The 72,089-nt window shown below is 42.9% G+C and overlaps 2 long non-coding RNA genes across 2 annotated transcripts; both read left to right on the plus strand.

Moving 5' to 3' along the window:
• The first annotated feature begins 1,616 nt into the window (after positions 1 to 1,616).
• LOC140725882 (uncharacterized) lies at positions 1,617 to 5,363 on the plus strand. The gene is made up of 3 exons (XR_012098499.1): positions 1,617 to 1,672; positions 2,187 to 2,332; positions 5,042 to 5,363. It is a non-coding gene; the product is annotated as an uncharacterized lncRNA (long non-coding RNA).
• Positions 5,364 to 14,226: 8,863 nt separating this feature from the next.
• LOC140725883 (uncharacterized) lies at positions 14,227 to 45,056 on the plus strand. The gene is made up of 3 exons (XR_012098500.1): positions 14,227 to 14,288; positions 41,867 to 42,012; positions 44,712 to 45,056. It is a non-coding gene; the product is annotated as an uncharacterized lncRNA (long non-coding RNA).
• The last annotated feature ends 27,033 nt before the right edge of the window (positions 45,057 to 72,089 follow it).

The raw sequence follows: 72,089 nt of genomic DNA on the forward strand, positions 1-72,089 counted from the left end.
AGATTAGAAGAATATGGGAAAATATCAGGTTAGAAAATAAATTGGGATAAAAGTGAAATTTTACCTCTTACTAAAGGAGATTATAGTCAATGTCGATTAATAACTCAATTTAGATGGCCGATAAACGGTATAAAATATTTAGGTCTAAGAGTTGATAATGATATAAAGAATTTATATAAATTAAATTATTTACCATTATTGAAAAAAATTCAAGAAGATCTTGATAAATGGATGATATTACCAATAACATTAGTAGGTAGAGTAAATACCGTAAAAATGAATATATTCCCTAGATTACAATACTTATTCCAGTCACTACCAATACAACTACCGCAGAAGTTTTTTCAAGAGTTAAATAAATATGTGAGGAAGTTTCTTTGGAAAGGTAAGGTGTCAAGAATATCGTTGGAAAAATTGACATGGAAATTTGATCTAGGAGGGTTACAACTTCCAAATTTTAAGAATTATTATAAAGCAAATCAACTTAGATTTATTGCATCTTTTTTTGATAAAGATAAACTGGCATGGATTAGAATAGAACTAGATAAAATAGGAGAAAATACACCAGAAGATTTTATATATAAGTGGGAATCTAAATGGATACGGGAAAAGAAAGAATCTCCTATATTAAAACATTTGATTGATTTATGGAATAAGATAAATGTTGATGATGAGATAAAGAAATCTTTATTAGCAAAGAGATCTTTAATTCAAAATAGACTTATTCCTTTTACAATGGATAATCAACTTTTATATAATTGGTTTCAAAAAGGGATTAGATATATAGGAGATTGCTTTGAAGGAGGTATATTAATGTCATTTGATCAATTAAAGAATAAATATAAAATATCAAATAACACTCTTTTTTGTTACTTCCAATTAAGGGCTTATTTAAGAGAAAAATTGGGTCAAACAATGTTATTGCCGAAATCTAATGAAATAGAAGCTTTAATTCAAAAAGGAAAAACTAAAAAATTTATTTCTTGTATGTATAGTTTGATTCAAAATTAAACAAGGAATCCATAAGTCAAGACAAAAATGGGAAATGGACTTGAATATTAAAATTGAAGAAACAACTTGGTCAAGACAATGTCTTGATAGTATGACAAATACAATAAATGTTCGGTTAAGTTTAGTACAATATAATTTTTTGCATCAGTTATATATTACACCACAAAAAATAAATAAATTAAACCCACATTTATCTGATCAGTGTTTCCGATGTAACCAAGAAATTGGTACTTTTTTACATTCTACTTGGTCTTGTTCTAAAATTCAACCTTTTTGGACAAATTTAAGAGTTTTAGTGGAACAAATTATTGGAACACAACTTCCATATAACCCGATATTATTTTTATTAGGCGATATTGAAGGGATAAAACCGAAACCCAAATTGAATAAATATCAGAAAGAATTCATAAAAATTGCACTGGCAGTAGCCAAAAAGGCAATGATAAAAGTTTTTACTAAATATGGAGATGTTGAGGTACGACCCCTCAACATCACAATGTCACAGTGACACCAGCAGACACATCACAATGAGATGCAACATCACCACAGTATTTAAACTCTGGTCAGCTGGAGACCCAAGTCAGATGTATACAGGACAGATATCATGGATTCTTACTTATCTACACAGATGGTTCGAAAGATCCGGCGACAGCTCGTTCAGGTATTTCTCTTTACGTTCGAACAATGAGTGAGGTTGTGGATGACACAAAAATGAGTGTGTGGTGAGGGTGAGGGTTGTCTGAGGTTACAATGGGATGGAGACCATCTAGCAAAGTGGGCCAAGAAAGGGCAGGTTGAACGTAACTGGACAAGTATGATTTTGGGAGTTAAACCGGAGTAGAACATAGAGAGTAAATGACAGGGCCCAAAGGGAGTTGCAGAACAGAGACACCGAGGGGTGAAGTACTGTGTTCCCTAAAAGTGGTGACACATGTGGACAGGATAGTGAAAAATGTGTGGATGAGTTCTTATGCAGTGTAGATCTGTGATTTAAAATGTAGATGTTCCTGTTGTTGTCTAGTTGTAAGCCAGTGGATTCTTTTCCTCTCTTTTGTTTCCTTTCATGATGAGGGGTCTCAGCCTGAATCTTTTACTTAGATGCCGCCTGGCCTGCTGAGTTTCTCCAGCGTTTTCTGTGTGTTGCTTGAATCTACTGTTTGTTTCTTCTCCTTGAGGGACAAGAGTGCTGGAAACAGTGACACATGATTGTGCAGAAGACAACAGAGATTTTAACCGTATGAACCAGCGATGAAGCTGAGAGTGACCACTACAGAATGCAAGCCCGAGACAGCAGGTGCCGACTGCATTCAGTACTCCTCAGGTTGGTACCTCTGCCTCCCTTCCACCTCATTGTGTTAACTCAATTACCACTCCCACAAAGCAAAAGTAATTGCCTGACACTGATATCATTACATCAGAACACAACTACTTAATGACGGTGTGTGTGAATCACGTTGAACAGTTTCCAGTGCTTGGGTCTCGTATATCTGAGGCAGTGATGACACTTGCTTCCGAGACAACAGCACCCATGTTATTCATGACCTTGAAGAGAACAAAAATCCTCGCTGGGAGGTTTGCAAGAGTTGTTGGGGAGTGTTTAAATTAATTTGGCAGGGGGGTAGGGACTGGAGTGATGTGGCTAAGGATGGGCCAGTTGGTATAGAAGTGGATGCATTGTGTAGTGAGACTGAAGAATGACCAGCAGATGATAGGGCAAAGCTGCAGAGGTGAATTGCAACATACAGGTAGGGGCAGAGTTGAAAATGATGATGAGTACAGGACTGAAGTTGTTACATTGGAATGCACACAGTATACAGAATAAGGTATTTCATCTTGTAGCACAGTTAGAGATTGGCAGGAACATCATTATCGATGTCACTGAGTTCGTTGCTTAAAGATCATAGTTGGGAGCTTAACATCCCAGAATATAGACTATGTTGAAAGGTCAGGCAGAGGGAAGAGGGAGTGGGGAGGCATTGTTGTTAAAAATGAAATCCAATTCTTAGAGAGATGTGACATAGGAACAGAAGTTGCAGAAACTTGGTGGGGGGGGGGGGGGGGTTGGGGTGCGGAGGTAGAATTAAGAAATAGCCAGGTCTCTGCTGGGAGTATATACAGGCTCCCAAACACTGGTCATAATGTGGGATATAAATTGCAATGGGAGATAGAAAAGGCATGTAATAAGAGCAATGTTACTATCGTCGTGTGAGATTTCCATATGCAGGTAGATTCGGAAAATCAGTTTCATGCTGGATCCCTAGAGGGGATGACCAAGCATAGGATAGTCACAGAGGTCTGGTATCTGCAGCGAGTCTGGCTCTGTGTCTGAGAAGGGAAACTGTGGTAATAGGGGATTTGTGAGTTAGGGGAAGTGAAAGGGGGTTCTGTGGACTGGATTGAGATTCCTGGAAGGTATGTTGCCTCCCGGGTGCCAGGGTCTGGCCTACCTTTGGTCCAGTGGACAGTATTCAGAATCAGAATTAGGTTCAATATCACTGGCATGTTGTGTGTCGTGAAACCTGTTTTTTATGTGGCAGCAACACACAGAATCATAAAAACTGTCGATTACAATAAGTGTGTGTGTATATATATATATATATATAATGGTTAAATTAGTTAAGAGGTGCAGAAAAAGTTGTGACCTAGTGCTCAGTGAATGGTAGAGTAATGAGGATTGTGGTAGAACAAAGGGATTTGGCTTTGCAGATGATACAACAATAGATGGAAGGACAGGTAGTTGAGAGCAAGCAGGGTGTCTGCAGAAATACTTGGACAGATTGGGAGAAAAGGCGAGGAAGTAGTAGATGGAATATACTGTAGGGAAGTGTCTGGTCATGCACTTTGGTAGAAGGAATTAAGGTGTAGTCTATTTTCTAAATGGGGAGAAAATTTTAACAATCAGAGGGGTAAAGGTCCTTGGAAGCACTTCTGCAGGATTCCGTAATGGTAACTTGAGGGTTGAGTGGATTGTCACGAAGGCAACTGCAATGTTGGCATTCATTTCAAATGGACTAGAATATAAAAGGAAAGATATATGGTGAGGCTTTATATGGCATTGGTCAGACTGAATTTGGAGTATTGTGAGCAGTTTTGGGTCGCTTTGAGAAAAGGTGTGCTGGCCTTGGAGAGTTTCCAGTGAAGGTTCTCAAAAAGGAGTCCACAAAGAAAAGGTTAACATATGAGGAGTTTTAATAGCCATGGAAGAATAACAGTGGGTTTCATTGAAACCTGTTGAATATTGAAAGGTCTAGATAGAATGTGAAAAGGATATTTTGTATACTTTCTGATCTAGGGTCAGAGCGCATGGCGTCAGAATAGAGGCTATCCATTTAGAGCAGTGATAGGGAGGATTTCTTCAGTAACAGGATGGTGAATCTGTGGAATTCATTGCCACCGATGGCTGTGGGGACCATGTAATTGAGAATATTTAAAATGGAAGTTGATTGGTTCTTGGTTAGTCATGGCATGAGAAGTTACAGGGAGAAGGCAGCAGGATGTGGTTGAGAGGGATACTCAATCAGCCATGATGGGATGATAGATCAGACTCAGGGTGCTGAGTCGCCGAATTCTGCTCCTGCGTCTTAGGGCCTTATGGTCTAATTGATGATGACATTAGTGAGGCCTCACCCGGAGTATTGTATTCAGTTTTGCTGGCATTGTTAGAGGAAAATACTGCTCAGCTGGAAAGGGTGCTGAGGAGATTTACGAGACAGGTATTAGCACTTGAGAGACCAACTTATGGAGAGAGGTTGGGCTTTTTAAGAGGCCACAGGGTTAAGGTTAAAAAAAAAAGATTTACTAGGGTCTGAGGAGTAAATTATTCACACAACAGACACTCCGACAGGTACGTGGATGGGAAAGGTTTAGAGGGATACGGGAAAAATTAGGCAGATGGGACTGGCTCAGAATGGGATCCTAGCAACACCACTTCCCCCTCCCCTCTGCTCCCTCCCCATCCATTACCTTGCTCCCCCCAAGTTATCCAAACCAGCTGACATGATTTCCTCAAAGATAATGTTGTCATCAACAGGTCCATTCAAATCCAGTTCCATGATTGGCCTGGGGAGATTGATATCACCAACTGATCCTTCCAGACTACAGCACGACAACTTCATATGGCATCATATTTGGGAACTTCACAGATCCAGTGGTGATTGATTGACAACGGAACATCACCTCTGATTCGCTTGATGAATATCTTGAGTTCTGTCTCAGCCAATCAGCTGACCAAACAGCTCAGATCCACCCGAGCTGATTTTTTGTTGTACCATCAGTGACTGACCAATCCCAGAGGTCCTCTTAGTAGCTCCACCAGTGACACCAGACTTTTGGCCCCCAGCCTCACCCTACCCTTCCTCCTCACTTCTTCCTTCCCTCCCTCAGGTCTTGGCTGTCCGTACTATGACTGCCTGGATCCTCCAATGAGGGAACACCTCCCTCCTCCTCCCCGAGCCCACCCTCATTTTCATCCCTCCCCCACATGTCTCCCCTCCCTCTCTCCTCAACATTTCCTTCCACCTCCATCCCCCACCTCTTCCTCTTCCCTCTCCTATACACATACCCCTCCCTCCCATTTCCTCCCTCCCCCTCCTACACACTTCCCCATCTCCCTCCCCACCTTCCCCCCTAGGACCTTGTCAGGGAGCCCTCCCTCCATCCTCCTACTGCCTATTCCTCCGCACTCTTCTTCCCTCTACCCATCCCCAACCTCTCCCCCCCTCCCTCCCCATCCCCTCCTCTAACCCTTTCCTTCCTCCTCCTCCCCTTCCCCTACACTCCTCCACTCCCTCCCAATTCCTCCCCCTCCCCATCTCTCACCCGTTCCCCTCCCTTCCCTCACTCTCCCCTTCCCCTCCCATCCTCCTCCTTCCTCTCCCTCTCTCTCCATCCCTCCTGCCTCTGCTCTTCCTTCACCTCAATTCCCTCTGCCCAACCTCTCACCTTCCTTCCCACCCTAACCCTCCATCTCCTCAACTGTATGTTTTTTATTTTGTGTGTGTGTGAGACCTTCCCTACCCACTTCACCCTCCTCCCTCTGCCCAACTCTAACTCCTCCTTACACCCTCCCTCCTACCAATTCCCCCGCTGTCACCTTTTCCCTCCCCTCCTCTTCTTCCCCTCTTCCTTCCAACTTCCTCCCCTCTCCCCCTCCCCACACTGCCACCACAACCCACTCCTCTCCTTTCCACTATCTCCGCACCCCCCTGATTCCTTCCTATCCCCTCCACCCTCCCCTCTCTCTCACACACCTGCAAACGCACATACAGCTGGGGTGATGGATGGCGGGGTAGTGGGGGGGAGAGCGGGTGGAAGAGGGGTAGTGAGGAGGAGAGGGAAGGAGATGGTTCAGAGGGAGGGAGGGAGAGGGCAGGGTATGGGAGATGGAGTGAGCAGGAAGAGAGGGGAGGGAGAGAGAAGACAGATGGAAGAGGAAGGGGTGTTGAGGAGAGGCGGGGTTGGGGAGGGTTTAGAGTGACGGGAGTGGTTAGGGTAGGGGTGTGAGGAGGATGAGGAGGGAATGAATGGGAAGCAGAAGTGGTGGGGAGGGCGAGGAGGGGAAGGAGTGTGGGGAAGGAGCAAGATGGTGGAGGTAGATGGGCAATGAGGAGGAGGAGGGAGGGGGAGGGAAAGGTAATGGGGGAGGTGAAGGAAGGGGAGGGGGAGGGAATGGGAAGTGGAAGGTTGAAGGGAAGGGAAAAGCAGGGGGATGGGAAATAGATTGAGCAGACTGGGAGGGGAGGGGAAGGGGTAGGTTGCGGGGGTGGGTGAAGCAACAGGAGGAGAAGGGGTAGGTTGAGGGGGCGGGTGGGTGTGGAAACAGAAGGAGAGGGCAAGGGACTGAGTAGGGGATGGTAGAGTGGGAAGGGGAAGAAGAGGGTGGGATAAAGGGCAGGAGTGTTGCAGTGGAGGTGGAGTGAAGAGAAAGAAGGAAAGGGAGAGGGGAAGTGGAGTGTTGAGGGAAGATAGAGGGGAAGGGAAGGTGGAAGGTTGGCAGAAGGAATGGAGGGGAAGGGGATGGAGGCAGAGGGGAAGGAGGAAGGGTTGGAGGGGATGGAGGAGGAAAGGGAAGGGGAGGCTTGAGTAAGGGAGGGGCAGGGGAATGTGGTGGTGAGGGGCAGGAGAAGGAATTGGGACGGATGGAGGAGGGGTGGGTGAGGGGGACGGGGTGGGAGGGGAGGGGAGGGGGAGGTGGAAGGGGATGTGGGGGGTGGGGAGGGGGAGGGGTGGGTAGAGGGAGGGGGAGTGAGGAGGAGTGGGTGGGAGGAAGATGGAGAGAGGGTTCCCTGATGAGGTCCCAGGCCCCCCCCCATACTACCCCCACCCCACACTCCCCCCACCCCTCACCCCTCACTCCCCCCACCCCTCACCCCTCACCAACCCCATCTACAATTGGTCCCATTCCCTGCCCCGGGCTGGGGGTAAGTGTTGAGCTGCTGAACCTGCAAGAAAATGAATCATTTGATGGAATATATCAACGTACTTGAAAAATAAATTTACATTGAAATTCAACTTTGAAATCTGCTGTTTGTAAAATATGTACTGATGTGAAATGGTCTGAATGAATGTCTGAGAGTGGAAAACACTGGTATTCAGTCCCAGTGCCACTTGCCAGCCATGAATCCCCACCTCAGTCTGTCCCTTCTGCCCAGCTTGACCCATCTTTCTCTGTAGTTTCCTCTCCGCCCTGTCTAATCAAGCGCATATCAACCTCCGTTTTCAGTATAGCCGATGATTTTTCTTCTGAGCTATCTGTGGCAACGAATTGCTCAGATTCACCACTGTCTGGGCAAAGAAATTCCTCCTCATCTCTATAAATGCACATCCTCTGTTATGAGACACCTTTCACACATGATCATGTCTCCCCTCAGCTCCTTAGAAAAAAACCCTATTTTGTTTGACCTCTCCTTAAACAGTAACTTATGCCTTTAATCGATACTGCATCCCAGTGAATCTCTTCTGCACCCTCTCCGATGTATCACTGTTACGGTCGATTAACAGTAATGAGAAATTTATCCAAGAGGAACGGTCCAACATTCATTGAAATGGGACACTTGCCAGGATGACAGCAGAGCAGCGATGACTGGAGTTTTGTGGGGCAACTTAGAAGGTGGAGGGCAGATGCATCCCGAAGATGAAGTATTCTAAAGGGAGATGAGGCAACCTTGGCTGACAAGGGAAGTCAGAGACTGCATAGAATCAAACAGTATACATTATACAGCATACAGTAGTAGCAGAAATGAGAGGGAAGCTTTACAAACCAATAAAAGCCAGCGAGAAACAATGAGGAGAGAAAAGATGATATATGAAGAAAGCTAGCCAATAATAATGAGGGTGTCGAAAGCTTTTCTCCCAGATATATAAAGTGTAAAATCAAGGCAGAGTAGACTTTCTTTAATTTTTATTTTCAAATAAAGTATATACAAGTCAGGGGAGGAGTTTAGGAAACCGATAATATAAAAGACGTATAAACAGCAATAATAAAAACAAAGTATATAATGTCAAATTCAAATAGGTAAAATATAACGCTGTTATATATACAATGGTAAAAAAAAACTACAACTCCTCATAGCAATCATAAAAACAAAGATTGGAAGTTTTGTTTGCTGAAGAAAAAAAAACCCACTAACTAAACTGTAATAAAAAAAAAGAGAAAGAGAAGAAAAAGAAAGACTGGGCAGTCCAATTGAGGATAAAAAAAAAATTTAAACGGAGAAAATAAAACATCCTTCCAGTCATCTCCGAACCTTCACGGATAAGGATTTCCCCCAAAAGAGAATAAAGGAAAATAAATAAATAAATTAGATCATATGAAAATATTGAATAAAGGGTCGCCAGACTTGTTCAAAATTAAAGGATGTATCAAATGTCCTGCTTCTAATTTTTTCCAAGCTTAGACATGACATGATGGAGGAGAGCCAATAAAAGACAGTAGGTGGGTTAGATTCTTTCCAGTATAACAAGATAGCTCTCCCAGCCGGTAAAGTTGAAAAAGCTATCACATGTTGGGAGGAAGCAGACACTTTGCTTGCTTCCTCTGGAATAATCCCAAAAACTGCTGTAAGTGGATTAGGTTGAACATCCACATCTATAACTTTATATAATGTTCCAAACAAATCCTTCCAAAAATTGTTTAAACGAACACATGACCAAAACATATGAGTTAGAGTAGCCACTTCTGCATTACATCTGTCAGAAATAGGGCTTATATTAGGAAAAATATGTGCCAATTTATCTTTGGACATATGGGCCCTGTGTACTATCTTAAACTGAATTAAGATATGGAGTGTGCAGATAGATGAATTATTGACTAAATAATACATTTTACTCCACTGATTGTCTGAAAGTGAATGTTGAAATTCTACTTCCCAGATGCGTTGAACCCTATCACTAGGCGACATGCGAGCATTCATTAACTGTTTATAAATGATAGCTATTAATCGGTTTTGAAAAGGTTTAAGCTGAAAAATAGCATAAGCCAAATCTAAAGAGCAGGTTGAGGGGTGATTTGGTAAAAAATCACGTACAAAATTCCTAACCTGTAAATATCTGAAAAAATGTGTTTTAGATATATCATATTTATCCGTTAACTGTGAAAAGGACATTAAACAGACTTGTAAAAACAAATCTAAAAAACCGTCCCATGATCCTTTCCCTTCTCCAGCTCTGTATCACTTTCACCAATCACCTTTCCAGCTCTTAGCTTCATCCCACCCCCTCCGGAGTCTTCTATCATTTCGCATTTCCCCCTCCCCCCACTACTTTCAAATCTCTTACTATCTTTCCTTTCAGTTAGTCCTGACGAAGGGTCTCGGCCCGAAATGTCAACAGTGCTTCTCCTTATAGATGCTGCCTGGCCTGCTGTGTTCCACCAGCATTTTGTGCGTGTTGTACAGTATTTTCATGTCATTTTCTAAATATTTTGAAGTAGAATTTATTGTACTAATCTACAGAACATTGTGCATCATATAAAATCAAGAGAAAAATTCCAAAATTTCTCAACTATTTACTAAAAATTAAAACCAAAATTGTGAGTCTGAAAAAGTCTTCATCCCCTCCTTTGTAATTACCACACTCAATTTTCTCAGATGCCATTTGAGGTCTCATCAACACACCTAATTTGTCCAGATTGAACAGAGTGTTGGGAAATGTAAAAGAAACAATAGGGCAGTCTATAACAGATGGGGAGAAGATTCAAACAGCAGAGATGCAGAGGGACGTAGGAGTCCTAATGCAAGACACCCAGAATGTTAATTTACAGTTTGAGTCTGTGGTAAAGAAGGCTCATGCAATGTGGGCATTTCATTCAAGAGAATACAATAGACGATCAAGAAGATAATCCTGAGGCTTAATAAGCCCAGATGCGCTGAACAACTTCTATGCTCGATTTAAGACAGAAAATGATGTGGTGGTGAGGAAAACTAGCCCTTCTCCAAATGACCAGGTGCTGTGTCTTACCATGCTGATGTGAGGAAAACTCTATGCAGGGTCAACCCACAGAAGTCTGCTGGACCAGACAATATTACTGGCAGAGTGCTCAGAGGATGTGCAGACCAGCTAGCAGATGTTCTCACTGACCTCTTCAACATCTCTCTGAGCAGCGGCATCATTCCAACGTGCTTCAAGGCCACCACCATCATCCCTGTGCTAAAGAAGTCTTCAGTGTCATGCCTCAATGACTACCGTCCCATTGCACTCACATCCATCATCATGAAGTGTTTCGAGAAGGTTGTTATGAGGCACATCAAGAACCTGTTAGAACAAGTGTAAATAAAATTACTTATAAACCTTTAGAAATCAATGAAACTTCTAAAATATTTTTATTCTGAACTGTATCAATCAGAATCACAAAATGGTATTGTTGAGATAGAAATGTTTTTATCACAAATAACTCTCCCAAAATTGAATTCGGAAGAACAGAAGGGATTAGATGTGCCTTTTACATTAAAAGAGGTTGAAGAAGCTCTAGGATAACTTCAGAGTAATAAATCTCCAGGAGAAGATGGTTTTCAGCCCAAATTTTACAAAAAGTTTAAAGAGTTATTAATTCCTCCTTTTATGGAGCTAATACACAAAGCGGAAAGAATGCATAAACTTCCAGAATCCTTTTTGACAGCTATTTTAATAGTATTGCCAAAAAAAGATAGAGATCCTTTAAAGCCAACATCATATAGACCTATTTCTTTGTTGAACACGGACTATAAAATAATAGCAGGGATTTTATCTAATAGATTTTCTAAATACTTACCAAAATTAATACATATGGACCAAACAGGATTTATTAAAAACAGACAATCGGCAGATAATGTAACTTGGTTACTTAGCATGATTCATCTGGCACAAAAGAGGGAAGAAATGAGTGTGGCAGTTGCTTTGGATGCAGAAAAAGCATTTGATAGATTGGAATGGGATTTTTTATTTAAGGTATTGGAAAAATATGGATTCAGAGTATCTTTTATAAAATGGATTAAAACCTTAAATACTAATCCCAAAGCTAAAGTGGTGACAAATGGCCAAATTTCAGCATCATTTCAGTTAACAAGGTCAACGAGACAAGGTTGTCCATTATCATCTGCTTTATTTGTGTTGGCAATAGAACCATTAGCTGAATTAATTAGAACTGACTCAGATATTTTGGGTTTCAGAGTTAATCAGGAAGAATATAAGATTAACTTATTTGCTGATGATGTTCTGCTTTATCTAACTAACCCATTGCATTCATTGCGTAAATTATCGTCTCGATTGGAAGAATATGGGAAAATATCAGGGTACAAAATAAATAGGGATAAAAGTGAAATTCTACCCCTTACTAAAGGAGATTATAGTCAATGTCGATTAATAACTCGATTTAGATGGCTGATAAATGGTATAAAGTATTTAGGTATAAGAGTTGACAACGATATAAAGAATTTATATAAATTAAATTATTTGCCATTATTGAAAAAAATTCAAGAGGATCTTGATAAATGAATGATGTTACCAATAACATTAGTAGGTAGAATCAATGGTGTAAAAATGAATATATTCCCTAGATTACAATATTTATTCCAAACACTACTCATACAATTACCGCAGAAGTTTTTTCAAGAGTTAAGTAAATGTGTGAGGAAGTTTCTTTGGAAAGGTAAGATGTCAAGAATATCATTGGAAAAATTGACGTGGACATTTGACCTAGGAAGGTTACAATTACCAAATTTTAAGAATTATTACAAAGCAAATCAACTTAGATTTATTGCATCTCTTTTTGATGAAGATAAACTGGCATGGATTAGAATAGAATTAGATAAAATAGGAGAAAATATACCAGAAGATTTTTTTATATAAATGGGAATGTAAATGGATACGGGAAAAGAAAGAATCTCCTATACTAAAACATTTGATTGATTTATGGAATAAGATAAATGTTGATGATGAGATAAAGAAATCTTTATTAGCAAAGAGACCTTTAATTCAAAATAAACTTATTCCTTTTACAATGGATAATCAACTTTTATATAACTGGTTTCAAAAAGGGATTAGATATATAGGAGACTGTTTTGAAGGAGATATATTAATGTCATTTGACCAATTAAAGAATAAATACAAAATATCAAATAACACTCTTTTTTGTTATTTCCAATTAAGGGCTTATTTAAGAGATAAACTGGGTCAAACAATGTTATTGCCGAAACCTAATGAAATAGAAACTTTAATTCATAAAGGAAAAATTTTAAAAATGTATAATTTGATTCAAAAACAGGCAATTAAACAAGGAATTCATAAGTCAAGACAAAAATGGGGAACTGATTTGAATATTAAAATTGATGAAACAAGTCGGTGAAGATTATGTCTTGACAGTATGACAAATACAACAAATGTTCGACTAAGATTAGTGCAATATAACTTTTTACATCAATTATATATTACACCACAAAAATTAAACAGAGTTAACCCAAATTTATCTGATCAATGTTTTCGATGTAATCAAGAAATTGGTACTTTTTTACACTCTACTTGGTCTTGTTTTAAAATTCAATCTTTTTGGACAAATTTAAGAGTTTTACTGGAACAAATTATTGGAACACAGCTTCCACATGACCCAATATTATTCTTACTCGGTGATACTGAAGGGATAAAACCGAAACCCAAATTGAACAAATATCAGGAAGAATTCATAAAAATTGCACTGGCAGTAGCCAAAAAGGCTATTGCAGTTACTTGGAAATTGGATTCATACTTAAGTATAGATCATTGGAAGAATGAAATTTTCAGCTGCATTCCACTTGAAAAAATTACTTCTAATTTAAGAAATAAATATGATATATTTCTGAAAATTTGGCGCCCTTATTTACAAAAGATAGGATTAAATATATAGGTGTTCCGAAGATAAAATTATTGGTCATCTGGGGAAAGAAACAAATATATATTTTCAAGCTATTTTGAACTCCATGGAGCATGTGGGGATCTTCCGATATCCAGGCACTCTTTCTTTCTTTCTATTTTCTTTTTTTTCTTTCTTTTTTTTCTGTTTTTCTTATATATAGGGATATGTTAGAGGGGGAGGGTTGATATTTTTTTTTCTTTGTATTCTGTAACCTATTTGAAAATTCAATAAAAAAAATTAAAAAAGAAACCTGTGTGGATGAGTGTGTGCCTACGAAGACTTACCGTACATTCCCAAACCAAAAGCCATGGATTAACCATGAGGTATGTCGTCTGCTGAAGGCTAGATCTATGGCATTGAAGTCTGGCAACCCAGGCCTGTACCAGAAAACCAGGTATGATTTGCTGAGGGCTATTTCAAGGGTGAAGAGACAATTTCAAACGTGGTTGGAGGCGATATCAGATGCACAGACTTACATCAGATATAACTCTGGTAGATTTTCCAAGACACTACTGCTTACAAAGGAAAACCCAGTAGTATGAATGGCAGCGACGTTTCACTCCCAGATCAACTCAATGCCTTCTATGCATGTGTGACAAGTTTTAGGATAAGACACCAAAGATCTGTTAAGTTCAAAAATTGTTTAAAAACTGTGAAAACACATGTTAAAAAGGGCTGAAATACTAAAAGGTATTTAATTCATTTCATTGGTTCTTTCATTCTTTATTGTGTAAATTAAGCCCTAATAGTGTTATCAGTGATCTGCAGAGTGGGCTTGATCTGCTAGCCTGAGGTCGATTGCTTCTGTCTCCACCCACATTCCCAGGGGACATCGCGGTACTTTCTGCACTTGAGTAAATTCTCGGTGAGGAAACTCGTCACGTCGTTGTCGTGATTATTTCTCCCCGTTTTTCAGGTATGTTGTCGGTAATTTACGCTGTTAAAGGGGTCATGATGACTTTCTAATCTGTGTAAAGTGCCCAGAGAGTGTTTATGTGACGTTTGAGCGAGTAAGAGTAATGTTTTGCCGAGTATATTAAAGCGCGTGTGTGAGCGGAGCGGCCGCCATTCTGTGTACGGATACCGCGTGTTTTGCTGCTTTGTGAGTTTACATGTGCACCTATGTAAATGCATTTTGCACAGTTGTTTGTGTATTATTTATTTAGTAACTTTAAATTGTGAGAGTTTACTGAGCTAGTGCTACTTATTATTCACCAGTAACAGTAGAGAAAATGTGAATTATGTCTCAGGGAAATACTGTGTATTGCTGTAATTTACAGAGGGTATGTATTCAGTTGTGACCAATTTATTGTGAAGGTATTTTTTTTTGTAATTTGTGTATATTTTTGATGACTTGAGTAAATTCTCAATGAGGAAACCACCTCACGTCTTTGTCGTGATTATTTCTCCCCGTTTTTGAGAGGCGTAACATAATGGAGGCACCGCCGAGATGGCGCTTCAGATGTCCGGTGTCCATAACCTGGTGGCCGAATGCTGCAGCAGCTAAATTCTCCCCACAATACAACTCAGACATGCTGTAGTGAGGAAAGGCGCTGCTGTGTCGAGGAGAGCTGGAAGCTGGTGGTGGAGTACACGTCATCTGAGGCCAGTCAGAGATGATCAGGGACGTTAAAGGCCTTCCAGTTCAGAGCCAACTCCTGCACAGTAAGTTTCTCCTGTCCTGTCAACATGTCGGCCTTAGAAGAGCTACAGGAAGCGGTAGTAGGAGGGTTACGTACCCTGACTAGAGACAATTTGCTCAAAGTTTGTGATTTTGTTGACATATCAGGTGAGTGAAGAACAGCTGGTGAAGGAAAGTCCCGCATATCACTAGTGACTCGTGTAATGAAATTTCTTGAAAGAGAAGAAGTGGCAGAGTTTGACGATGATGGCAGGTCGGAATTGTTGCGGCCGAGAGAGAAAATTGCAGACTTGACCGAGGGTACAGATAATGGAGCAGCACCAGCTGTGGAAAGTGTGGAAAGGGCAGGGCCATGGAGAGAAATAGAGGGACAAAGAACTGTGAAGCGACATAAAGAAGGGGAAATTGAGCAGCTCACCCCTGTTAATGCTACTGTTCATGAGTCTCAGTACCAGTCTCGAACTACTGTGAGCCCACAAGGCAGCAGACGGCCCTCAGTCAGTGCTCAGCCGCAGCAGCCAAGCCCATGCTGGCACAAAGATTTCAAAATCTCTGGCCAAATAGGCGAACCAGGCCAAAAGGATAAACTGATATTCTCCAGCTTTGCTCAGCAGATTGAGAATGGACTGAACAGAGGTTATCCTGAAATAGAAATAGTAGATACGGTAGTTAGAGCTCTTTCTCCAGGCTCACAGTTATGCAGCTATTTGGAAGGAAGACCCAACCTGACTCTCCCCACACTCCGACGCATCCTGCGCTCCCACTTCCGAGAAAAGAGCGCCACAGAGCTTTACAAGCAGCTAGTTTCTGAAGCACAGAACAGCAAAGAAACCCCTCAGAGTTTTCTCATGCGGGTTCTAGATTTGAGGCAGAAAGTGCTGTTTGCTTCCCAAGAGTCAGAATCAGGGCTTAGGTATGATCCAGCTTTAGTCCAGTGCATGTGTTTACACACATTACTTACTGGTCTCCAGAATGACAGTATCAGGATAGACATGCAGCCTCTCCTCCTTGATACTGAGACCTCAGATGAGCTTTTGTTAGAGGGGTTAAACATCGCCTGTGCTAATGAGACGAAAGAAGAAACAAAAAGAAGTCTAACACCTCACAGTCAGCAACAAGTGTAAGCGTAGTGCAGTCAGAGGGTAGGCCACCTGCTACGTGCCGGGTGAAGGAAGACAAGACACAGGTTTCCCCTGAACTGTTAACAGAGATACAAGGACTTAAGACAGCTGTAGCTTCTTTAAAAGGTCTCAGTGCAGAGATAGCTCAGATTAAAGAGACTCTACAACAGACGAGTTTTCAGCAACAGCCCTGTGCCCCACCTGCAGTCAGGCCAGATAGAGACCCTCAGCCACCTGCTTCACCACAGCAGTATTACAACAGCTACAGTCAGCCGCAAGCACATGTTCCAATACAGCCTCAGTATGGACCTAATCAGTACACTAGCCACTCTGTCCATGCTCCACGGAGATGTTTTGTCTGCCAGCAGACAGGAGCAAATGGACGCTGCCCGCACTGCTACCGATATGGAAGTGGAGAACATTTTCAAGCCAGCTGCAAAATTAGAGGAATCAGACCGTCGAGCAAGGCTCCGTTAAACAGGGTATGGTTACCACCATGGGACGGGTGTTAACCGTGACTAGCAAAGAGTGCCAGAAGCGTGCAAATTGTGGCAGTATGGACTCACCTGGCAAATGGAAACAAGAGTCATCCTGTGAGGAGAGGAATGTTAACACCCCCCCTTCCCCCTTAGCTCGGGTCGGCCACCCCCACAAAGTCACCTCGCTAGTTGGCAGACAGTGTATTGTCGAGTGTTACCTGGATGACCACCAACTGCAAGCTTTAGGGGACACAGGCTCTCAGGTGTCGATAATCGATGAAAGATGGAAAGAGGAATACTTGCCAACCACAAGGCTGAGAGATGTCTCGGAGGTCCTTGACTCATGTGATGATTTGACATTGACTGCTGCAAACGGAACATTTCACATGTTTTGCTGAGGCATACGCAACTACATCAAAGTCGGGGAAAACTGCTGCAAATCTCATCCCACACACACCACTCCCCCCACACTCCACAATCCACACACACACACCACTCCCCCCACACTCCACAATCCACACACACACCACTCCCCCACACTCCACCATCCACACACACACACCACTCCCCCCACACTCCACAATCCACACACACACCACTCCCCCCACACTCCACCATCCACACACAAACACCACTCCCCCCACACTCCACCATCCACATACACACCACTCCCCCCACACTCCACAATCCGTACACACACCACTCCCCCCACACTCCACAATCCACACACACACCACTCCCCCACACTCCACTATCCTCACACACACACCACTCCCCCCCACACTCCACAATCCACACACACACCACTCCCCCCCACACTCCACAATCCACACACACACCACTCCCCCCATACTCCACCATCCACACACACACACCACTCCCCCCACACTCCACAATCCACACACACATCACTCCCCCCACACTCCACCATCCACACACACACACCACTCCCCCCACACTCCACCATCCACACACACACCACTCCCCCCCACACTCCACAATCCACACACACACACCACTCCCCCCACACTCCACAATCCACACACACACACCACTCCCCCCACACTCCACAATCCACACACACACACCACTCCCCCCCACACTCCACCATCCACACACACACCACTCCCCCCACACTCCACAATCCACACACACACACCACTCCCCCCACACTCCACTATCCACACACACACCACTCCCCCACACTCCACAATCCACACACACACCACTCCCCCCCACACTCCACAATCCACACACACACACACCACTCCCCCCACACTCCACAATCCACACACACACCACTCCCCCCACACTCCACAATGCACACACACACACCACTCCCCCCACACTCCACAATCCACACACACACCACTCCCCCCATACTCCACAATCCACACACACACCACTCCCCCCACACTCCACAATCCACACACACACCACTCCCCCCCACACTCCACAATCCAAACACACACCACTCCCCCCACACTCCACAATCCACACACACACCACTCCCCCCCACACTCCACAATCCACACACACACACCACTCCCCCCACACTCCACAATCCACACACACACACCACTCCCCCCACACTCCACAATCCACACACACACCACTCCCCCCACACTCCACAATCCACACACACACACCACTCCCCCCCACACTCCACAATCCACACACACACCACTCACCCCACACTCCACAATCCACACACACACACCACTCCCCCCCACACTCCACAATCCACACACACACCACTCCCCCCACACTCCACAATCCACACACACACACCACTCCCCCCCACACTCCACAATCCACACACACACACCACTCCCCCCCACACTCCACAATCCACACACACACACCACTCCCCCCCACACTCCACAATCCACACACACACCATCCCCCCACAGTCCACCATCCACACTCACACCACTCCCCCCACACTCCACAATCCACACACACACACCACTCCCCCCCACACTCCACAATCCACACACACACCACTCCCCCCACACTCCACCATCCACACACACACCACTCCCCCCACACTCCATAATCCACACACACACCACTCCCCCCACACTCCACAATGCACACAAACACCACTCCCCCCACACTCCACAATCCACACACACACACCACTCCCCCCACACTCCACAATCCACACACACACACCACTCCCCCCACACTCCACCATCCACACACACACCACTCCCCCCACACTCCACTATCCACACACACACCACTCCCCCCACACTCCACAATCCACACACACACCACTCCCCCCACACTCCACAATCCACACACACACCACTCCCCCCCACACTCCACAATCCACACACACACCACTCCCCCCACACTCCACAATCCACACACACACCACTCCCCCATGCCAAAGCTGGAACCCCCGCTCACACCCAATCCCCACACACTCCACACTCTCCTACGTACACTGCAACCCTGGTGTCAGTCGCCTCACTGCTCTCCCCCGTGTCCACCGAAACCCCCACACGTACCCCACATGAGGTGAAAGGGAAAGAGATTCAGAGGGAGGGAGGGAGAGGTTAGGGTATGGGAGATGGAGTGAGCAGGAAGAGAGGGGAGGGAGAGTGAAGACAGATGAAAGAGGAAGGGCTGTTGAGGAGAGGCGAGGTGGAGGGGTTGGGGAGGGTTTAGAGTGACGGGAATGGTTGGGGTAGGGGTGTGAGGAGGATGAGGAGGGAATGAATGGGAAGCAGAAGCAGTGGGGGAGGAAGAGGAGGTGAAGGAGTGTGGGGAGTGAGCTAGACGGTGGAGGTAGATGGGCACTGAGGAGGGGGAGGGAAAGATGACATTGAGGGGAGGTGAAGGAGGTGGAGGGAATGGGAAGTGGATGGTTGAAGGGAAGGGAAAGGCAGGGGGATGGAAAACAGATTGAGCAGACTGGAAGGGGAGGGGAAAGGGTAGGTTGAGGGGGTGGGTGGGTGAAGGAACAGGAGGGGAAGGGGTAGGTTCGGGGGGTGGGTGAAGGAACAGGAGGAGAAGGGGTTGGTTGAGGGGGTGGGGGAAGCAACAGAAGGGGTAGGTTGAGGGGGTGGCTGGGTGTGGAATCAGGAGGAGAGTGCAAGCGGGACTGAGTAGAGGGATGGTAGGAGTGGGAAGGGGAAGAAGAGGGTGGGGTAAACGGCAGGAGCATTGCAGTGGAGGTGGAGTGAAGAGAAAGAAGGAAAGGGAGAGGGGAAGTGGAGGGTTGAGGGAAGATAGAGGGGAAGGGAAGGTGGAAGGTTGGCAGAAGGAATGGAAGGGAAGGGGATGGAGGCAAAGGGGAAGGAAGAAGGGTTAGAGGGGATGGAGGAGGAAAGGGAAGGGGAGGCTTGAGTGTAAGGGAGGGGCAGGGGAATGTGATGGTGAGTGGGCAGGAGAAGGAATTGGGACGGATGGAGGAGGGGAGGGGAGGGGGAGGTGGAAGGGGATGTAGGGGGTGGGGAGGGGGAGGGGCGGGTAGAGGGAGGAGGTGTGAGGAGGAGTGGGTGGGAGGAAGACGGAGGGAGTGTTTCCTGATGAGGTCCCAGACCCCCCCCATACTCCCCCCACCCCACACTCCCCCCACCCAACCCCATACTCCCCCCACCCCTCTGCAATTGGCTCCATTCCCTGCCCTGGGATGAGGGTGAGCGTTGCACATCTGAACCTGCAAGAAAGTGAATCGTTTGATTAAATATATCAATGTACTTGAAAAATAAATTTACTTTGAAATCTGCTGTTTGTAAAATATGTATTGATGTGAAAAGGTCTCAGTGAATGTTTGAGAGTGGAAAACACTGGTGTTCAGTGCCAGTGCCCCTTGCCAGCCATGAATCCCCACCTCAGTCTGTCCCTTCTGCCCAGCTTGACCCATCTTTCTCTGTAGTTTCCTCTCCGCCCTGTCTAATCAAGCACATATCAACCTCCGTTTTCAATATAGCCGATGATTTGTCTTCTGAGCTATCTGTGGCAACGAATTGCTCAGATTCACCACAGTCTGGGCAAAGAAATTCCTCCTCATCTCTATAAATGCATGTCCTCTGTTATGAGACACCTTTCACACATGATCATGTCTCCCCTCAGCTCCTTAGAAAAAAACCCAATTTTGTTTGACCTCTCCTTAAACAGTAACTTATGCCTTTAATCGATACTGCATCCCAGTGAATCTCTTCTGCACCCTCTCCGATGTATCACTGTTACGGTCGATTAACGGTAATGAGAAATTTATCCGAGAGGAGCGGTCCAACATTCATTGAAATGTGACACTTGCCAGGATGACAGCAGAGCAGCGATGACTGGAGTTTTGTGGGGCAACTTAGAAGGTGGAGGGCAGATGCATCCCGAAGATGAAGTATTCTAAAGGGAGATGAGGCAACCTTGGCTGACAAGGGAAGTCAGAGACTGCATAGAATCAAACAGGGGGGCATACAGTAGTAGCAGAAATGAGAGGGAAGCTTTACAAACCAATAAAAGCCAACGAGAAACAATGAAGAGAGAAAAGATGATATATGAAGAAAGCTAGCCAATAATAATGAGGGTGTCGAAAGCTTTTCTTCCAGATATATAAAGTGTAAAATCAAGGCAGAGTAGACTTTCTTTAATTTTTATTTTCAAATAAAGTATATACAAGTCAGGGGAGGAGTTTAGCAAACCGATAATATAAAAGACATATAAACAGCAATAATAAAAACAGAAAGTATATAATGTCAAATTCAAATAGGTAGAATATTACACTGTTATATATACAATGGTCAAAAAAAAAACTACAACTCCTCTTAGCAATCATAAGAAAAAGATTGGAAATTTTGTTTGGTAAAGAAAAAAAAACCCACTAACTAAACTGAAATTAAAAAAAGAGAAAGTGAAAAAAAAGAAAAAGAAAAATTGTGTTGTCCAATTGAGGATGAAATTTTTTTTAAAAAGGAGAAAATAAAACATCCTTCCAGTCATCTCCGAACCTTCACGGATAAGGATTTCCCCCAAAAGAGAATAAAGGAAATTTTATTCATATGAAAATATTGAATAAAGGGTCTCCAGACTTGTTCAAAATTAAAGGATGTATCAAATGTCCTGCTTCTAATTTTCTCCAAGCTTAGACATGACATGATGGAGGAGAGCCAATAAAAGACAGTATGTGGGTTAGATTCTTTCCAGTATAACAAGATAGCTCTCCCAGGCGGTAAAGTTGAAAAAGCTATCACATGTTGAGTGGAAGCAGACACTTTGCTTGCTTTCTCTGGAATAATCCCAAAAATTGCTGTAAGTGGATTAGGTTGAACATCCACATCTATAACTTTATATAATGTGCCAAACAAATCCTTCCAAAAATTGTTTAAACTTACACATGACCAAAACATATGAGTTAGAGTAGCCACTTCTGCGTTACATCTGTCACAAATAGGGCTTATATTAGGAAAAATATGCGCCAATTTATCTTTGGACATATGGGCTCTGTGTACTATCTTAAACTGAATTAAGATATGGCCTGCGCAGATAGATGAATTATAAAATTTAAATAATAAATTTTACTCAATTGATTGTCTGAAAGTGAATGTTGAAGTTCTACTTCCCAGATGCGTTGAACCCTATCATTAGGCGACATGCGAGCATTCATTAACTGTTTATAAATGATAGCTATTAATCGTGTTTGAAAAGGTTTAAGCTGAAAAATAGCATAAGCCAAATTTAAAGAGCAGGTTGAGGGGTGATTTGGTAAAAAATCACGTACAAAATTCCTAACCTGTAAATATCTGAAAAAATGTGTTTTAGAGATATCATATTTATCCATTAACTGTGAAAAGGACATTAAACAGTCTTGTAAAAACAAATCTAAAAAAGTTTTTATTCCCTTAATTTCCAAATTAAAAAAGCCTTATCCAAAGTTGGTTTAAAAAAGAAATTAGAATAAATATTACTCGAAAGTAGAAAATCATTTAATTCAAAAAATCTACGAAACTGAAACCAAATTTTTAAAGTATGTTTAATAATAGGGTTAAGAGCTTGTCTACCTATTCTGGAGAGCGAAAACAGAAGGGGAACTCCTAATAAAGAAACTAACAAAAACCCCATTACTGAATTTTCCTCCAACTGTAACCATGAAGGGCAATCTTGGTCGTCTATATCATAAATGCAAAAAGTAATATAATGAATATTAATTGCCCATGAATAAAATCTAAAGTTTGGTAAAGCCAGTCCTCCATCCTTTTTTTGATTTTTGCAATAAAAGTTTATTCACTCTAGAGCTTTTATTATTCCAAACATAAGACAAAGTCAGAGAATCTATTTTATCAAAAAATGTTTTTGGAACAAAAGAGGGAACTGCTTGAAATATATATAAAAATTTCGGTAGAATAACTATTTTTATAGCATTTATTTGACCTGTCAATGACATCGACATAGGTGACCATTTAGAAAGCGCCTGTTGAGTATATTCAACTAAAGGGGAGAAATTATACCGATATAGATCTTTAAAATTTTTAGTAATTTTGATACCAAGGTAAGTAAAATGGTTTTTGGCAATATTAAAAGGTATTTGATCACAATAATCAGAATGGGAGAAAGGGAATGGTGAATAAACTGAATAAGAATTTTGCCAGCGAGGGTGAGAAGTGAGTGTAATAACTGTTGCCAATGAGAAGCTGAAATGTCGAAGGTAGATAAGTCATCTAGATCAGTTGGACTACACCCCAGTGATCCGAACGAGGTATCTGAACAGATTGAGGAGGCTTCAGTAATGATCTTTCAAGAATCAGATTCTGGAACGGCTCTGAAGGACTGGAATATTGTCACTTTACTCTTCAGAAGGGTAAGAGGTAAAGGAAAGGAAATTATCGGTCAGTTAGCGTTCTTCTGTGGTTGACAGAACGTTAGAGTCCATCATTTAGGATGAGCTTTCAGGGTAGCTGCTGGCACACAGTAAAATAGGCCGAAGTCAGCATGGTTTACTGAAGGGGAAATCTTACCCTGGCAAATCTGTTGGAAATGTTTCAGAAAGCGGCAGAATCAACAAAAGAGATGTTGTTCACTTGGATTTTAATGAGGCCTTTGACAAAATGCCACTCATGAGGATACTAAAGAATATAAGAGCTAGACTACTACAGGAAGTGATGCACCATCAATAACTCACGCCGAGACTTAGGAAGTGAGATATCGGCTTTTATTGACTGAAGAACACTACATCCTGGGGAAATGAGGGAGAGCAGCAGGCCACAGTCGCCTTTATACAGGGGTCTGTGGGAGGAGCCACAGGGGTAGTCAGCAGGGTCTTGGGAGGAGCCACAGGAGCAGTCAGACAGGTATATCTAGTTCACCACATTCACCCCTCCTTTGTTTAAAAAAAATTCCCAAGTATATTTACAGGTTAAGTCGATCAGATGGACGAATCGTTCGCTGCGATCTACGGAGCTCCGGCTGCAATTGCACAGGAGCCGGAGGTGATGACAGCACAGGTGCCGGAGGTGGTGTGTGCTCCGAAGGCGGAGAGTGGGTTAATTCTGTCCCAACAGGAGGTGTCAGGGATCCCTCGCGTGTGAGCGAGGGCCCTGGAACAGACGCATACGGAGTCTGTGTGGGGCACGGTGCGCGCGGAGTCACTTCGGGTACAGGGTGCAAAGTTACCGTGGAGTGCTCGGGGTAGTGGTCTGCTGCTCCGGCGGGCGCCAGGTCGCGGACAGAGACCGTGTCCTCCCGCCCATCAGGCAAGACCACGTAGGCATACTGGGGATTAGCATGCAGGAGGTGAACCTTCTCGACCAGTGGTGAGTACTTATTACTCCTCGCATGTTTACGCAGCAGCACTGGCCCCGGGGACGTCAGCCAAACTGGCAGGGTGGTCCCAGTGACAGACTTCCTGGGAAAAGAGAATAAGCGTTCGTGAGGGGTGGCATTAGTGGACGTACACAACAGGGAGCGGATAGAGTGGAGTGCCTCAGGGAGGACCTCCTGCCATCGGGAGACCGGCAACCCTTGTGACTTAAGGGCTAAAAGTATGGCCTTCCACACCGTGGCATTCTCCCTCTCCACCTGGCCATTCCCCCGGGGATTATAACTCGTGGTGCGACTAGTAGCTATGCCCCTAGCAAGCAGGAACCGGCGCAACTCGTCACTCATAAAGGAGGACCCTCTATCACTGTGGACATAGCAGGGATATCCGAACAGTGTGAAGAGCTGGCGCAGGACTTTTATGACCGACGTGGTAGTAGTGTCGGGGCAGGGAACGGCAAAGGGGAATCGCGAGTACTCGTCAATAATACTGAGAAAGTAGACATTGCGGTCGGTGGAGGGAAGGGGGCCCTTAAAGTCCATACTCAGTCGCTCAAAAGGGCGGGTGGCCTTGACAAGCTGCGCAGTGTCAGGACGGTAGAAGTGCGGTTTGCACTCAGCGCAGATCTGGCAGTCCCTGGTCATCGTCCTGATGTCCTCCAGGGAGTACGGCAGGTTCCGGGCTTTAATGAAGTGATAAAACCGGGTGACCCCCGGGTGGCAAAGTTGGGCATGAAGGGCATACAGCTGGTCGAGCTGGGCACTAGCACACGGTCCCCGGGATAGGGCATCAGACGGTTCATTGAGCCTGCCAGGCCGGTACAGGATATCGTAAGTATAGGTGGAGAGTTCTATTCTCCATCGCAAAATTTTATCATTTTTGATTTTGCCCCGCTGTTGGCTGCTGAACATGAACGCAACCGAGCGCTGGTCGGTCAGCAAGGTGAACCTTCTGCCGGCGAGATAGTGCCTCCAGTGCCGAATAGCTTCCACTATGGCTTGGGCTTCTTTCTCCACCGTGGAGTGCCGAAGTTCAGAGCCTTGAAGGGTACGGGAAAAAAACGCCACTGGCCTGCCTTCCTGATTGAGGGTAGCAGCCAGCGCGACGTCAGAGGCGTCACTCTCTACTTGGAAGGGAATGGTCTCGTCTACCGCATGCATCGTTGCTTTGGCAATGTCCCCTTTAATGCAGCTGAAGGCCGCGCGGGCCTCGGCAGAGAGGGGAAAGGTGGTAGACTTGACCAGGGGGCGGGCCTTGTCTGCGTAATGGGGAACCCATTGGGCGTAATAGGAAAAAAAACCCAGGCACCGCCGGAGGGCCTTGAGAGTAGTGGGAAGAGGGAGTTCTAACAGGGGGCGCATACGGTCGGGGTCAGGGCCAATGACCCCGTTCTCCACGACATACCCAAGGATAGCGAGTCGTGTGGTTCTGAACACACACTTGTCCTTGTTATAAGTCAGGTTCAAAGCATCGGCCACCTGGAAAAAACATTGGAGGTTGGCGTCATGGTCCGACCAGTCGCGACCACAGATGGTGATGTTATCTAGATAGGGAAATGTGGCCGTCAGTTTGTACTGGTCCACCATCCGGTCCATCTCCCTCTGGAAGACCGAGACCCCATTTGTGACACCAAACGGGACGCGCAGAAAGTGATAGAGCCTGCCACCTGCCTCGAAGGCGGTGTAGGGGCGGTCCTCTGGGCGGATGGGGAGCTGGTGATAAGCGGATTTCAGATCAATTGTCGAGTACACCTTGTACTGAGCTATCTGGTTGACCATATCCGCGATGCGGGGTAGGGGGTACGCGTCAAGCTGCGTGAATCTATTGATGGTCTGGCTGTAGTCCACAACCATCCTATTTTTCTGCCCAGTCCGAACAACGACCACCTGGGACCGCCATGGGCTTGTGCTTGGCTCAATGATCCCCTCCCTGAGCAGCCGCTGCACCTCTGAATGAATAAAGGCCCTGTCCCCCGCACTGTACCTCCTACTTTTAGTTGCCACAGGTTTACAGTCGGGGGTCAGGTTGGTGAACAGCGATGGGGGAGGGATCTTGAGGGTGGAGAGGTTGCAAATAGTGTCAGCAGCACAGCTATCGACATGGTGCTGGGCGGGATGTGGGGTTCGGGGTGTATGTGCTTGTGGTAACGGAGTATATGGCGAAGTCCCACCAAACTGAGGATTCCTGACAGTGAGTGGCGGGTGGGGCCCGTCATATGCCATAGTCACACTTTCGAGATGGCTCTGGAAGTCCAGCCCCAATAGCACAGGTGCGCACAGTCGAGGCATGACCAGGAACGCAAAGTTCCGATATTCTGTGCCCTGCACCACCAATGTCGCTACACAACCCACCCGGATGTCTGTGGAATGCGACCCTGAAGCCAAGGTGATCTTCCGACGGACCGGCCGTGTCACGAGTCCGCAGCGTTTCACTGTGGCCGGGTCAATAAAACTCTCAGTGCTGCCCGTGTCAAACAGGCAGCTAGTCCTGTGCCCCTCCACCAGGATGTCCATCATCGACCTTGCGAGCTGGTGCGGAGCGCTTTGATCGAGGGTCACGGAAGCCAGCGTAGAACGGGGCGTGTCGGGGGCGGGGCCTGGTGACGCCAGCAAAGATGGCCGCTCACATCCGGGCATGCAAGATGGCGGCTCCCAGGTCGCACACGGGTAGGTAGGGGCGGGGCCTGGTGACGCCGGCAAAGATGGTTGTCCACATCCGGTCATGCAAGATGGCGAGTCGGGGGCGGGGCCTGGTGACGTCGGCAAAGACGGTTGTCCACATCCGGTCATGCAAAATGGCGGCCCCCAGGTCTCAGACGCGGCGCTGCTCGACCCCGGGCGCGGTTTAGATTTACAGACCTTGGCGAAATGGCCCTTCTTCCCACAGCTGGAACACGTCGCTACGCGCGCCGGACAGCTTACCCGGGCATGTTTCCGAAGCCCACAGAAGTAACAGAGTTTCGTACCTGGCGAATTCGTGGGGTTTGAGATACCGCGACTGGCAGCGGCGTTGGCGAATTCGCTCGGAACCGGGGAATGGCTCGGTTGGACTTCTTCGGCGTACAGTTGCGCAGCCTCTATCGAATCGGCCGTCTCTATCGCGGAGCGTAAGGTAAGATCAGCTTTTTCCAGCAGCCGCTGGCGGATACACACTGACCGAACCCCAGTCACAAAAGCGTCTCGGACCAAGTGTTCCTTATGCTGTTCCGCTGTGAGCGCTTTGCAGTCACAGTCCCGCGCTAGGGTCAGTAACTCGCGGAAAAATTCAGCAGTCGACTCCGTAGGCCGCTGTTTTCGCGTTGCCAAGCGGTGCCGTGCATAAACTGGATTTACTGGCCGCAGGTACTGTCTTTGGAGGGCGGCAAGCGCCTCCTCGTAGGTGGATATGTCCCTGATGAACGAATAAACTTTTGGGGCGACCCTCGAGAAGAGAAGTTTGTGCCGAACAGCCGAGTCGGTGGCACGAACCTCCTCTAAGTACGATTGGAAGCACACCAGCCAGTGTTCAAAGGCAAGAGCTGCTCCAGGGTCTCGGGGGTCCAAGTCTAGGCGTTCTGGGCGTAAAGCGGTTTCCATGTTGTAACTTTCAGTCAATAAAATTGATGCACCATCAATAACTCACGCCGAGACTTAGGAAGTGAGATATCGGCTTTTATTGACTGAAGAACACTACATCCTGGGGAAATGAGGGAGAGCAGCAGGCCACAGTCGCCTTTATACAGGGGTCTGTGGGAGGAGCCACAGGGGTAGTCAGCAGGGTCTTGGGAGGAGCCACAGGAGCAGTCAGACAGGTATATCTAGTTCACCACAGGAAGATTACAAGATTGAGTTATAGAAAAGTATAGCAGAATATCGTATCGCCTCCAATCGACCTGCAGAGGGACCATTGCCCTCCATACCCCTGCAATGCTTGTACCTGTGCAAGCATATCTTAAACATTGAAGTCAATCTCACAAGCAGCAGTTACGTTGGCAGCCCAATTCACCCTCTCCTGACCCTCAGAAGAAGATGTTTCTGCTCATATTCCCCTTCAACGTCTCACCTTTCACCCTTAACACATGACCTTTGTTTGTCCCAACCAACAACAGTGAAAACAGCCTGCTTGTATTTACCCTATCTTTTCCCCTCATAATTTTTATACTTCTATAAAATATCCCGTCAATCTTTAATGTTCCAGGGAATAAATTCTGAATATATTCAATCTTTCCTTCAATCCTCCAGACCTAGCAAGATCCTTCTAAACTTTCTCCGTACTCTCTCAATGTCATTTACATATTTCCTGTCAAAAGGTGACCAAAGTTGCTCTCAATACTCCAAATTAGGCCTCACCAATGTCTTATACAACTTCAACATAACATCCCATTTCCAGTACTTCAATTTATGAAGGGCAGTGTGCAAAAGCTCTCTTTACAGTCCCATCTACGTGTGAATTATGGACCTGTATTCCCAGAGCCTTCTACAGCTCTCCTCAGTGCTCTACCATTCACTGTGTAAGACATAACCTGCTTGGTCCTACTGAAGTGCAACACTTTGCACTTGTCTGTCTTAAAGTCCATCTGCCATTTTTCCAGCTGGCCCAGATCTCACTGCAAGCCAGGATAGTCTTCCTCACTGCCCACTACACCCCCAATCTTGGTGTCACCTGCAAATTATCATCCAGATCATTGATACAGATGACAGACAATCCCGATCCCTGTGGCACTCCACTAGTCACAGACCCCCAGTCAGAGATGCAACCATCTATGAACACTCTCTGGCTTATCCCACAAAGGCAATGTCTAATCCTGTTTACTAACTCATCTTGAATGCCGAGCAACTGAACCTTCTAGACCAATATCCCTTGCAAGTCCCTGTCATGGGCCTTGCTAAAGTCCATGCAGATAACATCCACTGCCTTGCCTTCATCAACCTTCCTGATAACTTCCTCAAAAAACTCTAAAAAAAAATTAGTCAGACAACCTACCACACACAAGGCTGTGTGGACTATCCCGAATCAGTTCCTGACTAGTCACATCCCTCCCTCTCAGTTGTGTCTAAAACAACAGAACCCCAAAATCACATCAATATTTGTTCTGGCGCTCTGGTTCCCACCACCCTGCAACTCCAGTTTAAATCACCTATGAAACACTAGCAGACCTTCCCACTAGGATATTAGTGCCCTTCCAGTTCACTTGCTAACCGGTCTCTCTCTACAGGTCGCACGTTCCCTGGAAGAGAGCTCAATGATTCAAAAAATCTAATGCCAGCCCTCCTACACCATCTCCTTGACCATGTGTTAAACTGTATGATCTCCCTGTGTCTGGTCGCACTAGCATGTGGAAAAGGTGTCAATCCTGAGATCACAAACCTGGGTATCCACGGATCTGATAGAAGTAGATGAGGAGCTTGTGCAGGCATTAGTCATGAGCTTCAAAAATCATGAGATTCTGGAATATTTTTGTAGGAATGGAAAATTCAAAGGTCACTCCACTTTGATGAAAGCAGGGAGGCAAAAGGCAGGAAATTATAAGCCAGTTAACCTGACTTCAGTGGTTGGTAAGATGCTGTAATCCATTATTAAGGATGAGGTTTCACAATAGTTGGAGACACTTAGAGTACTGTCAGCTGTTTCGGGCCCCTTATTGAAGAAAATAAATGATCTGTTGATAGTGGAAATGGTCCAGAGGAGGTTGACAAGAGTGATCCCAGGAATGACTCACTTTGAAGAACTTTTTACAGTTCATGTTCTCAGTATTATTTCTCGCACAGTTTGTCTTTTGCAATTTGTTTTTTTGTCAGTCTTTATGGGAAGTTTTTCATAAATTCTGTTGCATTTCTGCATCTTCCTGTAAATGCCTGCAAGAAAATGAATCTTAATGTGAAATACAGTGCCTTGAAATAGTATTCAGTGTCCACAAATACAGTATTTTCAAATGTGTGTATACTGTGTCCGGTGTTCCCATTGTGGCCTTTTATATATTGGTGAGACCCGACGCAGACTGGGAGACCGTTTCGCTGAAAACCTACGCTCGGTCCGCCAGAGAAAGCAGGATCTCCCAGAGGCCACACATTTTAATTCCATGTCCCATTCCCATTCTGATATGTCTATCCATGGCCTCCTGTACTGTCAAAATGAATCCAAACTCAGGTTGGAGGAACAACACCTTATATACCGGCTGGGTAGCTCCAACCTGATGGCATGAACATTGACTTCTCTAACTTCTGTTAATGCCCCTCCTCCCCTTCTTACCCCATCCCTGACATATATAGTTGTTCTTTTCTCTCTCTATGCCCATCACTCTACCTGTTTCCCATCTCCCTCTGGTGCTTCCCCCCCCCCCCCCCACTTTCTTTCTCCTGAGGCCTCCCGTCCCATAATCCTTTCCCTTCTCCAGCTCTGTATCACTTTTGCCAATCACCTTTCCAGCTCTTAGCTTCATCTTACCCCCTCCGGTCTTCTCCTGTTATTTTGCATTTCCCCCTTCCCCCACTGCTTTCAAATCTCTTACTCTCTTTCCTTTCAGTTAGTCCTGACGAAGGGTCTTGGCCCGAAACGTCAACAGTGCTTCTCCGTATAGATGCTGTCTGGCCTGGTGTGTTCCACCAGCATTTTGTGTGTGTTGTACAGTATTTTCATGTCATTTTCTAAATATTTTGAAGTAGAATTTATTGTGCTAATCTACAGAACATTGTGCATCATATAAAATAGAGAAAAATTCCAAAATTTGGAAGTGGTCCCCCAATCTGCATCGGGTCTCACTGATGTAGAGTAGGCCGCACCGGGAGCTTAATTTACAGTCAGTCAAAAGAATACAGCGGCGTACTCTATATGAATTCTTCTGTCAATGACGATCAGGGACTGAAACACAGTTTTATAGTACTGTAATCGTATTGGCAGTGTTCTTATTTGTTCTGTATTTCAGTGAAATATACAGTTTGTTACTCAGTTAAACAGTAGTTTGTCTTTTTTAAACTATTTCCATGAAAATTTGTTTAATTGGGTAACCTCTTAATTGGATCAATGTGTACCAGTCCCAATATGCCCTAATAAACCAAAATCTACTGTAATTGGATAGGCAGGGCCTATTTACGGAAAATCAAAGTGGCTTTGTGCATAGTGGGTCATGTCTAACCAATCTTAAAGCTTTCTGAAGAGCAAACAAGAAATCTGTGTCAAGAATCTTGTGACTGGTGCCACAGGGATCAGTGCTGGGTCTGTTGTTGTTGTTTGTATCTACAACAACAACCTGTGTGATAATGTGGAAACTTGATCAGCAAATTTGTGGATGACACCAAGACTGGCAACAGAGTGGACAGCGAGGAAGGATATCAAAGGTTGCATCACAGCAACTGGGAGGTTGGTGAGGCTGAACCTGGAGTATTGTGAGTTGTTGTGGTCATCTACCTATGGGAAAGATATCTATAAGTTTAAAAGAGTGCAGAGAAAATGTACATGGATGTTGCCAGGACTTGAGTACCTGAGGTATGGGGAAAGGTTGAAAAGAGTCATAGAGCAATACGGTCCGGAAACAGGCCCTTTAGTCCAACTCATCCATGTGGACCACAGTATTGTCTCTGTTAGTCCCAGTTACTCATGTTGAACAATAGGCCTCCAAGATCCACCCTTCCTGTAACTATCCAGATGCTTCTTAAATATTGCAATTGTACCGTCTCAACAAAATTCCCTGGCAGCTCATTCCAAGTACTCAGCATCCTCTGTGTAAGAAATTACCATTCAGCTCTCTTTCAAACCCTGCCCACTTATCTTGTATCTGTGCACCTAGTTTTGGACTCCCCCGTTCAAGTTCAAGCTTACTTTAGTTATTATTGAATCATACATCAAAACCGTCAAATGAAACAGTATCATCTGAGACCAAATTGCAAAAAATACATAGCACATTCAGGACTGCAAGCTACCGTACAGTTGCACAAAATAAAATTATACGTATACAGCCCAGTTCCCTCAGTGACAAGTGTTGCAAATTGGTGGTGTGCTTCCTGGCAGTGCGTAGATGAACACACAGACAGGACGATGACTGTCAATCTTATCCATATTGCTCCTGATTTTCTAAGCTTCTGTAAAGTCCCCTCACAATATCCTTGCATTCCATGTAATAAAGATCCAGTGTAGACAAACTCTCGGACACTCAGGCACTCTAGTCCAGGCAATATCCCTGTAAAAGTCTTCTGCTCCAAATCCAGTTTGACATGTTTTTCCTTTAAGAAAGTGACCAAAACTGTACACAATACTCCAAATGCAGCCTCACCACATGGTTCAGGCTTCATTCCCTGGGAAGCAGGAGATGAGGGCCGGTCTGATCGAGGTATACAAAATTATGAGGCTATAATAACTAAATGCAAACAGGCAGCTAATAATGCAGAAGAAGCTTTTTCCTCTCAGGTTGTGTGAGAATAGAACAAGAGATGATAGATTAACGTGAAACGTGAAATATTCCAGGGGAATCTGAGAGCATGGCCTGGATGGTGGGGATCGTCGATGATGGGTGCTTATTTCTTACAACAGTACTCCATGTAGGTGTGCTCAGTGATGGGGAGGGCTTTAACTATGATGGACTGGGTTGTATCCATTGATTTTGTAGGCTTTTCTTCTCAGGTCATTTGTGTTTCCATACCAGGCCAGTCAATATACACGCATCTATCAGCTTGTCAAAGTTTTAGATGACATGCCAAATCTTAGCAAACGTTGAGAAAGTAGAAGTATTGCCATGCTTTCTTTGTAATGGCACTTAATTGTGAGACCCAGGACAGATCCTCTGAAAAGTCCAGGAAATGAAATGTTCTGACCCTCTCCAACTCTGATCACCGATGAGTTCTGGCTCATAGCTTCCCCCACTTGTAGTCAATAAGCTAGTTCTAGCAGACTTGATGGGCTGATTGGTCTGATTTTGCTCCAATGTCCCATGGTGTTCTGGTCTTAGTCCATGCAGGCTCTAAGGTAATCACATTTCCACACCTGTTTCCCTCTAAACGATTCCCGTTCACATTCCCTTTTGCTTTTTCTTCTGACAACCTGCTGTCAGGGAAGCTCTTCACATGAGTGGTGGGGTCAAGAACAGGAGAATGTAGAATGAAGGGTCTTGGCATGAAACATCAACCGTTTATTCCCCTCAGCAGATTCTGCCTGACCTGCTGAATGCCTCCAGCATTTTGTCTGTGTTTTCTGTAGAATGAAGATGTTTGGTAAATAAACTAGGAGTGATGAAAGGTAATATATTTTTACACTTCAAATATTTAAGGTCTGGAGGTAAATGTCTCTTAATAGTGGAGGCAGATTGATATCTCGTTTAGCACCCATGACTGACAGTGTTGCACAGAGCCCCCAGGAGTGTGACACTCACAAATGGTACAGGATTTAAAGTCTGTGCCACTGAAGGGACAAGGTTGGCGAATGTCTCAAAACTTCCAAACACAATTTTAGCACTGAATCTCCCTTAACCAGGACAAGGGGCAGGGGAAGTGGACAATACCACCTCTACCATTCCCAAGGTCACCATTGCTACACCACCATCAAGAATGCCTACCGTGCTCTTCCACGCCCTCACTTTGGGAAGTCTGATCACCTAGATGCACTTCTACTCTCTGAGTATGGTCAGAGACTGAATTCTGCAGCACCAGCAGTGAGGACCAAGAAGGTTTGGACAAGGGAAGCACAGGAGCGCCTACAGGACTGCTTTGAATCGATGGACTAGACTGTATTCAGGGATTCATCTTTGAATCTGGATGAGTATGCTGCAGTTGTTACCGACTTCATTAAAACCTGTGTGGATGAGTGTGTGCCTACGAAGACTTACCGTACATTCCCAAACCAAAAGCCATGGATGAACCAGGAGGTACATTGTCTGCTGAAGGCTGGATCTGTGACATTCAAGTCTAGCAACCCAAGCCTGTACCAGAGAACCAGATATGATCTACGGAGGGCTATTTCAAGGGCGAAGAGACAATTTCAAATGAGGTTGCAGGCGATATCAGATGCACGGTAACTCTGGCAGGGACTGCAAGACATTACTTCCTACAAAGCAAAACCCAACAGCATGAATGGCAGAGATGCTTCACTACCAGATGAACTCAACGCTTCTTTGCACGCTTTGAAATGGAGAACACAACTACAGCTGTGAAGATCCCTGCTGCAGCTGATGACCCTGTGATCTCTGTCTCAGAGGCCAATGTTAGACTGTCTTTAAAGAGCGTGAACCCTCGCAAGGCAGAATGTCCTGATGGAGTACCTGGTAAGGCTCTGAAAACCTGTGTCAACCAACTAGTGGGAGTATTCAAGGACATTTTCAACCTCTCACTGTTACAGGAGGATGTTCCCACTTGCTTCAAAAAGGCAACAATTATACCAGTGCCTAAGAAAAATAATCTGAGCTGTCTTAATGATTATCGCCCAGTAGCACTCACATCAACAGTGATGAAATGCTTTGAGAGGTTGGTTTTGACTAGACTGAGATCCTGCCTCAGCAAGGACCTGGACCTGTTGCAATTTGCCTTTCGCCACAATAGTTCAAGGGCAGGCACAATCTCAAAGTCTCTCCACATGGCTTTAGACCACCTGGGCAACACAAACACCTACAATTCCACAATCCTGTCATTTCTACAATCCTGATTGAGAAGTTACAGAATCTGGGCCACTGTTACTCCCTCTGCAGTTGGATCCTCGACTTCCTAACTGGAAGATCACAGTCTGTGCGGATTGGTGATAACATATCCTCCTTGCTGACGATCAACACTGGGGTGTTGCAACACCCTCAGGGGTGTGTGCTTAGCCCACTGCTCCGCTCTCCGTATACACATGACCGTGTGGCTAGGCATAGCTCAAAATCATCTACAAATTTGCTAACGATACAACCGTTGTTGGTAGAATCTCAGGTGGTGACGAGAGGGCGTACAGGAGTGAGATATGCCAACTCGTAGAGTGGTGCCGCAGTAACAACCTGGCACTTGACGACAGTAAGATGGAAGAGCAGATTGTGAACTTCAGGAAGGGTAAGACGGAAATGGGGGACGTCACGTGATGACGTAGGATCGAGACACGGAAATCCAGCTCTCCCGTAAAAAATCAGTAAATTAATGTTTAAGTGAAGAAAAGTTAGTAAATACTTTCTAAAAGTTACTTATAAACTACTCCGGATTGTTTCAAACTATGTCTCATAAACAGAAGGTGAAGAAAACTACTACCGTGAAGACAACGCAAATTGGAACAGAATCAAGGCCCGCTGCTGCCAGAGAACCGCGGGCTCAGGTACATTTTACCTCCGGTGATACAGAACAGTAAACTGCGGCAACATCGACCATTTCTAAAGAAAAAGACCAACGAGAACTGCGCAAACGTGAAGGAAGGGGCATGTGCAAACATGAGTAACCTGAACTACAAATCCCAGTTATGATTGAAACTGGAAGTGAAAGTGAATCTGAGGCAGATTCAGATTCTCTGGAAAAATCAGACGAAGATGGAAGTAAAAGTTTTTCTGGAAATATAGAAAAAACTTTGATGCATATAATGCGTAAATTAGAAAAATTAAACGCGTTAATAGAAATAAAACAAGGAAGTTTAAAGATCTCTTTCGTGAAAACTTTGTCAGTCTTTCATATGCTATAAAACAGAGTCTGGTACAATGGTCACCTCTATCTATGTCTTTGGTAGGTCGTATTAATGTTGTTAAAATGTATGTTCTCCCCAAAATTTTATACTTATTTCAATCTATCCCAATTTTTATTCCTAAATCTTTTTTTGATTCCTTAGACTCTATTATTTTGTCATATTTGTGGCAGAATAAGCGCTCTAGAATTAATAAAATCCACCTCCAAAAATCTAAAAAAGAGGGTGGCATGGCTTTACCTAACTTTCGCTTATATTACTGGGCAGCTAATATACGTTGTGCTGCCTTCTGGTCTTTCTTCCACGGTCAACCTGAGTGCCCTAACTGGGTGGCAATGGAGTTGAGCTCCACCAAAGAATTATCTATATCGGCACTTCTTGGCTCTGCACTCCCTAGCAGTCTGCCCAGATCAATAGCTAATCCTCTTGTTAGACACACTTTGCATATATGGGCTCAGTTCAGGAAATGCTATGGTTTCCAGGGGTTTTCCGTTTCTAGCCCTGTCACACATAATCACCATTTTTTACCTACTACGTACGATTCAGCATTCCATGTTTGGCACAGGAAGGGCATTAGACATTTTGAAGATCTCTTCATTGATAATCGCTTCGCTTCTTTTCAGCAGCTCTCTGTTAAGTTCAACCTGCCCAACGCTCACTTTTTCAGATATCTCCAAATCTGACACTTTACTGCTCCTTTAATTCCTAACTTTCCTGAAATGCCTGCGAAAAAATGCTATGGACCTATTTCTTTCCATTAATCCACTAGGTAAAGGTTTAATATCAATTATCCGAGATAAACTAGCAGCCTTACGACAGGCCCCTGTGGATAAAATTAAAATGGCCTGGGAGCAGGATTTAAATATCTCCTTATCCGAGGAGAACTGGGACTCAGTTCTCAAATCAGTTAACTCAACCTCCCTTTGTGCTCGCCATTGCCTTTTACAGTTTAAGATTGTTCATAGAGCCCATATGTCTAAATCTAAACTATCTCGATCCTACCCTGGCATTAGTCCGCTCTGTGATAAATGCAAGAGGGGCGTGGCCTCTCTCGTCCATATGTACTGGTTCTGTCCTAGCTTGGAGAAATTCTGGAAAGATGTCTTCACTACATTATCGGGTATTCTGAATCAGCACCTAGAACCTAACCCCTTAATTGCTCAGTTCGGTTTTTGGGGTGAGACAGATTTATGTCTGGGTCCAACCCAATGAGGAATACTATCCTTTGCCTCTCTCCTGGCGAGACGCTTGATCCTCCTTAGATGGAGAGATGTTGCCCCGCCCACTCATGCGCAATGGCTTAACGATATTATGGCCTGCTTGGACCTCGAAAAAATTCATTATTCAGTTCTTAATTCAGATCTGAAGTTCCATAAGGTCTGGGGACCTTTTATCGAGTACTTTCATAACCTTCCTCCTGACTAGGGTTTTTTTTTCTTTTTTTTCTTCTTTTCGGTCCCTTGCATTCAGCTCCCTTTTTTTTCTGGTAGTAGGCATTATTATCCTCTGTTGCTAAGTGTATTCACAATCTGGGAGTTTGACTGTCCTGACTTATACTCTCTATATTGTGTGGTGGTTGGTCTGGAGTTGTTGTTGCTTTTTTCTTATGTTGTGGGGCTTGGGGAGGACACTAAGCTCACTTGTCTTTAATTTAGGTGCTTTTTTGTTAAATTCTCTTCCTTTGTAGCATATTGTTATTGTATGCTTAATTTTGCACTGTATTAATGCTCCTCATTGGGATTTGGGATTTTTAATTTTGTAAAATGTTTTGAAAAACTAATTAAAAAATGTAAAATAAATAAATAAATAAACAAATAAATATGAAGATTATGTTTGATAAAATGATAAAAAGACAGGAAAAAATGGAAAAGTGAATTATAGACTTGGAAGCTACAACGGAAGATATGGCTGAAAGAATGAATAAAATGGAAGATAATATCTCTGCCTGGACATTAGAAAGAAAGCAATTGTTGGAAAATGTCGATAAGTTTGAAAATTTTAGCAGACGAAACAATATTAAGATTGCTGGACTTAAAGAGAATATAGAAGGAGAAGATCCAATGAAGTTTTTTCAAAAATGGATCCCTGAAAACTTGGAAATGGAAGAAGAAACTCTAATTGAAATTGAAAGGGCTCATAGAGCCTTAAGATCAAGACCTCAAGCTGATCAAAATCCACGATCAATTTTGATAAAATGCTTAAGATACCAAGATAAAAGATCCTGAAGGCGGCTGCCCAATGTGCCAGAAAGAGAAAAAGGCCATTGATGATAGAAGGGAAAGCAGTTCTTTTCTATCCTGATATAAGTTATAATCTTTTGAAGAGAAAGAAGGATTTTAACCCAGTGAAAAAAGCTTTATGGGAAAAGGGTTATAAATTCATAATGCGTCACCCAGCAACACTGATAATTTTTTTGGAGGATGGAAAAAGAAGATTTTTCACCGATTATTGAGAAGCGGAGGATTTTGCACAAAAACTCCCAAGTATTCCCTAACTACACGTACAGATTTCCAAGCGTAATGGATTAAAGATGAAGACAGAGACAGTGAATGGAATTGATAAGACATTTAAGGATGATACGGGGGAGAAAGGCAAAATTTGAGAAATATTAATTGAGAGTAGTATTTTTTTTCTTCTCATATATATACTTTTTTATGTCGCGGGGGAGCTGGGGGAGCTTTGGATCGATTGCTACGGGATTCACGTGTGTAATCATGGAGATTGCCATGACCCGTACAACAGAGAGGGGTAATGTTGTGTTATTTTTTATCCACAGCATTGGTAGGGGGGTATTTTGTTCTTTTCTTTATAAGCTATTTTTCTTCTTCAAGATAGAAAGGTTTTTATCACAAATAACTCTTCCAAAATTGAATTCGGAAGAACAGAAGGGATTAGATATGCCTTTTACATTAAAAGAGGTTGAAGAAGCTCTAGGAGCATTTCAAAGTAATAAATCCCCAGGAGAAGATGGTTTTCCACCTGAATTTTATAAAAAGTTAAAAGATTTATTAATTCCTCCTTTTATGGAGTTAATACACCAAGCGGAAAGAACGCATAATCTTCCAGAATCTTTTTCGACAGCTATTTTAATAGTATTGCCAAAAAAAGATAGAGATCTTTTAAAGCCAACATCATATAAACCTATTTCTTTGTTAAACACTGACTATAAAATAATAGCAAAATTCTTATCCAACAGATTATTTAAATACTTACCAAAATTAATACATATGGATCAAACAGGATTTATTAAAAATAGACAATCGGCAGATAATGTAACTCGGTTATTTACCATAATACATTTGGCTCAAAAGAGGGAGGAAATGAGTGTGGCAGTTTCTTTAGATGCAGAAAAAGCATTTGACAGATTGGAATGGGATTTTTATTTAAGGTATTGGAAAAATATGGATTAGGAGTATCCTTTATAAAATGGATTAAAACCTTAAATACTAATCCCAAAGCTGAAGTGGTGACAAATGGTCAAATTTCAACACCATTTCAGTTAACAAGGTCAACTAGGCAAGGTTGTCCATTATCACCTGCTTTATTTGTGTTGGCGATAGAACCATTAGCTGAATTAATTAGAATGGACCCAGATATTAAGAGTTTCAGAGTTAACCAGGAGGAATACAAGATTAATTTATTTGCTGATGATGTTCTGCTTTATTTAACAAACCCATTGCACTCGTTGCGTAAATGATCCTCTAGATTAGAAGAATATGGGAAAATATCAGGTTAGAAAATAAATTGGGATAAAAGTGAAATTTTACCTCTTACTAAAGGAGATTATAGTCAATGTCAATTAATAACTCAATTTAGATGGCCGATAAACGGTATAAAATATTTAGGTCTAAGAGTTGATAATGATATAAAGAACTGATATAAATTAAATTATTTACCATTATTGAAAAAAATTCAAGAAGATCTTGATAAATGGATGATATTACCAATAACATTAGTAGGTAGAGTAAATACCGTAAAAATGAATATATTCCCTAGATTACAATACTTATTCCAGTCACTACCAATACAACTACCGCAGAAGATTTTTCAAGAGTTAAATAAATATGTGAGGAAGTTTCTTTGGAATGGTAAGGTGTCAAGAATATCGTTGGAAAAATTGACATGGAAATTTGATCTAGGAGGGTTACAACTTCCAAATTTTAAGAATTATTATAAAGCAAATCAACTTAGATTTATTGCATCTTTTTTTGATAAAGATAAACTGGCATGGATTAGAATAGAACTAGATAAAATAGGAGAAAATATACCAGAAGATTTTATATATAAGTGGGTATCTAAATGGATACGGGAAAAGAAAGAATCTCCTATATTAAAACATTTGATTGATTTATGGAATAAGATAAATGTTGATGATGAGATAAAGAAATCTTTATTAGCAAAGAGATCTTTAATTCAAAATAGACTTATTCCTTTTACAATGGATAATCAACTTTTATATAATTGGTTTCAAAAAGGGATTAGATATATAGGAGATTGTTTTGAAGGAGGTATATTAATGTCATTTGATCAATTAAAGAATAAATATAAAATATCAAATAACACTCTTTTTTGTTACTTCCAATTAAGGGCTTATTTAAGAGAAAAATTGGGTCAAACAATGTTATTGCCGAAATCTAATGAAATAGAAGCTTTAATTTAAAAAGGAAAAACTAAAAAATTTATTTCTTGTATGTATATTTTGATTCAAAATTAAACAAGGAATCCATAAGTCAAGACAAAAATGGGAAATGGACTTGAATATTAAAATTGAAGAAACAACTTGGTCAAGACAATGTCTTGATAGTATGACAAATACAATAAATGTTCGGTTAAGTTTAGTACAATATAATTTTTTGCATCAGTTATATTTTACACCACAAAAAATAAATAAATTAAACCCACATTTATCTGATCAGTGTTTCCGATGTAACCAAGAAATTGGTACTTTTTTACATTCTACTTGGTCTTGTTCTAAAATTTAACCTTTTTGGACAAATTTAAGAGTTTTACTGGAACAAATTATTGGAACACAACTTCCACATAACCCGATATTATTTTTATTAGGCGATATTGAAGGGATAAAACCGAAACCCAAATTGAATAAATATCAGAAAGAATTCATAAAAATTGTACTGGCAGTAGCCAAAAAGGCAATGATAAAAGTTTTTACTAAATATGGAGATGTTGAGGTACGACCCCTCAACATCACAATGTCACAGTGACACCAGCAGACACATCATAATGAGATGCAACATCACCACAGTATTTAAACTCTGGTCAGCTGGAGACCCAAGTCAGATGTATACAGGACAGATATCATGGATTCTTACTTATCTACACAGATGGTTCAAAAGATCCGGCGACAGCTCGTTCAGGTATTTCTCTTTACGTTCGAACAATGAGTGAGGTTGTGGATGACACAAAAATGAGTGTGTGGTGAGGGTGAGGGTTGTCTGAGGTTACAATGGGATGGAGACCATCTAGCAAAGTGGGCCAAGAAAGGGCAGGTTGAACGTAACTGGACAAGTATGATTTTGGGAGTTAAACCGGAGTAGAACATAGAGAGTAAATGACAGGGCCCAAAGGGAGTTGCAGAACAGAGACACCGAGGGGTGAAGTACTGTGTTCCCTAAAAGTGGTGACACATGTGGACAGGATAGTGAAAACTGTGTGGATGAGTTCTTATGCAGTGTAGATCTGTGATTTAAAATGTAGATGTTCCTGTTGTTGTCTAGTTGTAAGCCAGTGGATTCTTTTCCTCTCTTTTGTTTCCTTTCATGATGAGGGGTCTCAGCCTGAATCTTTTACTTAGATGCCACCTGGCCTGCTGAGTTTCTCCAGCGTTTTCTGTGTGTTGCTTGAATCTACTTTTTGTTTCTTCTCCTTGAGGGACAAGAGTGCTGGAAACAGTGACACATGATTGTGCAGAAGACAACAGAGATTTTAACCGTATGAACCAGCGATGAAGCTGAGAGTGACCACTACAGAATGCAAGCCCGAGACAGCAGGTGCCGACTGCATTCAGTACTCCTCAGGTTGGTACCTCTGCCTCCCTTCCACCTCATTGTGTTAACTCAATTACCACTCCCACAAAGCAAAAGTAATTGCCTGACACTGATATCATTACATCAGAACACAACTACTTAATGACGGTGTGTGTGAATCACGTTGAACAGTTTCCAGTGCTTGGGTCTCGTATATCTGAGGCAGTGATGACACTTGCTTCCGAGACAACAGCACCCATGTTATTCATGACCTTGAAGAGAACAAAAATCCTCGCTGGGAGGTTTGCAAGAGTTGTTGGGGAGTGTTTAAATTAATTGGCAGGGGGGTAGGGACTGGAGTGATGTGGCTAAGGATGGGCCAGTTGGTATAGAAGTGGATGCATTGTGTAGTGAGACTGAAGAATGACCGGCAAATGATAGGGCAAAGCTGCAGAGGTGAATTGCAACATACAGGTAGGGGCAGAGTTGAAAATGATGATGAGTACAGGACTGAAGTTGTTACATTGGAATGCACGCAGTATACAGAATAAGGTACTTCATCTTGTAGCACAGTTAGAGATTGGCAGGAACATCATTATCGATGTCACTGAGTTTGTTGCTTAAAGATCATAGTTGGGACCTTAACATCCCAGAATATAGACTGTGTTGAAAGGTCAGGCAGAGGGAGTGGGAGGCATTGTTGTTAAAAATGAAATCCAATTCTTAGAGAGATGTGACATAGGAACAGAAGTTGCAGAAACTTGGTGGGGGGGGGGTGGTTGGGGTGCGGAGGTAGAATTAAGAAATAGCCAGGTCTCTGCTGGGAGTATATACAGGCTCCCAAACACTGGTCATAATGTGGGATATAAATTGCAATGGGAGATAGAAAAGGCATGTAATAAGAGCAATGTTACTATCGTCGTGTGAGATTTCCATATGCAGGTAGATTCGGAAAATCAGTTTCATGCTGGATCCCTAGAGGGGATGACCAAGCAAAGGATAGTCACAGTGGTCTGGTATCTGCACCGAGTCTGGCTCTGTGTCTGAGGAGGGAAGGGATGCAAGGAGGGAAGCTGTGGTAATAGGGGATTTGTGAGTTAGGGGAAGTGAAAGGGGGTTCTGTGGACTGGATCGAGATTCCTGGAAGGTATGTTGCCTCCCGGGTGCCAGGGTCTGGCCTACCTTTGGTCCAGTGGACAGCATTCAGAATCTTCAATATCACTGGCATGTTGTGTGTCGTGAAACCTGTTTTTTATGTGGCAGCAACACACAGAATCATAAAAACTGTCGATTACAATAAGTGTGTGTATATATATATATATAATGGTTAAATTAGTTAAGTGGTGCAGAAAAAGTTGTGACCTAGTGCTCAGTGAATGGTAGAATAATGAGGATTGTGGTAGAACAAAGGGATCTGGCTTTACAGATGATACAACGATAGATGGAAGGACAGGTAGTTGAGAGCAAGCAGGGTGTCTGCAGAAATACTTGGACAGATTGGGAGAAAAGGCAAGGAAGTAGTAGATGGAATATACTGTAGGGAAGTGTCTGGTCATGCACTTTGGTAGAAGGAATTAAGGTGTAGTCTATTTTCTAAATGGGGAGAAAATTTTAACAATCAGAGGGGTAAAGGTCCTTGGAAGCACTTCTGCAGGATTCCGTAATGGTAACTTGAGGGTTGAGTGGATTGTCACGAAGGCAACTGCAATGTTGGCATTCATTTCAAATGGACTAGAATATAAAAGGAAAGATGTATGGTGAGGCTTTATATGGCATTGGTCAGACTGAATTTGGAGTATTGTGAGCAGTTTTGGGTCGCTTTGAGAAAAGGTGTGCTGGCCTTGGAGAGTTTCCAGTGAAGGTTCTCAAAAAGGAGTCCACAAAGAAAAGGTTAACATATGAGGAGTTTTAATAGCCATGGAAGAATAACAGTGGGTTTCATTGAAACCTGTTGAATATTGAAAGGTCTAGATAGAATGTGAAAAGGATATTTTGTATACTTTCTGATCTAGGGTCAGAGCGCATGGCGTCAGAATAGAGGCTATCCATTTAGAGCAGTGATAGGGAGGATTTCTTCAGTAACAGGATGGTGAATCTGTGGAATTCATTGCCACCGATGGCTGTGGGGACCATGTAATTGAGAATATTTAAAATGGAAGTTGATTGGTTCTTGGTTAGTCATGGCATGAGAAGTTACAGGGAGAAGGCAGCAGGATGTGGTTGAGAGGGATACTCAATCAGCCATGATGGAATGATAGATCAGACTCAGGTTGCTGAGTCGCCGAATTCTGCTCCTGCGTCTTAGGGCCTTATGGTCTAATTGATGATGACATTAGTGAGGCCTCACCTGGAGTATTGTATTCAGTTTTGCTGGCATTGTTAGAGGAAAATACTGCTCAGCTGGAAAGGGTGCTGAGGAGATTTACGAGACAGGTATTAGCACTTGAGAGACCAACTTATGGAGAGAGGTTGGGCTTTTTAAGAGGCCACAGGGTTAAGGTTAAAAAAAAAAGATTTACTAGGGTCTGAGGAGAAAATTATTCACACAAAAGACACTCCGACAGGTACGTGGATGGGAAAGGTTTAGAGGGATACGGGAAAAATTAGGCAGATGGGACTGGCTCAGAATGGGATCCTAGCAACTCCACTTCCCCCTCCCCTCTGCTCCCTCCCCATCCATTACCTTGCTCCCCCCAAGTTATCCAAACCAGCTGACATGATTTCCTCAAAGATAATGTTGTCATCAACAGGTCCATTCAAATCCAGTTCCATGATTGGCCTGGGGAGATTGATATCACTAACTGATCCTTCCAGACTACAGCACGACAACTTCATATGGCATCGTATTTGGGAACTTCACAGATCCAGTGGTGATTGATTGACAACGGAACATCACCTCTGATTCGCTTGATGAATATCTTGAGTTCTGTCTCAGCCAATCAGCTGACCAAACAGCTCAGATCCACCCGAGCTGATTTTTTGTTGTACCATCAGTGACTGACCAATCCCAGAGGTCCTCTCAGTGGCTCCACCAGTGACACCAGACTTTTGGCCCCCAGCCTCACCCTACCCTTCCTCCTCACTTCTTCCTTCCCTCCCTCAGGTCTTGGCTGTCCGTACTATGACTGCCTGGACCCTCCAATGAGGGAACACCTCCCTCCTCCTCCCCGACCCCACCCTCATTTTCATCCCTCCCCCACATGTCTCCCCTCCCTCTCTCCTCAACATTTCCTTCCACCTCCATCCCCCACCTCTTCCTCTTCCCTCTCCTATACACATACCCCTCCCTCCCATTTCCTCCCTCCCCCTCCTACACACTTCCCCATCTCCCTCCCCACCTTCCCCCCTAGGACCTTGTCAGGGAGCCCTCCCTCCATCCTCCTCCTGCCTATTCCTCCGCACTCTCCTTCCCTCTACCCATCCCCAACCTCACCCCCCCCTCCCTCCCCATCCCCTCCTCTAACCCTTTCCTTCCTCCTCCTCCCCTTCCCCTACACTCCTCCACTCCCTCCCAATTCCTCCCCCTCCCCATCTCTCACCCGTTCCCCTCCCTTCCCTCACTCTCCCCTTCCCCTCCCATCCTCCTCCTTCCTCTCCCTCTCTCTCCATCCCTCCTGCCTCTGCTCTTCCTTCACCTCAATTCCCTCTGCCCAACCTCTCACCTTCCTTCCCACCCTAACCCTCCATCTCCTCAACTGTATGTTTTTTATTTTGTGTGTGTGTGAGACCTTCCCTACCCACTTCACCCTCCTCCCTCTGCCCAACTCTAACTCCTCCTTACACCCTCCCTCCTACCAATTCCCCCGCTGTCACCTTTTCCCTCCCCTCCTCTTCTTCCCCTCTTCCTTCCAACTTCCTCCCCTCTCCCCCTCCCCACACTGCCACCACAACCCACTCCTCTCCTTTCCACTATCTCCCCACCCCCCTGATTCCTTCCTATCCCCTCCACCCTCCCCTCTCTCTCACACACCTGCAAACGCACATACAGCTGGGGTGATGGATGGCGGGGTAGTGGGGGGGAGAGCGGGTGGAAGAGGGGTAGTGAGGAGGAGAGGGAAGGAGATGGTTCAGAGGGAGGGAGGGAGAGGGCAGGGTATGGGAGATGGAGTGAGCAGGAAGAGAGGGGAGGGAGAGAGAAGACAGATGGAAGAGGAAGGGGTGTTGAGAAGAGGCGGGGTTGGGGAGGGTTTAGAGTGACGGGAGTGGTTAGGGTAGGGGTGTGAGGAGGATGAGGAGGGAATGAATGGGAAGCAGAAGTGGTGGGGAGGGCGAGGAGGGGAAGGAGTGTGGGGAAGGAGCAAGACGGTGGAGGTAGATGGGCAATGAGGAGGAGGAGGGAGGGGGAGGGAAAGGTAATGTTGGGGGAGGTGAAGGAAGGGGAGGGGGAGGGAATGGGAAGTGGAAGGTTGAAGGGAAGGGAAAAGCAGGGGGATGGGAAATAGATTGAGCAGACTGGGAGGGGAGGGGAAGGGGTAGGTTGCGGGGGTGGGTGAAGCAACAGGAGGAGAAGGGGTAGGTTGAGGGGGCGGGTGGGTGTGGAAACAGGAGGAGAGGGCAAGGGACTGAGTAGGGGATGGTAGAGTGGGAAGGGGAAGAAGAGGGTGGGATAAAGGGCAGGAGTGTTGCAGTGGAGGTGGAGCGAAGAGAAAGAAGGAAAGGGAGAGGGGAAGTGGAGTGTTGAGGGAAGATAGAGGGGAAGGGAAGGTGGAAGGTTGGCAGAAGGAATGGAGGGGAAGGGGATGGAGGCAGAGGGGAAGGAGGAAGGGTTGGAGGGGATGGAGGAGGAAAGGGAAGGGGAGGCTTGTGTAAGGGAGGGGCAGGGGAATGTGGTGGTGAGGGGGCAGGAGAAGGAATTGGGACGGATGGAGGAGGGGTGGGTGAGGGGGACGGGGTGGGAGGGGAGGGGAGGGGGAGGTGGAAGGGGATGTGGGGGGTGGGGAGGGGGAGGGGTGGGTAGAGGGAGGGGGAGTGAGGAGGAGTGGGTGGGAGGAAGATGGAGAGAGGGTTCCCTGATGAGGTCCCAGGCCCCCCCCCCATACTACCCCCACCCCACACTCCCCCCACCCCTCACCCCTCACTCCCCCCACCCCTCACCCCTCACTCCCCCCACCCCTCACCCCTCACCAACCCCATCTACAATTGGTCCCATTCCCTGCCCCGGGCTGGGGGTAAGTGTTGAGCTGCTGAACCTGCAAGAAAATGAATCATTTGATGGAATATATCAACGTACTTGAAAAATAAATTTACATTGAAATTCAACTTTGAAATCTGCTGTTTGTAAAATATGTACTGATGTGAAATGGTCTGAATGAATGTCTGAGAGTGGAAAACACTGGTATTCAGTCCCAGTGCCACTTGCCAGCCATGAATCCCCACCTCAGTCTGTCCCTTCTGCCCAGCTTGACCCATCTTTCTCTGTAGTTTCCTCTCCGCCCTGTCTAATCAAGCGCATATCAACCTCCGTTTTCAGTATAGCCGATGATTTTTCTTCTGAGCTATCTGTGGCAACGAATTGCTCAGATTCACCACTGTCTGGGCAAAGAAATTCCTCCTCATCTCTATAAATGCACATCCTCTGTTATGAGACACCTTTCACACATGATCATGTCTCCCCTCAGCTCCTTAGAAAAAAACCCTATTTTGTTTGACCTCTCCTTAAACAGTAACTTATGCCTTTAATCGATACTGCATCCCAGTGAATCTCTTCTGCACCCTCTCCGATGTATCACTGTTACGGTCGATTAACAGTAATGAGAAATTTATCCAAGAGGAACGGTCCAACATTCATTGAAATGGGACACTTGCCAGGATGACAGCAGAGCAGCGAGGACTGGAGTTTTGTGGGGCAACTTAGAAGGTGGAGGGCAGATGCGTCCCGAAGATGAAGTATTCTAAAGGGAGATGAGGCAACCTCGGCTGACAAGGGAAGTCCGAGACTGCATAGAATCAAACAGGGGGGCATACAGTAGTAGCAGAAATGAGAGGGAAGCTTTACAAACCAATAAAAGCCAGCGAGAAACAATGAGGAGAGAAAAGATGATATATGAAGAAAGCTAGCCAATAATAATAGAGGGTGTCGAAAGCTTTTCTCCCAGATATATAAAGTGTAAAATCAAGGCAGAGTAGACTTTCTTTAATTTTTATTTTCAAATAAAGTATATACAAGTCAGGGGAAGAGTTTAGGAAACCGATAATATAAAAGACGTATAAACAGCAATAATAAAAACAAAGTATATAATGTCAAATTCAAATAGGTAAAATATAACGCTGTTATATATACAATGGTAAAAAAAAACTACAACTCCTCATAGCAATCATAAAAACAAAGATTGGAAGTTTTGTTTGCTGAAGAAAAAAAACCCACTAACTAAACTGTAATAAAAAAAGAGAGAAAGAGAAGAAAAAGAAAGACTGGGCAGTCCAATTGAGGATAAAAAAAAATTTTAAACGGAGAAAATAAAACATCCTTCCAGTCATCTCCGAACCTTCACGGATAAGGATTTCCCCCAAAAGAGAATAAAGGAAAATAAATAAATAAATTAGATCATATGAAAATATTGAATAAAGGGTCGCCAGACTTGTTCAAAATTAAAGGATGTATCAAATGTCCTGCTTCTAATTTTTTCCAAGCTTAGACATGACATGATGGAGGAGAGCCAATAAAAGACAGTAGGTGGGTTAGATTCTTTCCAGTATAACAAGATAGCTCTCCCAGCCGGTAAAGTTGAAAAAGCTATCACATGTTGGGAGGAAGCAGACACTTTGCTTGCTTCCTCTGGAATAATCCCAAAAACTGCTGTAAGTGGATTAGGTTGAACATCCACATCTATAACTTTATATAATGTTCCAAACAAATCCTTCCAAAAATTGTTTAAACGAACACATGACCAAAACATATGAGTTAGAGTAGCCACTTCTGCATTACATCTGTCAGAAATAGGGCTTATATTAGGAAAAATATGTGCCAATTTATCTTTGGACATATGGGCCCTGTGTACTATCTTAAACTGAATTAAGATATGGAGTGTGCAGATAGATGAATTATTGACTAAATAATACATTTTACTCCACTGATTGTCTGAAAGTGAATGTTGAAATTCTACTTCCCAGATGCGTTGAACCCTATCACTAGGCGACATGCGAGCATTCATTAACTGTTTATAAATGATAGCTATTAATCGGTTTTGAAAAGGTTTAAGCTGAAAAATAGCATAAGCCAAATCTAAAGAGCAGGTTGAGGGGTGATTTGGTAAAAAATCACGTACAAAATTCCTAACCTGTAAATATCTGAAAAAATGTGTTTTAGATATATCATATTTATCCATTAACTGTGAAAAGGACATTAAACAGACTTGTAAAAACAAATCTAAAAAACCGTCCCATGATCCTTTCCCTTCTCCAGCTCTGTATCACTTTCACCAATCACCTTTCCAGCTCTTAGCTTCATCCCACCCCCTCCGGAGTCTTCTATCATTTCGCATTTCCCCCTCCCCCCACTACTTTCAAATCTCTTACTATCTTTCCTTTCAGTTAGTCCTGACGAAGGGTCTCGGCCCGAAATGTCAACAGTGCTTCTCCTTATAGATGCTGCCTGGCCTGCTGTGTTCCACCAGCATTTTGTGCGTGTTGTACAGTATTTTCATGTCATTTTCTAAATATTTTGAAGTAGAATTTATTGTACTAATCTACAGAACATTGTGCATCATATAAAATCAAGAGAAAAATTCCAAAATTTCTCAACTATTTACTAAAAATTAAAACCAAAATTGTGAGTCTGAAAAAGTCTTCATCCCCTCCTTTGTAATTACCACACTCAATTTTCTCAGATGCCATTTGAGGTCTCATCAACACACCTAATTTGTCCAGATTGAACAGAGTGTTGGGAAATGTAAAAGAAACAATAGGGCAGTCTATAACAGACGGGGAGAAGATTCAAACAGCAGAGATGCAGAGGGACGTAGGAGTCCTAATGCAAGACACCCAGAATGTTAATTTACAGTTTGAGTCTGTGGTAAAGAAGGCTCATGCAATGTGGGCATTTCATTCAAGAGAATACAATAGACGATCAAGAAGATAATCCTGAGGCTTAATAAGCCCAGATGCGCTGAACAACTTCTATGCTCGATTTAAGACAGAAAATGATGTGGTGGTGAGGAAAACTAGCCCTTCTCCAAATGACCAGGTGCTGTGTCTTACCATGCTGATGTGAGGAAAACTCTATGCAGGGTCAACCCACAGAAGTCTGCTGGACCAGACAATATTACTGGCAGAGTGCTCAGAGGATGTGCAGACCAGCTAGCAGATGTTCTCACTGACCTCTTCAACATCTCTCTGAGCAGCGGCATCATTCCAACGTGCTTCAAGGCCACCACCATCATCCCTGTGCTAAAGAAGTCTTCAGTGTCATGCCTCAATGACTACCGTCCCATTGCACTCACATCCATCATCATGAAGTGTTTCGAGAAGGTTGTTATGAGGCACATCAAGAACCTGTTAGAACAAGTGTAAATAAAATTACTTATAAACCTTTAGAAATCAATGAAACTTCTAAAATATTTTTATTCTGAACTGTATCAATCAGAATCACAAAATGGTATTGTTGAGATAGAAATGTTTTTATCACAAATAACTCTCCCAAAATTGAATTCGGAAGAACAGAAGGGATTAGATGTGCCTTTTACATTAAAAGAGGTTGAAGAAGCTCTAGGATAACTTCAGAGTAATAAATCTCCAGGAGAAGATGGTTTTCAGCCCAAATTTTACAAAAAGTTTAAAGAGTTATTAATTCCTCCTTTTATGGAGCTAATACACAAAGCGGAAAGAATGCATAAACTTCCAGAATCCTTTTTGACAGCTATTTTAATAGTATTGCCAAAAAAAGATAGAGATCCTTTAAAGCCAACATCATATAGACCTATTTCTTTGTTGAACACGGACTATAAAATAATAGCAGGGATTTTATCTAATAGATTTTCTAAATACTTACCAAAATTAATACATATGGACCAAACAGGATTTATTAAAAACAGACAATCGGCAGATAATGTAACTTGGTTACTTAGCATGATTCATCTGGCACAAAAGAGGGAAGAAATGAGTGTGGCAGTTGCTTTGGATGCAGAAAAAGCATTTGATAGATTGGAATGGGATTTTTTATTTAAGGTATTGGAAAAATATGGATTCAGAGTATCTTTTATAAAATGGATTAAAACCTTAAATACTAATCCCAAAGCTAAAGTGGTGACAAATGGCCAAATTTCAGCATCATTTCAGTTAACAAGGTCAACGAGACAAGGTTGTCCATTATCATCTGCTTTATTTGTGTTGGCAATAGAACCATTAGCTGAATTAATTAGAACTGACTCAGATATTTTGGGTTTCAGAGTTAATCAGGAAGAATATAAGATTAACTTATTTGCTGATGATGTTCTGCTTTATCTAACTAACCCATTGCATTCATTGCGTAAATTATCGTCTCGATTGGAAGAATATGGGAAAATATCAGGGTACAAAATAAATAGGGATAAAAGTGAAATTCTACCCCTTACTAAAGGAGATTATAGTCAATGTCGATTAATAACTCGATTTAGATGGCTGATAAATGGTATAAAGTATTTAGGTATAAGAGTTGACAACGATATAAAGAATTTATATAAATTAAATTATTTGCCATTATTGAAAAAAATTCAAGAGGATCTTGATAAATGAATGATGTTACCAATAACATTAGTAGGTAGAATCAATGGTGTAAAAATGAATATATTCCCTAGATTACAATATTTATTCCAAACACTACTCATACAATTACCGCAGAAGTTTTTTCAAGAGTTAAGTAAATGTGTGAGGAAGTTTCTTTGGAAAGGTAAGATGTCAAGAATATCATTGGAAAAATTGACGTGGACATTTGACCTAGGAAGGTTACAATTACCAAATTTTAAGAATTATTACAAAGCAAATCAACTTAGATTTATTGCATCTCTTTTTGATGAAGATAAACTGGCATGGATTAGAATAGAATTAGATAAAATAGGAGAAAATATACCAGAAGATTTTTTTATATAAATGGGAATGTAAATGGATACGGGAAAAGAAAGAATCTCCTATACTAAAACATTTGATTGATTTATGGAATAAGAGATAAAGAAATCTTTATTAGCAAAGAGACCTTTAATTCAAAATAAACTTATTCCTTTTACAATGGATAATCAACTTTTATATAACTGGTTTCAAAAAGGGATTAGATATATAGGAGACTGTTTTGAAGGAGATATATTAATGTCATTTGACCAATTAAAGAATAAATACAAAATATCAAATAACACTCTTTTTTGTTATTTCCAATTAAGGGCTTATTTAAGAGATAAACTGGGTCAAACAATGTTATTGCCGAAACCTAATGAAATAGAAACTTTAATTCATAAAGGAAAAATTTTAAAAATGTATAATTTGATTCAAAAACAGGCAATTAAACAAGGAATTCATAAGTCAAGACAAAAATGGGGAACTGATTTGAATATTAAAATTGATGAAACAAGTCGGTGAAGATTATGTCTTGACAGTATGACAAATACAACAAATGTTCGACTAAGATTAGTGCAATATAACTTTTTACATCAATTATATATTACACCACAAAAATTAAACAGAGTTAACCCAAATTTATCTGATCAATGTTTTCGATGTAATCAAGAAATTGGTACTTTTTTACACTCTACTTGGTCTTGTTTTAAAATTCAATCTTTTTGGACAAATTTAAGAGTTTTACTGGAACAAATTATTGGAACACAGCTTCCACATGACCCAATATTATTCTTACTCGGTGATACTGAAGGGATAAAACCGAAACCCAAATTGAACAAATATCAGGAAGAATTCATAAAAATTGCATTGGCAGTAGCCAAAAAGGCTATTGCAGTTACTTGGAAATTGGATTCATACTTAAGTATAGATCATTGGAAGAATGAAATTTTCAGCTGCATTCCACTTGAAAAAATTACTTCTAATTTAAGAAATAAATATGATATATTTCTGAAAATTTGGCGCCCTTATTTACAAAAGATAGGATTAAATATATAGGTGTTCCGAAGATAAAATTATTGGTCATCTGGGGAAAGAAACAAATATATATTTTCAAGCTATTTTGAACTCCATGGAGCATGTGGGGATCTTCCGATATCCAGGCACTCTTTCTTTCTTTCTATTTTCTTTTTTTTCTTTCTTTTTTTTTTCTCTTTTTCTTATATATAGGGATATGTTAGAGGGGGAGGGTTGATATTTTTTTTTCTTTGTATTCTGTAACCTATTTGAAAATTCAATAAAAAAAATTAAAAAAGAAACCTGTGTGGATGAGTGTGTGCCTACGAAGACTTACCGTACATTCCCAAACCAAAAGCCATGGATTAACCATGAGGTATGTCGTCTGCTGAAGGCTAGATCTATGGCATTGAAGTCTGGCAACCCAGGCCTGTACCAGAAAACCAGGTATGATTTGCTGAGGGCTATTTCAAGGGTGAAGAGACAATTTCGAACGTGGTTGGAGGCGATATCAGATGCACAGACTTACATCAGATATAACTCTGGTAGATTTTCCAAGACACTACTGCTTACAAAGGAAAACCCAGTAGTATGAATGGCAGCGACGTTTCACTCCCAGATCAACTCAATGCCTTCTATGCATGTGTGACAAGTTTTAGGATAAGACACCAAAGATCTGTTAAGTTCAAAAATTGTTTAAAAACTGTGAAAACACATGTTAAAAAGGGCTGAAATACTAAAAGTTATTTAATTCATTTCATTGGTTCTTTCATTCTTTATTGTGTAAATTAAGCCCTAATAGTGTTATCAGTGATCTGCAGAGTGGGCTTGATCTGCTAGCCTGAGGTCGATTGCTTCTGTCTCCACCCACATTCCCAGGGGACATCGCGGTACTTTCTGCACTTGAGTAAATTCTCGGTGAGGAAACTCGTCACGTCGTTGTCGTGATTATTTCTCCCCGTTTTTCAGGTATGTTGTCGGTAATTTACGCTGTTAAAGGGGTCATGATGACTTTCTAATCTGTGTAAAGTGCCCAGAGAGTGTTTATGTGACGTTTGAGCGAGTAAGAGTAATGTTTTGCCGAGTATATTAAAGCGCGTGTGTGAGCGGAGCGGCCGCCATTCTGTGTGCGGATCCCGCGTGTTTTGCTGCTTTGTGAGTTTACATGTGCACCTATGTAAATGCATTTTGCACAGTTGTTTGTGTATTATTTATTTAGTAACTTTAAATTGTGAGAGTTTACTGAGCTAGTGCTACTTATTATTCACCAGTAACAGTAGAGAAAATGTGAATTATGTCTCAGGGAAATACTGTGTATTGCTGTAATTTACAGAGGGTATGTATTCAGTTGTGACCAATTTATTGTGAAGGTATTTTTTTTTGTAATTTGTGTATATTTTTGATGACTTGAGTAAATTCTCAATGAGGAAACCACCTCACGTCTTTGTCGTGATTATTTCTCCCCGTTTTTGAGAGGCGTAACATAATGGAGGCACCGCCGAGATGGCGCTTCAGATGTCCGGTGTCCATAACCTGGTGGCCGAATGCTGCAGCAGCTAAATTCTCCCCACAATACAACTCAGACATGCTGTAGTGAGGAAAGGCGCTGCTGTGTCGAGGAGAGCTGGAAGCTGGTGGTGGAGTACACGTCATCTGAGGCCAGTCAGAGATGATCAGGGACGTTAAAGGCCTTCCAGTTCAGAGCCAACTCCTGCACAGTAAGTTTCTCCTGTCCTGTCAACATGTCGGCCTTAGAAGAGCTACAGGAAGCGGTAGTAGGAGGGTTACGTACCCTGACTAGAGACAATTTGCTCAAAGTTTGTGATTTTGTTGACATATCAGGTGAGTGAAGAACAGCTGGTGAAGGAAAGTCCCGCATATCACTAGTGACTCGTGTAATGAAATTTCTTGAAAGAGAAGAAGTGGCAGAGTTTGACGATGATGGCAGGTCGGAATTGTTGCGGCCGAGAGAGAAAATTGCAGACTTGACCGAGGGTACAGATAATGGAGCAGCACCAGCTGTGGAAAGTGTGGAAAGGGCAGGGCCATGGAGAGAAATAGAGGGACAAAGAACTGTGAAGCGACATAAAGAAGGGGAAATTGAGCAGCTCACCCCTGTTAATGCTACTGTTCATGAGTCTCAGTACCAGTCTCGAACTACTGTGAGCCCACAAGTCAGCAGACGGCCCTCAGTCAGTGCTCAGCCGCAGCAGCCAAGCCCATGCTGGCACAAAGATTTCAAAATCTCTGGCCAAATAGGCGAACCAGGCCAAAAGGATAAACTGATATTCTCCAGCTTTGCTCAGCAGATTGAGAATGGACTGAACAGAGGTTATCCTGAAATAGAAATAGTAGATACGGTAGTTAGAGCTCTTTCTCCAGGCTCACAGTTATGCAGCTATTTGGAAGGAAGACCCAACCTGACTCTCCCCACACTCCGACGCATCCTGCGCTCCCACTTCCAAGAAAAGAGCGCCACAGAGCTTTACAAGCAGCTAGCTTCTGAAGCACAGAACAGCAAAGAAACCCCTCAGAGTTTTCTCATGCGGGTTCTAGATTTGAGGCAGAAAGTGCTGTTTGCTTCCCAAGAGTCAGAATCAGGGCTTAGGTATGATCCAGCTTTAGTCCAGTGCATGTGTTTACACACATTACTTACTGGTCTCCAGAATGACAGTATCAGGATAGACATGCAGCCTCTCCTCCTTGATACTGAGACCTCAGATGAGCTTTTGTTAGAGGGGTTAAACATCGCCTGTGCTAATGAGACGAAAGAAGAAACAAAAAGAAGTCTAATACCTCACAATCAGCAACAAGTGTAAGCGTAGTGCAGTCAGAGGGTAGGCCACCTGCTACGTGCCGGGTGAAGGAAGACAAGACACAGGTTTCCCCTGAACTGTTAACAGAGATACAAGGACTTAAGACAGCTGTAGCTTCTTTAAAAGGTCTCAGTGCAGAGATAGCTCAGATTAAAGAGACTCTACAACAGACGAGTTTTCAGCAACAGCCCTATGCCCCAGCTGTAGTCAGGCCAGATAGAGACCCTCAGCCACCTGCTTCACCACAGCAGTATTACAACAGCTACAGTCAGCCGCAAGCACATGTTCCAATACAGCCTCAGTATGGACCTAATCAGTACACTAACCGCTCTGTTCATGCTCCACGGATATGTTTTGTCTGCCAGCAGACAGGAGCAAATGGACGCTGCCCGCACTGCTACCGATATGGAAGTGGAGAACATTTTCAAGCCAGCTGCAAAATTAGAGGAATCAGACCGTCGAGCGAGGCTCCGTTAAACAGGGTATGGTTACCACCACGGGACGGGTGTTAACCGTGACTAGCAAAGAGTGCCAGAAGCGTGCAAATTGTGGCAGTATGGACTCACCTGGCAAACGGAAACAAGAGTCATCCTGTGAGGAGAGGAATGTTAACACCCCCCCCCCCCTTCCCCCTTAGCTCGGGTCAGCCACCCCCACAAAGTCACCTCGCTAGTTGGCAGACAGTGTATTGTCAAGTGTTACCTGGATGACCACCAACTGCAAGCTTTAGGGGACACAGGCTCTCAGGTGTCGATAATCGATGAAAGATGGAAAGAGGAATACTTGCCAACCACAAGGCTGAGAGATGTCTCGGAGGTCCTTGACTCATGTGATGATTTGACATTGACTGCTGCAAACAGAACATTTCACATGTTTTGCTGAGGCATACGCAACTACATCAAAGTCGGGGAAAACTGCTGCAAATCTCATCCCACACACACCACTCCCCCCACACTCCACAATCCACACACACACCACTCCCCCCACACTCCACAATCCACACACACACACCACTCCCCCCACACTCCACAATCCACACACACACCACTCCCCCCACACTCCACTATCCACACACACACCACTCCCACCCACACTCCACCATCCACACACACACCACTCCCCCCACACACTCCACAATCCACACACACACCACTCCCCCCACACTCCACAATCCACACACACACACCACTCCCCCCACACTCCACAATCCACACACACACACCACTCCCCCCACACTCCACTATCCACACACACACACCACTCCCCCCACACTCCACTATCCACACACACACACCACTCCCCCCACACTCCACAATCCACACACACACCACTCCCCCCACACTCCACAATCCACACACACACACCACTCCCCCCACACTCCACAATCCACACACACACACCACTCCCCCCACACTCCACTATCCACACACACACACCACTCCCCCCACACTCCACCATCCACACACACACCACTCCCCCCACACTCCACCATCAACACACACACCACTCCCCCCACACTCCACAATCCACACACACACCACTCCCCCCACACTCCACAATCCACACACACACCACTCCCACCCACACTCCATAATCCACACACACACCACTCCCCCCACACTCCACAATCCACACACACACCACTCCCCCCACACTCCACAATCCACACACACACACCACTCCCCCCACACTCCATAATCCACACACACACCACTCCCCCCCACACTCCACAATCCACACACACACCACTCCCCCCCACACTCCATAATCCACACACACACCATTCCCCCCCACACTCCACAATCCACACACACACACCACTCCCCCCACACTCCACAATCCACACGCACACACCACTCCCCCCACACTCCACCATCCACACACACACCACTCCCCCCACACTCCACAATCCACACACACATCACTCCCCCCACACTCCACAATCCACACACACACACCACTCCCCCCACACTCCACCATCCACACACACACCACTCCCCCCACACTCCACAATCCACACACACACCACTCCCCCACACTCCACTATCCTCACACACACCACTCCCCCCCACACTCCACAATCCACACACACACCACTCCCCCCCACACTCCACAATCCACACACACACCACTCCCCCCATACTCCACCATCCACACACACACACCACTCCCCCCACACTCCACAATCCACACACACATCACTCCCCCCACACTCCACCATCCACACACACACACCACTCCCCCCACACTCCACCATCCACACACACACACCACTCCCCCTACACTCCACAATCCACACACACACACCACTCCCCCCACACTCCACAATCCACACACACACCACTCCCCCCACACTCCACAATCCACACACACACACCACTCCCCCCACACTCCACCATCCACACACACACACCACTCCCCCCACACTCCACCATCCACACACACACCACTCCCCCCACACTCCACAGTCCACACACACACACCACTCCCCCCCACACTCCACAATCCACACACACACACCACTCCCCCCACACTCCACAATGCACACAAACACCACTCCCCCATGCCAAAGCTGGAACCCCCGCTCACACCCAATCCCCACACACTCCACACTCTCCTACGTACACTGCAACCCTGGTGTCAGTCGCCTCACTGCTCTCCCCCGTGTCCACCGAAACCCCCACACGTACCCCACATGAGGTGAAAGGGAAAGAGATTCAGAGGGAGGGAGGGAGAGGTTAGGGTATGGGAGATGGAGTGAGCAGGAAGAGAGGGGAGGGAGAGTGAAGACAGATGAAAGAGGAAGGGCTGTTGAGGAGAGGCGAGGTGGAGGGGTTGGGGAGGGTTTAGAGTGACGGGAATGGTTGGGGTAGGGGTGTGAGGAGGATGAGGAGGGAATGAATGGGAAGCAGAAGCAGTGGGGGAGGAAGAGGAGGTGAAGGAGTGTGGGGAGTGAGCTAGACGGTGGAGGTAGATGGGCACTGAGGAGGGGGAGGGAAAGATGACATTGAGGGGAGGTGAAGGAGGTGGAGGGAATGGGAAGTGGATGGTTGAAGGGAAGGGAAAGGCAGGGGGATGGAAAACAGATTGAGCAGACTGGAAGGGGAGGGGAAAGGGTAGGTTGAGGGGGTGGGTGGGTGAAGGAACAGGAGGGGAAGGGGTAGGTTCGGGGGGTGGGTGAAGGAACAGGAGGAGAAGGGGTTGGTTGAGGGGGTGGGGGAAGCAACAGAAGGGGTAGGTTGAGGGGGTGGCTGGGTGTGGAAACAGGAGGAGAGTGCAAGCGGGACTGAGTAGAGGGATGGTAGGAGTGGGAAGGGGAAGAAGAGGGTGGGGTAAACGGCAGGAGCATTGCAGTGGAGGTGGAGTGAAGAGAAAGAAGGAAAGGGAGAGGGGAAGTGGAGGGTTGAGGGAAGATAGAGGGGAAGGGAAGGTGGAAGGTTGGCAGAAGGAATGGAGAGGAAGGGGATGGAGGCAAAGGGGAAGGAAGAAGGGTTAGAGGGGATGGAGGAGGAAAGGGAAGGGGAGGCTTGAGTGTAAGGGAGGGGCAGGGGAATGTGATGGTGAGTGGGCAGGAGAAGGAATTGGGACGGATGGAGGAGGGGAGGGGAGGGGGAGGTGGAAGGGGATGTAGGGGGTGGGGAGGGGGAGGGGCGGGTAGAGGGAGGAGGTGTGAGGAGGAGTGGGTGGGAGGAAGACGGAGGGAGTGTTTCCTGATGAGGTCCCAGACCCCCCCCCATACTCCCCTCACCCCACACTCCCCCCCACCCAACCCCATACTCCCCCCACCCCTCTGCAATTGGCTCCATTCCCTGCCCTGGGATGTGGGTGAGCGTTGCACATCTGAACCTGCAAGAAAGTGAATCGTTTGATTAAATATATCAATGTACTTGAAAAATAAATTTACTTTGAAATCTGCTGTTTGTAAAATATGTATTGATGTGAAAAGGTCTCAGTGAATGTTTGAGAGTGGAAAACACTGGTGTTCAGTGCCAGTGCCCCTTGCCAGCCATGAATCCCCACCTCAGTCTGTCCCTTCTGCCCAGCTTGACCCATCTTTCTCTGTAGTTTCCTCTCCGCCCTGTCTAATCAAGCGCATATCAACCTCCGTTTTCAATATAGCCGATGATTTGTCTTCTGAGCTATCTGTGGCAACGAATTGCTCAGATTCACCACTGTCTGGGCAAAGAAATTCCTCCTCATCTCTATAAATGCATGTCCTCTGTTATGAGACACCTTTCACACATGATCATGTCTCCCCTCAGCTCCTTAGAAAAAAACCCAATTTTGTTTGACCTCTCCTTAAACAGTAACTTATGCCTTTAATCGATACTGCATCCCAGTGAATCTCTTCTGCACCCTCTCCGATGTATCACTGTTACGGTCGATTAACGGTAATGAGAAATTTATCCGAGAGGAGCGGTCCAACATTCATTGAAATGGGACACTTGCCAGGATGACAGCAGAGCAGCGATGACTGGAGTTTTGTGGGGCAACTTAGAAGGTGGAGGGCAGATGCATCCCGAAGATGAAGTATTCTAAAGGGAGATGAGGCAACCTTGGCTGACAAGGGAAGTCAGAGACTGCATAGAATCAAACAGGGGGGCATACGGTAGTAGCAGAAATGAGAGGGAAGCTTTACAAACCAATAAAAGCCAACGAGAAACAATGAAGAGAGAAAAGATGATATATGAAGAAAGCTAGCCAATAATAATAAGGAGGGTGCCGAAAGCTTTTCTTCCAGATATATAAAGTGTAAAATCAAGGCAGAGTAGACTTTCTTTAATTTTTATTTTCAAATAAAGTATATACAAGTCAGGGGAGGAGTTTAGCAAACCGATAATATAAAAGACATATAAACAGCAATAATAAAAACAGAAAGTATATAATGTCAAATTCAAATAGGTAGAATATTACACTGTTATATATACAATGGTCAAAAAAAAAACTACAACTCCTCTTAGCAATCATAAGAAAAAGATTGGAAATTTTGTTTGGTAAAGAAAAAAAAAACCACTAACTAAACTGAAATTAAAAAAAGAGAAAGTGAAAAAAAAGAAAAAGAAAAATTGTGTTGTCCAATTGAGGATGAAATTTTTTTTAAAAAGGAGAAAATAAAACATCCTTCCAGTCATCTCCGAACCTTCACGGATAAGGATTTCCCCCAAAAGAGAATAAAGGAAATTTTATTCATATGAAAATATTGAATAAAGGGTCTCCAGACTTGTTCAAAATTAAAGGATGTATCAAATGTCCTGCTTCTAATTTTCTCCAAGCTTAGACATGACATGATGGAGGAGAGCCAATAAAAGACAGTATGTGGGTTAGATTCTTTCCAGTATAACAAGATAGCTCTCCCAGGCGGTAAAGTTGAAAAAGCTATCACATGTTGAGTGGAAGCAGACACTTTGCTTGCTTCCTCTGGAATAATCCCAAAAATTGCTGTAAGTGGATTAGGTTGAACATCCACATCTATAACTTTATATAATGTGCCAAACAAATCCTTCCAAAAATTGTTTAAACTTACACATGACCAAAACATATGAGTTAGAGTAGCCACTTCTGCGTTACATCTGTAACAAATAGGGCTTATATTAGGAAAAATATGCGCCAATTTATCTTTGGACATATGGGCCCTGTGTACTATCTTAAACTGAATTAAGATATGGAGTGTGCAGATAGATGAATTATAAAATTTAAATAATAAATTTTACTCAATTGATTGTCTGAAAGTGAATGTTGAAGTTCTACTTCCCAGATGCGTTGAACCCTATCATTAGGTGACATGCGAGCATTCATTAACTGTTTATAAATGATAGCTATTAATCGTGTTTGAAAAGGTTTAAGCTGAAAAATAGCATAAGCCAAATTTAAAGAGCAGGTTGAGGGGTGATTTGGTAAAAAATCACGTACAAAATTCCTAACCTGTAAATATCTGAAAAAATGTGTTTTAGAGATATCATATTTATCCATTAACTGTGAAAAGGACATTAAACAGTCTTGTAAAAACAAATCTAAAAAAGTTTTTATTCCCTTAATTTCCAAATTAAAAAAGCCTTATCCAAAGTTGGTTTAAAAAAGAAATTAGAATAAATATTACTCGAAAGTAGAAAATCATTTAATTCAAAAAATCTACGAAACTGAAACCAAATTTTTAAAGTATGTTTAATAATAGGGTTAAGAGCTTGTCTACCTATTCTGGAGAGCGAAAACAGAAGGGGAACTCCTAATAAAGAAGCTAACAAAAACCCCATTACTGAATTTTCCTCCAACTGTAACCATGAAGGGCAATCTTGGTCGTCTATATCATAAATGCAAAAAGTAATATAATGAATATTAATTGTCCATGAATAAAATCTAAAGTTTGGTAAAGCCAGTCCTCCATCTTTTTTTGATTTTTGCAATAAAAGTTTATTCACTCTAGAGCTTTTATTATTCCAAACATAAGACAAAGTCAGAGAATCTATTTTATCAAAAAATGTTTTTGGAACAAAAGAGGGAACTGCTTGAAATATATATAAAAATTTCGGTAGAATACCTATTTTTATAGCATTTATTCGACCTGTCAATGACATCAACATAGGTGACCATTTAGAAAGCGCCTGTTGAGTATATTCAACTAAAGGGGAGAAATTATACCGATAAAGATCTTTAAAATTTTTAGTAATTTTGATAGCAAGGTAAGTAAAATGGTTTTTGGCAATATTAAAAGGTATTTGATCACAATAATCAGAATGGGAAAAAGGGAATGGTGAATAAACTGAATAAGTGTTTGCCAGCGAGGGTGAGAAGTGAGTGTAATAACTGTTGCCAATGAGAAGCTGAAATGTCGAGGGTAGATAAGTCATCTAGATCAGTTGGACTACACCCCAGTGATCCGAACGAGGTATCTGAACAGATTGAGGAGGCTTCAGTAATGATCTTTCAAGAATCAGATTCCGGAACGGCTCTGAAGGACTGGAATATTGTCACTTTACTCTTCAGAAGGGTAGGAGGTAAAGGAAAGGAAATTATGGGTCAGTTAGCGTTCTTCAGTGGTTGACAGAACGTTAGAGTCCATCATTAAGGATGAGCTTTCAGGGTAGCTGCTGGTACACAGTAAAATAGGCCAAAGTCAGCATGGTTTACTGAAGGGGAAATCTTACCCTGGCAAATCTGTTGGAAATTTTTCAGAAAGCGGCAGAATCAACAAAAGAGATGTTGTTCACTTGGATTTTAATGAGGCCTTTGACAAGATGCTACTACAGGAAGATTCCAAGATTGAGTTATAGAAAAGTATAGCACAATATCATATCACCTCCAATTGACCTGCAGAGGGACCATTGCCCTCCAAGTATCTATCTATCTATCTATCAATGCATGTACCTGTGCAAGCATATCTTAAACATTGAAGTCAATGTTAACTTGTTAACTGAAATGGTGTTGAAATTTGACCATTTGTCACCACTTCAGCTTTGGGATTAGTATTTAAGGTTTTAATCCATTTTATAAAGGATACTCCTAATCCATATTTTTCCAATACCTTAAATAAAAATCCCATTCCAATCTATCAAATGCTTTTTCTGCATCTAAAGAAACTGCCACACTGATTTCCTCCCTCTTTTGAGCCAAATGAATTATGCTAAATAACCGAGTTACATTATCTGCCGATTGTCTATTTTTAATAAATCCTGTTTGATCCATATGTATTAATTTTGGTAAGTATTTAAATAATCTGTTAGATAAGATTTTGCTATTATTTTATAGTCAGTGTTTAACAAAGAAATAGATCTATATGATGTTGGCTTTAAAAGATCTCTATCTTTTTTTGGCAATACTATTAAAATAGCTGTCGAAAAAGATTCTGGAAGATTATGCGTTCTTTCTGCTTGGTGTATTAACTCCATAAAAGGAGGAATTAATAAATCTTTTAACTTTTTATAAAATTCAGGTGGAAAACCATCTTCTCCTGGGGATTTATTACTTTGAGATGCTCCTAGAGCTTCTTCGACCTCTTTTAATGTAAAAGGCATATCTAATCCCTTCTGTTCTTCCGAATTCAATTTTGGAAGAGTTATTTGTGATAAAAACCTTTCTATCTTGACATTATCATTTTGTGATTCTGATTTATACAGTTCGGAATAAAAATTCTTAGAAGTTTCATTAATTTCTAAAGGTTTATAAGCAATTTTATTTACTCTTGTTCTAATTGCATTTATCGTTTTAGAAGTCTGATCTGTTTTTAACTGCCAAGCAAGAACCTTATGTGATCTTTCACCTAGTTCATAATATCTCTGTTTAGTTCTCATAATTGCTTTTTCTGTTCGATATGTCTGAAGTGTATTATATTGTAACTTCTTGTTAACAAGTTGTCTTCATTTATCTTCTGTCATATATCTTTGAGTTTCTTTTTCTAATTTTGTAATCTCTTTTTCCAATTGATCTATTTCTATCATATATTCCTTCTTAATTTTAGAAGTATATCTCATTATCTGACCTCTCAAATATGCCTTCATTGCTTCCCACAATATAAATTTATCATCAACTGAATGTGAATTTGTATCTAAAAAAAACTGAATCTGCTTTTTCATAAAATCACAAAAATCTTGATGTTTTAGTAATAATGAATTAAATCTCCATCTATAAATTGATTCCACTTTATCTATCATTATCAAAGAAGAATGATCTGACAATATTCTTGCTTTATATTCCATATTTTTCACTCTGTCTTGAATATTCGTTGTTAATAGAAAAAAATCTATCCTTGAATAAGCTTTATGTCTATTTGAATAAAATGAATAATCTCTTTCTTTTGGGTTAATTCTTCTCCATATATCAATCAAATTTAAATCTTTCATCAATGATAAAGTTAATTTTGCTACTTTTGATTTTGTGACAACCTTTGTTGATCTATCTAAAACTGGATCTAGACAAAAGTTAAAATCTCCACCTATTAATATTTTGTCATGTGCGTTAGCCAAATTCAAAAAGACCTCTTGTATAAATTTTGCATCATTTTCATTTGGTGCATAAATATTCATAAAAGTCCATAGTTCTGAAAAAATTTGACAATGTATAATTACATATCTCCCCGCCAAATCAATTAATATGTTTTGTATTTTAATTGGTAAATCTTTATTAACCAAAATTTTATTAACCTGAACTCCTCTCGCCTTTGAGTTAAATGAAGCTGCAATAACATTTCCAACCAAATCTCTTTTTAATTTCTGATGTTCTATCTCTGTTAAGTGTGTTTCTTGTAAAAAAGCTATATCTATTCTCATTTTTTTTCATGTATGTTAAGATTCTTTTTCTTTTCACCGCTCCATTAAGCCCATTAACATTAAAACTTTAAAAATTCAGTACATTAGTCATTATTTTTAATTAGGTTACTCCAATCTATAATAATACCTAATCTTTCAACTTTCCTGGTACCTTGGGGAATCTTTTTAAAATTCTCCATGTGGCTATGTGTGTCCCCACCAATCCTCCAGGCAAAAAAAGAAAGATAGAAGAAAAATAGCTTATAAAGAGAAAAACAAAATACCCCCCTACCAATGTTGTGGATAAAAAATAACACAACATTACCCCTCTCTGTTGTACAGGTGATGGCAATCTCTATGATTACACACGTGAATCCCGTAGCAATCGATCCAAAGCTCTCCCAGCTCCCCACGACATAAAAAAGTATATATATGAGAAGAAAAAAAAATACTACTCTCAATTAATATTTCTCAAATTTTGCCTTTCTCCCCCTGTATCATCCTTAAATGTCTATCAGTTCCATTCACTGTCTCTGTCTTCACCTTTAATCCATTACGCTTGGAAATCTGTATGTGCAGTTAGGGTATACTTGGGAGTTTTTGTGCGAACTCCTCCACTTCTCGATAATCGGTGAAAAATCTTCTTTTTCCATCCTCCAAAAAAATTATCAGTGTTGCTGGGTGACGCATTATGAATTTATAACCCTTTTCCCATAAAGCTTTTTTCACTGGGTTAAATTCCTTCTTTCTCTTCAAAAGATTATAACTTATTTCAAGATAGAAAAGAACTGCTTTCCCTTCTATCATCAATGGCCCTTTTCTCTTTCTGGCACTTTGGGCAGCCGCCTTCAGGATCTTTTATCTTCGTATCTTAAGCATTTTATCAAAATTGATCGTGGATTTTGATCAGCTTGAGGTCTTGATCTTAAGGCTCTATGAGCCCTTTCAATTTCAATTAGAGTTTCTTCTTCCATTTCCAAGTTTTCAGGGATCCATTTTTGAAAAAACTTCATTGGATCTTCTCCTTCTATATTCTCTTTAAGTCCAACAATCTTAATATTGGTTCGTCTGCTAAAATTTTCAAGCTTATCGACATTTTCCAACAATTGCTTTCTTTCTGATGTCCAGGCAGAGATATTATCTTTCATTTTATTCATTCTTTCAGTCATATCTTCCGTTGTAGCTTCCAAGTCTATAATTCACTTTTCCATTTTTTCCTGTCTTTTTATCATTTTATCAAACATAATCTTCATATTTATTTTGTTTTATTTTTTTTATTTTTTTAATTAGTTTTTGAAAACATTTCACAAAATTAAAAACCCCAAATCCCAATGAGGAGCATTAATACAGTGCAAAATTAAGCATACAATAACAATATGCTACAAAGGAAGAGAATTTAACAAAAAAGCACCTAAATTAAAGACAAGTGAGCTTAGTGTTCTCCCCAAGCCCCACAACACAAGAAAAAAACAACATCAACTCCAGACCAACCACCACACAATATAGAGAGTATAAGTCAGGACAGTCAAACTCCCAGACTGTGAATACACTTAGCAACAGAGGATAATAATGCATACTACCAGAAAAAAAAGGGAGCTGAAAGCAAGGGACTGAAAAGAAGAAAAAAAGAATCAAAAAAAACCCTAGTCAAGAGGAAGGTTATGAAAGTACTCGACAAAAGGTCCCCAGACCTTATGGAACTTTAGATCCGAATTAAGAACTGAATAATGAATTTTTTCGAGGTCCAAGCAGGCCATAATATCGTTAAGCCATTGCGCATGAGTGGGCGGGGCAACATCTCTCCATCTAAGGAGGATCAAGCGTCTCGCCAGGAGAGAGGCAAAGGATAGTATTCCGCATTGGGTCGGACCCAGACATAAATCTGTCTCGCCCCAAAAACCGAACTGAGCAATTAAGGGGTTAGGTTCTAGGTGTTGATTCAGAATACCCGATAATGTAGTGAAGACATCTTTCCAGAATTTCTCCAAGCTAGGACAGAACCAGTACATACGGATGAGAGAGGCCACGCCCCTCTTGCATTTATCACAGAGCAGACTAATGCCAGGGTAGGATCGAGATAGTTTAGATTTAGACATATGGGCTCTATGAACAATCTTAAACTGTAAAAGGCAATGGCGAGCACAAAGGGAGGTTGAGTTAACCAATTTGAGATCTGAGTCCCAGCTCTCCTCGGATAAGGAGATATTTAAATCCTGCTCCCAGGCCATTTTAATTTTATCCACAGGGGCCTGTCGTAAGGCTGCTAGTTTATCTCGGATAATTGATATTAAACCTTTACCTAGTGGATTAATGGAAAGAAATAGGTCCATAGCATTTTTCGCAGGCATTTCAGGAAAGTTAGGAATTAAAGGAGCAGTAAAGTGTCGGATTTGGAGATATCTGAAAAAGTGAGCGTTAGGCAGGTTGATCTTAACAGAGAGCTGCTTAAAAGAAGTGAAGCGATTATCAATGAAGAGATCTTCAAAATGTCTAATGCCCTTCCTGTGCCAAACATGGAATGCTGAATCGTACGTAGTAGGTAAAAAATGGTGATTATGTGCGACAGGGCTAGAAACGGAAAACCCCTGGAAACCATAGCATTTCCTGAACTGAGCCCATAAACGCAAAGTGTGTCTAACAAGAGGATTAGCTATTGATCTGGGCAGACTGCTAGGGAGTGCAGAGCCAAGAAGTGCCGATATAGATAATTCTTTGGTGGAGCTCAACTCCATTGCCACCCAGTTAGGGCACTCAGGTTGACCGTGGAAGAAAGACCAGAAGGCAGCACAACGTATATTAGCTGCCCAGTAATATAAGCGAAAGTTAGGTAAAGCCATGCCACCCTCTTTTTTAGATTTTTGGAGGTGGATTTTATTAATTCTAGAGCACTTATTCTGCCACAGATATGACAAAATAATAGAGTCTAAGGAATCAAAAAAAGATTTAGGAATAAAAATTGGGATAGATTGAAATAAGTATAAAAATTTGGGGAGAACATACATTTTAACATCATTAATACGACCTACCAAAGACATAGAGGTGACCATTGTACCAGACTCTGTTTTATAGCATATGAAAGATTGACAAAGTTTTCACAAAAGAGATCTTTAAACTTCCTTGTTTTATTTCTTTTAATGCGTTTAATTTTTCTAATTTACGCATTATATGCATCAAAGTTTTTTCTATATTTCCAGAAAAACTTTTACTTCCATCTTCATCTGATTTTTCCAGAGAATCTGAATCTGCCTCAGATTCACTTTCACTTCCAGTTTCAATCATAACTGGGATTTGTAGTTCAGGTTGCTCGTGTTTGCGCATGCCCCTTCCTTCACGTTTGCGCAGTTCTCGTTGGTCTTTTTCTTTAGAAATGGTAGTTTCTCGTCACCTCTCGTCACCACCTGAGATTCTACCAACAACGGTTGTATCGTTAGCAAACTTGTAGATGATTTTGAGCTATGCCTAGCTACACGGTCATGTGTATACGGAGAGCGGAGCAGTGGGCTAAGCACACACCCCTGAGGGTGTTGCAACACCCCAGTGTTGATCGTCAGCAAGGAGGATATGTTATCACCAATCCGCACAGACTGAGATCTTCCAGTTAGGAAGTCGAGGATCCAACTGCAGAGGGAGTAACAGTGGCCCAGATTCTGTAACTTCTCAATCAGGATTATGGGAATGACAGGATTGTGGAATTGTAGGTGTTTGTGTTGCCCAGGTGGTCTAAAGCCATGTGGAGAGACTTTGAGATTGTGCCTGCCCTTGACCTATTGTGGCGATAGGCAAATTGCAATGGGTCCAGGTACTTGGTGAGGCAGGAGCTCAGTCTAGTCATAACCAACCTCTCAAAGCATTTCATCACTGTCGATGTGAGTGCTACTGGGCGATAATCATTAAGGCAGCTCAGATTATTTTTCTTAGGCACTGGTATAATTGTTGCCTTTTTGAAGCAAGTGGGAACATCCTCCTGTAACAGTGAGAGGTTGAAAATGTCCTTGAATACTCCCACTAGTTGGTTGACACAGGTTTTCAGAGCCTTACCAGGTACTCCATCAGGACATTCTGCCTTGCGAGGGTTCACGCTCTTTAAAGACAGTCTAACATTGGCCTCTGAGACAGAGATCACAGGGTCATCAGCTGCAGCAGGGATCTTCACAGCTGTAGTTGTGTTCTCCATTTCAAAGCGTGCAAAGAAGGCGTTGAGTTCATCTGGTAGTGAAGCATCTCTGCCATTCATGCTGTTGGGTTTTGCTTTGTAGGAAGTAATGTCTTGCAGTCCCTGCCAGTGTTACCGTGCATCTGATATCGCCTGCAACCTCATTTGAAATTGTCTCTTTGCCCTTGAAATAGCCCTCCGTAGATCATACCTGGTTCTCTGGTACAGGCTTGGGTTGCTAGACTTGAATGTCACAGATCCAGCCTTCAGCAGACAATGTACCTCCTGGTTCATCCACGGCTTTTGGTTTAGGAATGTACGGTAAGTCTTCGTAGGCACACACTCATCCACACAGGTTTTAATGAAGTCGGTAACAACTGCAGCATACTCATCCAGATTCAAAGATGAATCCCTGAATACAGTCTAGTCCATCGATTCAAAGCAGTCCTGTAGGCGCTCCTGTGCTTCTCTTGTACAAACCTTCTTGGTCCTCACTGCTGGTGCTGCAGTCTTCAGTCTCTGCCTGTACTCAGAGAGTAGAAGTGCATCTAGGTGATCAGACTTCCCAAAGTGAGGGCGTGGAAGAGCACGGTAGGCATTCTTGATGGTGGTGTAGCAATGATGACCTTGGGAATGGTAGAGGTGGTATTGTCCACTTCCCCTGCCCCTTGTCCTGGTTAAGGGAGATTCAGTGCTAAAATTGTGTTTGGAAGGTTTGAGACATTCGCCAACCTTGTCCCTTCAGTGGCACAGACTTTAAATCCTGTACCATTTGTGAGTGTCACACTCCTGGGGGCTCTGTGCAACACTGTCAGTCATGGGTGCTAAACGAGATATCAATCTGCCTCCACTATTAAGAGACATTTACCTCCAGACCTTAAATATTTGAAGTGTAAAAATATATTACCTTTTATCACTCCTAGTTTATTTACCAAACATCTTCATTCTACAGAAAACACAGACAAAATGCTGGAGGCATTCAGCAGGTCAGGCAGTATCTGTGGAGGGGAATAAACTGTTGATGTTTCATGCCAAGACCCTTCATTCTACATTCTCCTGTTCTTGACCCCACCACTCATGTGAAGAGCTTCTTCCCTGACAGCAGGTTGTCAGAAGGAAAAGCAAAAGGGAATGTGAACGGGAATCGTTTAGAGGGAAACAGGTGTGGAAATGTGATTACCTTAGAGCCTGCATGGACTAAGACCAGAACACCATGGGACATTGGAGCAAAATCAGACCAATCAGCCCATCAAGTCTGCTAGAACTAGCTTATTGACTACAAGTGGGGGAAGCTATGAGCCAGAACTCATCGGTGATCAGAGTTGGAGAGGGTCAGAACATTTCATTTCCTGGACTTTTCAGAGGATCTGTCCTGGGTCTCACAATTAAGTGCCATTACAAAGAAAGCATGGCAATACTTCTACTTTCTCAACGTTTGCTAAGATTTGGCATGTCTTCTAAAACTTTAACAAGCTGATAGATGCGTGTATGTTGACTGGCCTGGTATGGAAACACAAATGACCTGAGAAGAAAAGCCTACAAAATCAATGGATACAACCCAGTCCATCATAGTTAAAGCCCTCCCCATCACTTAGCACACCTACATGGAGTACTGTTGTAAGAAATAAGCACCCATCATCGACGATCCCCACCATCCAGGCCATGCTCTCAGATTCCCCTGGAATATTTCACGTTTCACGTTAATCTATCATCTCTTGTTCTATTCTCACACAACCTGAGAGGAAAAAGCTTCTTCTGCATTATTAGCTGCCTGTTTGCATTTAGTTATTATAGCCTCATAATTTTGTATACCTCGATCAGATCGGCACTCATCTCCTGCTTCCCAGGGAATGAAGCCTGAACCATGTGGTGAGGCTGCATTTGGAGTATTGTGTACAGTTTTGGTCAATTTCTTAAAGGAAAAACATGTCAAACTGGATTTGGAGCAGAAGACTTTTACAGGGATATTGCCTGGACTAGAGTGCCTGAGTGTCCGAGAGGTTGTCTACACTGGATCTTTATTACCTGGAATGCAAGGATATTGTGAGGAGACTTTACAGAAGCTTAGAAAATCAGGAGCAATATGGATAAGATTGACAGTCATCGTCCTGTCTGTGTGTTCATCTACGCACTGCCAGGAAGCACACCACCAATTTGCAACACTTGTCACTGAGGGAACTGGGCTGTATACGTATAATTTTATTTTGTGCAACTGTACGGTAGCTTGCAGTCCTGAATGTGCTATGTATTTTTTACAATTTGGCCTCAGATGATACTGTTTCATTTGACGGTTTTGATGTATGATTCAATAATAACTAAAGTAAGCTTGAACTTGAACGGGGGAGTCCAAAACTAGGTGCACAGATACAAGATAAGTGGGCAGGGTTTGAAAGAGAGCTGAATGGTAATTTCTTACACAGAGGATGCTGAGTACTTGGAATGAGCTGCCAGGGAATTTTGTTGAGATGGTACAATTGCAATATTTAAGAAGCATTTGGATAGTTACAGGAAGGGTGGATCTTGGAGGCCTATTGTTCAACATGAGTAACTGGGACTAACAGAGACAATACTGTGGTCCACATGGATGAGTTGGACTAAAGGGCCTGTTTCCGGACCGTATTGCTCTATGACTCTTTTCAACCTTTCCCCATACCTCAGGTACTCAAGTCCTGGCAACATCCATGTACATTTTCTCTGCACTCTTTTAAATTTATAGATATCTTTCCCATAGGTAGATGACCACAACAACTCACAATACTCCAGGTTCAGCCTCACCAACCTCCCAGTTGCTGTGATGCAACCTTTGATATCCTTCCTCGCTGTCCACTCTGTTGCCAGTCTTGGTGTCATCCACAAATTTGCTGATCAAGTTTCCACATTATCACC

This window comes from Hemitrygon akajei, chromosome 4 (assembly GCF_048418815.1).
Source record: "Hemitrygon akajei chromosome 4, sHemAka1.3, whole genome shotgun sequence".
NCBI classification, from domain to species: domain Eukaryota; kingdom Metazoa; phylum Chordata; class Chondrichthyes; order Myliobatiformes; family Dasyatidae; genus Hemitrygon; species Hemitrygon akajei.